We start from the raw sequence: 64,730 nt of genomic DNA on the forward strand, positions 1-64,730 counted from the left end.
AGCGGTGGCCTTCAGTTTCGAAAACTTACGACTTCCGATATTACGAACTTCGAATAAAACGGACATTTTTTTGTCGTATTATCACGGTCCCTTGTAACGAGAGTCAACTGTATCTCTCTTTCTGTGTGCGTGTGCAGCGAAAATGGCACCATTTCATTGCAAAGCAGTGCCTGTTGCCGTATATAACCAAACCCTTGCTAGTTTTGTGCATTGCATAGCCAGCCTACAAAGCTCACGCTGTCAGTGCCGGGTCGCTTGCTGTACCGTATAAGCAAGTTTCCCGTGGTGTATTCGTACCCGCTCCGCTCGTGACCACGTGCACGGATACGGCGAGGATCTTGTTGATTCAATGCGGCAATGGTGAACTGCTTTCGTTACTGCAAGCAACGCACACTCCATGTCTCCGCGAAATTTTACTGCATATACAATGCGCCACACTGCAACCAGCAGCAAAAATATTCTTCGGCGCCCACCCCACCAAACATGCCAACGTCTCGTCTGGGCATGTGTTTGGATCTCGTCTGCACTACAGGATCGGTTTGGATTGCATGGCAATGTCCAAGCTGCAGATTGCCAACGCGGCCTTTGTTTCCCGCTAAAACTAGCATAACCGAGAGCAGCTCGTCGGCCGTTTTGGAGCAGCATGGCGAAATTTCAACAAATATCCCGATGTTGGCGCAGCCCGGCGCAAAAATACGAAATTGTATCAAAATTGCGCAATGCACGCAGCTGTTGCACCCCTGCACATAAATACCCAACATATCATGTCAGCTCACAGGCAACTCTCAAGCACACTGGTATGTTAATGGAATGATTAGGTATATTTAACAGATTTTTTGCTTTACTTTATTGTCTTTGATTCAGCCACTCAGTATGTGCCCATTCTTGGCCAATTTTCTGGAATGAACATGTCAGATTCCTAAATAAAGGTCATCGAACCAACCCAAATCAAACCAGCCTTCGTATAGGATCAAATAGGCATCACCAATACAGTCAAACCTCGTTATATTAAGGTTTCGTTATTTCAATAGGACTAAGATGGGTAAATAAAAATAGTTTGTTACATCACGAATTTCGTTAAATCGAGGTTCGTTATATCGAGGTGTGAGTGTATACAAAACTTCGCAAATCTGCGAAGAATGTCAGTAGTATCAACAGGGCCTCATTGAACAGGTATCAGAAGAAAATCGGAAAGAACAAAGAAAAGAACAAGGCATGGACATTAAATAAAAAAAATATTGTGAGAAACAATACACATGTACATATGTAATACGCACATATACGTGTGTATGTGTGCATTACTACATAACATGATACGCTGAGGGACACTTACAAAAATAGCAAGCTAATGTTAATTCAACTGGAATTATTGTTTTTTGCCTGGCTGTTTTTTTTGTAAGAGAAATGAATTAAATTGATTGTTTGTATTAGAACATTGCATTTTTGCGGACTTACATTATCACTTGAACCCTCAAAAATTGATTGTGGAACCCTGGATGGTGACAATTGTTCATGCAAAATAAGCCTGGTAAGTCTATAATCAGACCATTGTTTTGGAAAGTAACATAAATTTTAATTCCTACATATGCAGAGTAAGCAAGGTGGGTAAAAACCAAGCAATGGCAGTACGTAATCACTGGGCATTCTAAACTGCACCATGAATAAATGGTAAAATATAAAGCCATCTCGTACTTGTAAAGTCGTGCGCAATCTGTCCTCTGCGACTGCCGTATTTGTATCGTATTTTCAGACTATAGAACACCAATTTTAGGGCCCCAAAGCGAATCGAACTTTCCATCCCAGAGCCAATGCTGGCAACCAGATTAGCGATAGGCAAAACATGAAATGGGAAAAAGAAGCAGGAACTGAAATGAAGCTATATTAATTTTAAGTTTAACCAACTGGTACTGTTGATATGCTTCATTTACTGTTGTACACCTTCAGGAGCAGACGAACAGGCCTACAACTTACCTGAGTGGAGACAGGTGTGGTTGATCTTTCAGATGGTTTCTGAAAAAGAAAAAATATATATATATATATATATATATATATATATATATATGCTATTTAGCCATCTCACGTACACTAGAATAAGAAAAAATAACACCAGCAGCTACAGTCATCTAGAGACGCTAGCATCCCCCCCCCTCCCCAATACCACCATGGCATGATTAGAGGGGGGGGGGGGGGGATGATTGCACAGATGTCATCTTCACGTGCATAAGCACCTTCGATGATTCCTTTTGCCTTTTGCTGAACAGGCCACTGCGCTGCCTTCCAGTCGTGCTTTGATCATTCACCATTGGCGAAAAGAATGCAGGCTTCTGCTTTGAATAGGTAAGAACAGGCTGCATACTTACTACAACTCAGATACTGGCTGACATCCCGAGTCAATGCCCGCTGCCTTAAAAAGCACAGCTTACAATTTTTGTGGAGGCTGCTTTTAATTTCCAGGCAGATGCAACTTTTTTTAACAGAAACCTACACATTCATGGTTGCATGACAATCAACACCGTGTGGATTTTCTTATAAAAAAAAAAAGAAAATTGTTACTATTGTTTCGTTGCACCAGTTTGTGTCGCAGTGCTTGGTTTTAGCCATAACTTACCTGCACTGTTTCAACAGGTGCCAGGCTGGTACCAGTAGATGGGCTCTTAGAAGTGATGTCCTGCACACAATTCCATAAAGTATAAAGGCCATGGAATGGCATGCTCACGCACTTACGAGCACATTGATTGCCACTCGTTCCACACTGATTTCACTGACGTGGCAGAGTGCAAGTGAGTGACAAAAAGCGTGACAGAACAGGAGTATGAACGGTGTGAGTAGTGGTGAGGTTGAGTAGACATGAGTCAAGAAAAGGACTGAGTGCACGAAAACATGAGTACCAACGAAAGTCAGCGACACTGAGTTTGAGTGGAAGAGAGTACGAACTTGAGGAAGTGCTGGTGTGAGTGGACTTGAGTGGAAGCATCAAAAGGGTGCCAGTGAATAAAAGCAAGCGTGAACACGAGTAAGTGTTAGTGAGTGGGCAAGTGAGAGCGAGAGTGAGTGCGTATTGTTATTGAGAATGAGCGAGTATCCACTTATTTTGCCGACCTGTGACAGAGACAGTTGGATTAAGCCTATAAACGTCATAGATGCAAATCGGAAGGAGCAATTCAAAGCCTGCTAAACCAACTGCTTTTAAAAAGCAGAAGCTCACAACTTACTGGTACGTGATCACTCCGTGCAGCCAGAGGCGATGACACCTCCTTCCTCGTGTTGTTGAGGGATGGAGAAAGGCTCTGTAACATACCACACACATCGCAGCTTGTATCAGGTGCTCACACACTAATTGTTAGCCGTAAATGATGGTCACTAAAATAAGCATACACGCGGTGCAATTTAGTGAGAAGACAAAGGCTCACAACTTACCGGTACGTGATCACTCCGTGCAGCCAGAGGCGATGACACCTCCTTCCTCGTGTTGTTGAGGGATGCGGAAAGGCTCTGTAACATACCACACACATCGCAGCTTGTATCAGGTGCTCACACACTAATTGTTAGCCGTAAATGATGGTCACTAAAATATGCATACACGCGGTGCAATTTAGTGAGAAGACAAAGGCTCACAACTTACTGGTGCGTGATCACTCCGTGCAGCCAGAGGCAATGACACCTCCTTCCTCGTGTTGTTGAGGGATGCAGAAAGGCTCTGTAACATACCACACACATCGCAGCTTGTATCAGGTGCTCACACACTAATTGTTAGCCATAAATGATGGTCACTAAAACAAGCATACACACAGTGCAATTTAGTGAGAAGACACAGGCTCACAACTTACTGGTACGCGATCACTCCGTGCAGCCAGAGGCGATGACACCTCCTTCCTCGTGTTGTTGAGGGATGCGGAAAGGCTCTGCAACATACCACACACATCGCAGTTTGCATCAGGTGCTCACACACTAATTGTTAGCCGTAAATGATGGTCACTAAAATAAGCACACACGCGGTGAAATTTAGTGAGAAGACAAAGGAACAGTCTTTGCACTAACTCTCAGCCTGTTTGTGCAGTGAAGAAAGAAGAACCAGAAACATGCTTTTTTACATCACAAGCAGCAGGCACACCAATCTTATTTGGCAAATCACCTGGCACAACAAGAACACATTTCAATGCACAGCACAACCACCACCAAAACCGTCAATCTGCACAAACCTACCAGCAGCTCCTCCTGGATTGACTACTGCCATGTCATTGCTATTCCCTTTTGAAATGGGAAGAACAAAAGCATTCAGTATAAATGCCATCACAGCCATCAAGACCAAATAATCACACTGTTGTACTATATTACACAAACTGACAGATCAAGCAACAAGAGAGGTTGCACCACATGTACATAGAATGCAGTACAGGAGAAATTTGCAGTGCCAAGCTGTTTATAAACAAGACTACTATGTCGCAAATGTAACTACATTTGAATTTCCCAGGCCAAGTAAAATCAACTGTAAAGACGCATGTGTGTCCCCAAAGAAATTATACATACAGCTGGCTAATTACTACTAGAAATGGCATGTGAAACTAAAGAAGCAACCTAGAGAGACAAAATGTGCAGCGTCACAAGACGACAAAAAACATATGTGCTGCAACCTATGTAAGTAGGGTTTGCATTTTTGAAATCATCTGATTAAAGCCAGAAGAAAACTTGCTGGTAAAAATATTTATTTTGATTCATCCCAAAAGCTACAAATTTTGGGGCCTTCATTTATGATCATGTGACTGCCGTGACCACATTCGAGAAAACACGTCTGAGAAGCTGAAGGTATTTACCGTGACAACTTCTCGCACAGCCTGCTCATCAGTTGCCATGCAACTATAGGTGCTGCTTAGTCGATGAAATGAAGCATTTGCGACAACATTTGCACAGACATTGCATGCTCGACATTCCGAATGAAAAGAAACACTCTGAAGTCATCAACCGCTTTTGAGATTACTACGCTGCTGTGACGGAAAAGCCGAGCTGTGCCATGCAGCAATATGCATCACGACTAACGCTACAACAGTAAGTCATTTTGGTACAGCGCTCAGGTCGTGAAACCAAACTGCTAACTCAGGAGCTGCAAGCAGCATTTGACAGGTGTGAGCAGATGTTTGCTACTGTTTTACTACTGGGGCACAACACTACTTTGCTGGCAACACAGTTAGAATATTAGGTGTACGCTGTAGAAGAAACAGTTGAACTCCTACATTTCTGGAGGACGCATGTCTGGGAGTGGCCTAACCTTTCATTTTCGATGTACCATATTTTCCGGTGTATAAGACGTGTTTTTTTTTCTCTGAATTTCTTGTCGGTGCATCTCATAGAACATGCAGTGCGACTTATGTACTTATGTAGCTATACTTCAATTTTCTCTGTTGCAATCAAGCATGCTTTGGAGCTACAGATCAAAATAATACATAGTTGAATAACAATAAATAGACTGAAAAATTCTGAATTTCAATGCGCCGTAAAAGTCAGCTTGTATAAATGTACTCTAATTTTGTCCAAAAATAAACTCCAGAAATGTGGAACTTTATCTATAAGACATATAAACTGAGTTAAAATGCCTTTTTATATTTGCTAGCAGAAGCAGAAAGCTGCCTAGTCATATGAAAACAGCCACTTATGAGTCATACGAATGCAAGTTCAAAGCATCGTGTTTTAAATATGCTATTAAAGGACAAGTGCAATGAAATACCATTTTGCCTAAATTGTTAATAATTCAGCAGTGATTACCGAAGCAATCTTGGTAAAGCTGCAGGGCTCGTAATTATGTAATTTTCTTATTAGGAGCCTTTAAATAGCACCTGAATTGACAATGCATGCAGCTGTTGGTTAGCAGATATGATTTAAATTCCAGCATGTTGCTTCTGAGATATTACAGCGCACCAAAGGTGACATCGAATCTCAGAAGTCATGCCAAGGGACTGTGTCTTCCAAGTCGTGTCACTTCTGGTGAGGCAGAAGTGATGGGTGACTGGTGGCATTTTGAAAAATTTTGTATATCAAAAACATCTACTTTTGCGAGACTTTTGAGGCGGATTCATTCGTATTTAAAATGTAACATTTTGCAGGTAGAGTGCACTTACACTATGTGAAACTAGGCCTTATTTATGCAGCCAAACATTCTATTGTAGTTGGCCTTTAAAAGCTAACTAAGCCATCTTAAAGCAAGCCTCACCCTCAAATAGTTCCATAACAAAGCTGTTCTAAGGTATAAAGCTTTAGATGAAGAAAAATATTACCATTTGGGTCTTTCCCCGTGGCTTCGTGCCACCTATCCCAAAGTGCGCCAGGAGGAGGTCTGTAAATTTATGAACACTGCATGTAAAATTTGTGTTTTATAAAAATGATCACCTTATTTCTGTGCACAGGCAATACCATTACTGCACAAAGAAGCACAGGCTCAAAAAGCAGACATGACAAGCAGATTGTATAAAAATCACGAGGCAGCTTTTCATAACATTACTACCTCAAGCCATTGGAAAACTTCTCTTGTGAGCCTTCTCTTGAACAGAGGAAAGCACAGCTTTTGTCAAAAGCATACAGGCCACTCTGGGTCTTCACCACACATGTCGTTTGGCTGTGCGGTGTGGTTGCCGCGGTGCTCTTGACACTCTACACCTCTGGATGGTGAGCCTGAGAGTTCTTTTCATTCCCCAGGGCGCTGAAAGATATGGTATGTGTACCATGGCAACTCACTAAACCAGCCTGAAGTCAGCTCGGTGTTGCAGGCAATGTAGCCTGTCTACTTTTGACGAAGACTGTACCACCTGTTTTCACCTCATCTAGGCAATGCTGCAGCCATGAAATAGGTCAACTACTACATGCTTTGTCTCCCGTCTAGGTGCCTGTGAAGATTGTCGCTAGCAATTTGTGTCACCTGAAAGAAACCTACTGTTTCTTTCTGCTCATATATCCTTCAGGCCCAATTGTACATGCAGGGTTCGTACAGGTTTCCAAGGCATAAATTCAAGGATATTCAAGGACTTTCCAGGACCTGTCACAGGTTCTTCAAGGACTCAAAGTGGCATCCAAAGTAGGATTTCTTTACTCTAACATTTTCAAATATGACTAGTTTTACTGCACTTACAATAAATAAATGTATGCCACAATTATAATAAAAATGTCTAGCATTGATAACTTCTCAAGATCACAACACAAAATGAAGACTTGCAACAGTGACTGAGATTTCACCAGTATAGGCTGGGTAAAGTTCACCAAAAATATTCAAAACATTCAGCATAGGGTTCTTGCACTAAAATAAAAAATAAATGTATATGCCAATGATGTTAATAATGTCTAGCCTTGATCACTTTGCAAGTTCACAACAATACCGAAAAAAAAAGTTCACAAAACAGAATGAATGCTCCCAACAGCTACTCTGACTTCTCCAGTATTAACTGCGTGAGTTTACCGAACATTTCCAAACCATTCAGTGTAGTCTTGCTACACGTCCATTATATTATAACAAATAGACGTATATGTATTGCAATTTTGTAAAACACGTCTTGTCTTGATGATTTCTCAAGTCCGCAATATTAAAAGTTAACACAACGAACACTCACAACAGCTGCTCAGGCTTCTGCAGGTTAATTAAACATTTTCAAAACATTCAGCATAATGTTATTGCATTTATACTATATTATCATAAATAATATTACAACAAACCTCCACCTAAAGGCACAAAGGCACTGAGCATCAGTGGTGAAGCTGCTCCACTATAGCTCTCTTTAGCTTCACTAGCTTCACCTCGCGCACAAGTGGGAAAGGCAGACTGACGGGCGAGGAGTGAAACGAACGATAGGGTGAGAAAAGCAGCGTAAACACTGCCAGCCGAACCAGCACCAAAGCGCAGCACGGGTCTCGCTCTGTTCACTGTTTAACGCGGTGAAGTCTTATTTTTTCCGTACAGTTCTTCAAAACGGAACCATGTCCCTCGCACCGGCGTATTGTTTCTGAAATGGGGAGTTTGTCAGATCGACGCTGATCTACCACAGAAAGGAGGTTGCAATGTCGATATCAGCGTGCATTCCTCACGAAATTCAAGGATTTTCAAGGAAGGAAAAAAATTCCAGGACTATCAAGGATTTCAAGGACCTGTACGCACCCTGACATGCCACGATAAAACCTTATAATCTGAAGCACTAAGGAAGATAAGTACTATGTTTAAAATGCTTCACGTGTATCTTAACCCTTTTGCTGCCAACCCCGAGCTGTACTCGTCACACGAGTTTGTACCAATATCGCCAACAAAGAGTCAGACTCGTCCGGCCCGATTTTCCGCTCCTTCCGCCGCCAAAGACGTATCACGGTCGTCAATTGCTTTGCTTGCAATTTTTAATACTAGATGACGGTAGTTGTCTATGAAAAAACGCATTTCGTGCCTTTCAAGCGTGTTTTAAGCCTGGCAACAGTCATTTTATAATGGCTTCGCAAGAAGACTGCCATTGGCAGCGATGCTCTAAGAAAAAGAGGTGCTTCTTGGAGCAGTACAGAAAGCAGCGTTAGTGACGGCATGGAATTTGTGTCAGACAGTGGTTCGAACGTAGTCTTCGAACGTAGAGCGACGGCGATGACGACGGTGACGCACTGAGCAGTGCACATGTGTGGCAGCGCATGAACACCGATAACCCGCCACCTGCGCCTCCGCAGTTTCCCTCTCTTCAGTGCCCGGAGTCTTGCAGTAGCCCACTGACGAGAATGATATGCTCGGCTCGTTTCATGTATTTTTTGACTGGGGCATCACTGGCCTAATCGTCACGGAGATGAACCCTTCTGCGGCAGCACACTTTGCTAATTTCTGTGCTAATTCTAAACAGAAATCAATGATGTAACATATATTTTCAGAATCAGAATTGCATGAAAAAAATTATGACTACTTAAAAAAAATAGGCGACTTTGGTACGTTTTTCGGAAGTTAAATTGGCAGTTAAAGCATTAAGGCAGTTCTTAATGGAACCTCATTACAATATTTATTTATATGTATGTGCCAAGTGTGCTGAGAAGAGATACAAGCTTTAATGATATGCTGGAGATGCTACTGTGCCAGCGAAAACATTTGCTAGATCGACATACGCTTGTTTGCTGCGACAACAGCACATCAGTACATAATGGGTTCCCGTCTTTTGTTGTTTTTCACAACAATTTCCACTGGTGCAATTTCTTGTGTGACTCAAGGTTTTCGAAGCAACATAGCATAAAACACTAAATATTGTCCCTACATGTCAAGTATTTTTTATTAAGGTGTTCAAATGTGGAGTCCATATTTGTGGATGCAACAAGACTCACGGAAAAGTTAAACATACCTAATTTGTACTACTCCTGTATGTTGTCATTGATGCCAAAGATACAATCAATTCGCAAAATCTAAATTTTCAACACACAAATTACTCGGCCCGTGCAGGGGATATAACACGTTTTTCAGCTTTTTCGAATTGCCTTTTGTTGAGATTTAATCTGATGCTGCAACCACTGAAATTTATTTGCTTGGTGTTTCTAGCGAAGGGTTAAACTTAGGGGTGTGCTAATATTCGAAAAATAGATATTCGAAGATGTTCGAATATTTGGTTGGATACGAATATTCGAACCAAATTCAATATATTGTTGGCTGTCCGGGAGCAAACACGGCTCTTAGCATTTGCTTTTATCTAATCTAAGAATACTGAGGCGATTTTGTGCCGAGTTCTGCGATATTTTCATGCTGCTAGCGAAATTTTGCCTGTAAAGCACACTTGGCCACTAAATATAAAAACTTTGCGGGAAAGTTAGCCTTTCAGTAGCAAGGGGCATGTGTTTGAGGACAGCGAAGGTGCACTCTCCTGTTTTTTTACAGTGAAGCTGTTAAGGGCTCAGTCTCCAATGGTCATGTCCGTGTGTAGAAAAAAAACTCTCATTGGCTCGAGCATTTTATGTTGTAAGAGGGTGCAGATGAAAAGGAGAACGGGGAGGGGGGGTAGACGTAAGTTGTGCCGTCCAATACTTGCTTTAGAGGGGGAGAGCGTGAGGCGCGCCAACCACTGTACGAAAAAAACTGGGTCAACGGAGAAGTGGGGTGCGAGAGGAGTTCATGTTAGCGTCGGTTGTCTATACGGAGCTTTGGTCAAGGACTCTTGTCTGGGAACGTCATAGAAAAGCTTGAGCAACGCGCTAGGACCGCCGCCGCCCGTGGACGCCGAGCCAGTTCTTTCAGAGCCAGGCATTGTATAGCCATCGTCTAAGTATTAAAAAATACCCCATTGTGCCACTCAGAGCCGGCACCCAATCCTCTTTCCCGAGCAAGTAGCGCAAGGGTCGGTTTACCATTGTGTAGCCAAATTAAACATAGCATTACCCAATATAGCTAAACCCCAACATAGCAAATCCCACTAGAGCGCCAGCTTTGCTGGACTTTCGTCTTCACAGGGTGGAAGGGCTCCGACTTGTATTTTTTATTGCGATAGCAATTATACGAACACTCCAAGCGTATTTCTGCCGTCGGCGCTGCTGTGAGGTTCCGTATAAAGTCCAAGGGCGATAAATCGTCACCGCACACCGTATGTGTGCGAGGGACCGTCGCTCGAAAGGCCGTGGGGCAATGGGAGGGAGGGGGGGCGACGTCGTGCTGCAGCACCTACGGCTCAAGGGGAACTGGCGACTCAGTCTCGCACGTGAAAGGAGGAAAGCAGGAAGGCAATGCGAGAGAGAGGGGGTGCGTCTTCTACTCTGCCCGCAACTGCGCACTTGCACTTTGAGCCATCCAATATGGCCTGGGCCGCCTAGCCACGTCGGAACTCCGAGTAACTAGTAGATGTACGAGATGTCAAAGCAGCGTCTGCAACGAAGCTCACGGTAGTTCGCCTCAAGTTAGCTCAACCTGCTTGAGGGAAGTCGTCAGATCTAGACTCCCGGGAAACCCAGCCCAGCAATCGCATCCACCTCGACAAGATCGGCTCTCCAGCATTCTTCGGGAAAGCTCTGCGCACCGACTGCTGCTGCCCGGCCACACATATGACATCGTTGTTTTCTTTTGAACTTCGTTTTAGTCAATTACTGTCAAGTGTATCCTTGTATATTTGATCCACACCTGCTTCAAGTTTATATCCACCGTTAATTCCTCGTAATATTTATTTGTCTTCATCATTGTCTTATATTAAGTTCAGGTGTGTTAGTCTCTCTTGTGGCTTTTTATTATTATTTTATTTCATTAATTTGTGTATATTTATCAGCTGATACATATCTTGTTTTTTTGTTTACTTGCGACTCTGACTCTTTCACTGTGTTCGCTCGAGTACGGAACGACCAACCGACTTGTATACCCCGTCGATCGACTTCGCGCCGACGAATGGGTGACAGCCGTGACAACAATGTAAATCCAATGTTCCAACATAAATTTACACAACTTGCTAATAAATGCACGTGCATATCATTATTCGATATTCGAAGCTAAGTATTCAAATCTGATTCGAAAATTTTGATATTCGCACACCCCTAGTTAAAATACAATGCAACAAATAGGTCAAACATAAAAATGTAGGATTATCTGTATGCAACCTTCAAGCAGGTAAAGAAAAGAAGGCGATTCGTGCACATTTTGTCTGGAATTCGCTTGCTATGGCCACCAGACATGCAAAGTTGCATTACTATCCTTTTAGTCATGAAACAACTTCAAGGTGTCTTATGAAAAGAAAACGGGCAGCTGGGTCATACCAATTTTCTCTGTCAGCAGCTGCTGCAGTTGGGCATTTTTCTTTTTTTCTTCTGCAAGCTGTGCTTGCAGCCTCACGTTTTCTGCTTGCTCCTTTTCTGAGAGATGCTCTTCAATTGGTTCTTCATCGCTTTCATCAGTCGAGCTGTGCCGCCGCTTCTTCAACGGAGTTCTCTCTTTTACGGCTCTTGCACTTTGCCTCACTTTCTTTTTTTCCAGCCGACGCACCGTAAGCTCCTACAAAATAAGTAATGCGTTAGAAGACTGGCACAGAAACTGAGAATCAAGAAAAGACTGGCTTCTGTCATCTGCTGTCCTAGTGCACTTTTTAAAGTAGTGACCAGAAAATTGTGTGTCCTGCTTTTCTTGCTTTTTCAGGTAGCCGTTGACACCTTAATTGCAGTATGAAGCCTCACTTGTTTGAGAGAACCACAATTAAGTAACTAAGCACATATTATATGACTTGTTCAAAATGCATGTCAAGCGCAATGTGGTTTTGGATGAGAAAGAGATGTATCATCACTGAAAGCAGAGGCGGTGGTCGGGTGGTGTCACAAGCTAGCCAGTCAGCCTGGTGTGGTGGTTGAAAGCCATACAATGACTATGTCATTGAAAACTTCCAAATTGGTCTGCTCTTGGAAATGCAGGTGGACACACTCTCCCTTCTTGCTCTGTCGAGCGCTTAATGGACTCGGATTCTGGCAGCACGAACATACAGTGTCAGTGGTATCTGGTACCATGAGACTAACGTAACTACAGTATAGACCACTTACAACGTAACCGCTTATAGTGCAGGACCTGATATAGTACGGTCTTTTCAGACTCCCGTTAATTTTCTCATAGCACTCCATGTATACGCATACCGCTTACCGTGCAGCAGTGTGAGACAAAATACCGGTTATAATGCGGCTTCCACGGGAAAATCTCGCCGACAAGTGCGGCAGCGAGCACACTTATCAACAAGGTGCGTGCTCCCGGCCGGTGTATACATTATTCAATGGAATCAAACTCTCGTTAATTCGGACTTATTTGGCCACACATCGGTTAATTTCGACTACTTTCGGAGCTCGGTGAGCGGGGAGTGTCGCAAATGTGCGACGCAAGAGAGCAAGAACGGCGCTAACGTCCAACCGAAACGAAGCGGCGGAGTCCGCATCGCCACAGCCATCAGTTGAAATCGTACGCGAATGACAGCGACGCCAGAACACTTCAAGCCTATTTGTGCCTTTAAAGCCTGTATTCTTGCGTTTACCGCTGCGCATAACACCGCGTTGGCCGCGGGCTTTCGTAACTGCGTAGTCGTCATCCACGATCGCGTCGATAGCGGCCGCGGTTTTCTCTGCAGCGGTTGCGGCGAACAGTAGTTTCGTTTTTACTCGGCACGCACGTCGGCCGCGTACCTAAAAAACTGCGTAGTCGCTATCGATGATCGCATAGATAGCGAACGCGGTTTCGACTGCGGATGTTGCAGCGAATGGTAGTTAATTCGTACAGACTTGGTGCGTGCGTCGGGCGCGTGCCTTCAGCACTGCAAAGTCGCCGTTCATAATCGCGTCGATAGCGGTCACGTTTTTTTTCCGCAGCGGTTGCGGCAAACAGTTGTTTTGTTTTGGCTCGGTACAAAGCTGTCATACTTGAAGAGCACTGGCTACATCGCGATTGTGTTTTCGCCAGCTCACTGGCGAAAACGTAAACGCGATGTGCGCGCGATAGTACAAAGCGTGTCTACATGCTTGGTGTACATGTTTTGCATACGTGCAGGGCTTGAAAATCGTTGTGTTAGTTATAGTGCAGTACCGCTTATAGTGCAGACATTCGCGACTCTGGCGACTTACGTTATAAGCGGTCTACACTGTAGTTATTTTTTGTCACATTTTTGTCACATAGTGCAATTACTTGGTTGACAACTATCTAAAGCAATAAAAATAAGACAAACTTTCTTTCAGCATTCCTTTAAAGTGTGTAAGCTAATTAGGAGTGCCGGCAACAAATGATGCACCAGTCTACAGCCAGATCAGGTACACACACTTTTCAAGTAAGGTAATAAATGTGACGTGCATTACAGAAGCAGCGTGGAGACATCAAACGGCAATGCGCCAGATATTTTCCTCATCCAGTAACCGTCTGGCGCTAAAACTGTAAGGGTACGGCCACGCTAGCGACAAGAACGCGCGCGTCATGCCGCGCGCGGCAATAGCGGCACGAATTGGAGGTTTTGCAGCGTGCCGCGCCAAATGGGTTCGAGACCCATTTCTGCGGCTAGTGCCGCGTATCGCGAGATGAATGACCAATCAAGAGCGTCGAGGCTGACGTCACGGAGCCATGGCAACAGGACCGCCGCCGCTCCGCACCAGCTTTCCAATCAACGATCAGCGTCTCTCGCGGTTACATAGAAGGATTTGTGGACGCTGTCCGATCGTGCCCTTTTTGCTCACGGTCATTGCGGATTCCGAGAGAGCGCGAGATCTTATCGCGCTGCCGCGTGGCGAGACGCGCTTGCCACGGTGGCCTCGCGGCAAGGCGCTGGCAACTTGCCGCTCGCGGCATGACGCGTGCGTTTTTTGCCGCTAGTGTGCCCGTACCCTAATGCAAACATCCATCTCTAGGAAAGATTCAGACACAGTGATGGGTGGCATACTAGAGACATATTCACAACTTCCACAGGCACAGCTGGAAATAAGGCACAGGTTTTTCACTGTGCCAGTGGCCCTTCAACATGCAAGTTCCAAAGATGCCATACCACCTATGGTGGCGATTCCTAAAGGCCTCCTCACTAGGCCCCAGTGAAAATTTGGTTATCCACTGAAAGCTGTAGAACGCCATCTAAGAATTGTTTCTTCAAAATAATTTTTAGCAGGTCCATTAATGGAGGAAATAGAAGAAATTGAATGCCCTGTTACGACACCGCTAGAAGGCAAGTGTCACTGCCAACGGAGACACTCTTTCCCTCTGCCTCTAGTAGTGCACCCAAGCCATGTTGCTTCCCTGTCTTTTACCATAAAGGAGCTGAGGGATGTGCTGCGGCATTGTGCCGTCCGCATGGAATGATTAGTCATGGTGAGAGACGAAACAGGCACTCCGAAAAGGAATTTATGCGTGTCACCCCAATTCTCTTGCTCGGAGCAGGCTCAGAGCTAGAGAAAAGGAACGCAGCATCTGGTTTTAAACCTTGGCTGTTTTTGCGCAGCTGTAATATTTTGCAGACATGATCGTCAGTACGCCATGTATATGATACGCTGCAATATTTGTTTAAAATGGCCAGACCTGGTGAGGGGCCCATTAAAGCAATGAAGTGAATTATACTACAGTACCTGCTCTTCTGGCTGATTGTCCCCATCAGATTCCAAGTCAAGAACAAGATCTTTCTTTAATGCTGTAAAATACAAGAAAAGTAGCTCGTCACATGTTTTCTAAATACAGATGTATCAGAAAGGAAGAGACACTCACTGCCTGACACAGGGTTCATATAGAACATTCAACTCAAAACACAAGGACAATTCAAGGATTTCAAGGGATGGCGAAACAAACCTTATTTGTACAAATAACATTGGAAAATAGTGAGATCTTCTACTTCGTAGCTGTAAGAAATTGCAGCCAGCTAGTTGCCAAGCAGAAGACAGGCTTCAAAGCTGACTTTCCTATTGTAATGATGTCATTCAGCTTCTAGCATGATCATTAGTAGTGACCGGTTTCAGCTGAAGATATCGCTGCAATAAATCCAAATGGCTGAAACTTACTTCCCGCCAGGCATTTGCAGAGCCTATGGCTCGGAAATGGAGCCATGATGGCTGCAGTGTAAGCCAGCTAGGAAAAAAAAACAAAAAACATTGTGGTCTGGCGTGGTCATTTGGTCTGGCTTTGTCTAGCTCCGCGATGCAATGGCAATTTAAACTGGCCTGTCATTGGTGGCTGTGGACACACCATATTGCATTGCTTAACGACCCTCTGGAAAGAAAATATCTAGGACTGCTTCCCTAACAGACAGTGCCCATACCATAGTCGCAATGCAGAGTGTTACTTTGAACGCTCAAATGTCGCACCTAACTCCAGTTTTCAAGGAATTCAAGGAGCACACTTATTTTCAAGAAGTTTTAAGGGCCCTGTAATCTCTTTTTCCAAATTCAAGGGTTTTCAAGGAGGTGTACACAGCCTACTGACATCACGCACTGGACCAATACTATCGACACCTCACCATGGCTGTTGTATTCAGCTCATGAGTGACCTTACAAGTCTTGCTGCAAGTTGTGTCCCCTAGTGCCGCTACACTTCAACCATAACATATAAGAAAGAAATTCACACAAACGCATGTCTCCCATAAAATATGCTACATAATATAAGCCTTAAAAATACTGCATTCAGTTGAGTCAACCCTCAAGTCACATGTTACAGCATGAACAGGCAGCATTAATTGATTGTATTCCTGGCACTTAAGAATAAGAACATTCTCACATTAAATATTTTCATTGGTGGGAATATCCTTCAGTGTTTTGGAGCAGCCATTGGAGCAGGAAAAACCTACTTTTGGAGCAAATACTCCCGTGTATGGAGTAGTCCATGTTGTCGATGGCAATCTGCCAATAACCGAAGCGAAGGTATCGATGAAAAACATGTCGCATTGCGAAGGCAACCCAAAGTGTTGTCAATGCATGGAAGTGGATAGACATCTTTCTTTGTGACCTTGTTTAGATGTTGATAATCTACGCCGAATCTGTCTTTCTTTTTACCAAGACAACAGGAGAAACCCATGGACTCGACGATAGTCTAATAATGCCTTATGGTAAGCCGATGCTTGCCTCTGCTTTGCCGGTCTTTCTTGCTGCACCTTTCTGGACGCTCATCCCCGGAAGACCGACTGATGCAGCTACCGGAGGTGACGCTGCATTGGACCGCCAACCTGCAAATTCTCTTCTTACCCCGCTGACGCATCAGAACCCACTCACCATTGAAGCACGTGCCCTACCAATTACAGCCCTGATCAACGCCAGTGGACACATCTCCGTCCATGAGCGTTGATCTCCGAATTCAGCTGAAGAAAGTGCTCACACCTGCCGAGTTCTGCGTTGTACAGGTCGCCAACGGAGGAACTACCACCGTGGTGGGAATGTGTGCAGCCTGTGTGGCCATCAGTGGTCGTCACACATCTCTTTCACGTACTTGACCACTGCCCTCACGACATCATCCTCGGCCTTGATTTCTTGTTCACCCACACTCAGCTATTGTCGTACAGCTTGACTTGCCTAATTATATCAACCTTCCCGACACAGTGCAAATCCAGCTCTGCTGCGCTGACTTTGTTCGTCCGCCACCGCAAGCACTGACCTGTGTACCGGATGGTGACTATGTAGTCCCTCCCTCTGCCAGTGCCTGTCAAAATGCATCTCTTTACCACGCACTTCCACTAAAATTGATACGGGTAGAGATAGAGACTAATGAAAATGTATTTGCTATTTACAAGCTAGCTTTGGGCGCAGCCAGTATAATGGATACTCTAGCCTAAAGTCCCTAGACTTCCTGCTCTTTTTTAAGTAGCGACATCTACTCCGTCGGCCGCCAACGACCGCTGCTATCTACGCTGCTCGCAGCAGCGTGCAAGTGAATGCGGGTGAACAGCGTTAGGAAGAACATGGCTGCTGGAATGAGCGCCGCCCAATGAGATTCGTCGGCGGTACTTCAAAGCTTGTCGCTACTTAAAAGAAAGCAAAAAGAAAAAATCTAGGGACCTTAGTCTAGCCTAGCAGCACTGCGTTGTCTTCTCTTTCCCATTGAGGATTGTCGTCTTCATTGGTCATTCTGCTCGTAGCACCGTGACAATACTGTGACCATTCAATTACGATTATGCCGCCCTTGTCAGACAGTCGCTATCAGGCCTCCATTGTCAGACTGCGTCCCTCCAGCTTCGTCATCTGACTCTTGTCGTGCTGTCCTTTAGTGATACAGTCATTGTCATGCCACTGTCATCATCCCATTGCTGTCATGCCGTCGTCATCATACCACCTTCGTCGATCCATTGACGTCATTTCTTGTTCTCACTCTATCGTAATCATGCTGCCATCATTCAGTCATAATTATGCTGCAGTTGTTATGCCATTGTTGTTACTGTGCCATCGCGACACAGACGCTATCATGCATCCATTGTCATATTGCAGTCATCATGCTGTCTTGGTCTTGCCACTGTCTTCAATCCTGTTTCATCTCATTGTTGCCACATCGTCGTTATACCATCGGGATAAATTAAGAATCGATATCTCATGGCCGCTATACCATTGTTATACACATTTGACGTTCAATTGATATCATTCTTTTTTCGGCATTCCATTGTCACTGCGTCGTATGTCGGTGTCATACAGTCCTCATGCCTCCATGCTCATGGGCAACCTTGGCAACTGAGGGCCATAGCAAAGTGGGACGATATTGGAGTGTGTGACATAGCCCACAATCCTGTTTCATCTCATTGTTGCCACATCGTCGTTATACCATCGGTATAAATTAAGAATCGATATCTCATGGCCGCTATACCATTGTTATACACATTTGACGTTCAATTGATATCATTCTTTTTTCGGCATTCCATTGTCACTGAGTCGTATGTCGGTGTCATACAGTCCTCATGCCTCCTTGCTCATGGGCAACCTTGGCAAGTGAGGGCCATAGCAAAGTGGGACGATATTGGAGTGTGTGACATAGCCCACAATCCTGTTTCATCTCATTGTTGCCACATCGTCATTATACCATCGCGATAAATTAAGAATAGAGATCTCATGGCCGCTATACCATTGTTATACACATTTGACGTTCAATTGATATCATTCCTTTTTCGGCATTCCATTGTCACTGAGTCGTATGTCGGTGTCATACAGTCCTCATGCCTCCTTGCTCATGGGCAACCTTGGCAAGTGAGGGCCATAGCAAAGTGGGACGATATTGGAGTGTGTGACATAGCCCACAATCCTGTTTCATCTCATTGTTGCCACATCGTCATTATACCATCGCGATAAATTACGAATAGAGATCTCATGGCCGCTATACCATTGTTATACACATTTGAAGTTCAATTGATATCATTCTTTTTTCGGCATTCCATTGTCACTGCGTCGTATGTAGGTGTCATACAGTCTTCATGCCTCCATGCTCATGGGCTACCTTGGCAAGTGAGGGCCATAGCAAAGTGGGACGATATTGGAGTGTGTGACATAGCCCACAATCCTGTTTCATCTCATTGTTGCCACATCGTCGTTATACCATCGGTATAAATTAAGAATCGATATCTCATGGCCGCTATACCATTGTTATACACATTTGACGTTCAATTGATATCATTCCTTTTTCGGCATTCCATTGTTACTGCCGGTGTCGGTGTCATACAGTCCTCATGCCTCAATGCTCATGGGCAACCTTGGCAAGTGAGGGCCATAGTAAAGTGGGATGATATTGGAGTGTGTGACATAGCCCGAGAAACAAAGTCTCAGAAATACCACTATGCGTGTTAAATAAACGTGACCTCAATAATATGGTTTGTCACTACATTGCTCGATTGCTATTCGCATTACCGTTGCAAGATGAGTTCTGACATAATTGCTTTCTTTCAACATTTTCTTTTCGAGTTCCCAATGTTTCCAACAGACACTCTCTACACTTTCCCCAAGCGAAATTCCTTCCCTGCATTCTCCCATACCGGAGCCAGAGGATTGCGTGATGAATACGTCACAGGCCCCGCCTTCTCTTTAAATCTCTCGCATTTTTTTCTGCGCAGTGCACTTCTGGTGACAGTCTTGGGCGCAAGCTGTTTTATTTGTCTCGTTTTGTGCAATGCACGATTTTGCATGCCCTGCACAAGAACACCTGATTAGCGGTATAAATCAGTGTCACAGTCATGACCACTGAGGCAGACGCAAGCAGATCAAAGAGCACGACTGCATTGGAACCCGGTAGAAAATGGCAGATAGTTCCATTTTCCGCGCACTTGACTGCACGACGTGGGAACAAGTAACGATATGGAAGTACGTCCCTCTTGCTATGGCACGGAGTAAAACAAAGACTCGCAGACATTCGATTGGTAGGTTTTATTATTTCTCTAAAACTGAAATCGTTTACTGAAGCAACAGATCAAACAAATAAGTGATGGTGCCTTGAATAATTCTACAAGTCATGTGTCACTGCGAATGACGTCACAGCATTGGAATTTACGTAGGCGCACTTGCGTGATTGACGTCAGCTCTCCGGCTGGGAGCACAATGCCCAGAGAAGGGTGCACGGTGTTGGGGTTGAAATTTCAGCTCTTTTAGCGATGTGAAGGGATTGAATACTTTGCAGACACGATTGCTAGCTTGCTGTGTATGCAATGCCCTTGTCAGCTCAAAATGGCCAGACCTGGTGAGGGGCCCTTTAACAGCCACTTTCTACCATGTTCATGTCTTTTTGCGTTACATCTCAGTGTATAATTTCCTCAGCACTAGTGCACAGTGCCGTGCAGGCCACCACTTGGTCCTTCTGTTGCCTTCCACTTGCGTGTGCTGTTTTCAGCACTCATCCTCTGTGCATACTTTGCACAAGGCTGCTTCACTCCTCAAAACGTCAAAGCTGAGAGGCACCTTAATTGCATAACCATCATAGTGCCAAACGAGACTCTTAACATGGTGCGTTCCATTAATGCTAGCGATGCTTAGAGAGTTCCGTCCATCAAGAAGGTGCTTATTTTTACTGCAGCCCTGTTCCAGGTCAGTGTTGCTGTGTTGCAGAGAAAGAAGTGCTTTTATGGAGCTTAGAAACCAGGGGATAACTGAATGCCTGTTACAATGGATACGCATGCAACATACTTTCTGATATAACAGACTATTGTTTTCTTAGTTTGGTCTGCCTATATTATTAATGCAACCAATTCCACTTTTAACAGACCTGGCTATAATGGGCTATCAGCTACAACAGACACATTTTGGGGCAAATACAATACCCAAGTCAGACGAACAAATTTAGTGACACTTCGAGCAAAGAACTTTGCCTTGCTGAGTGTCATTTTGGCAGCGTGGTGCTAGACGGCCAAACAAAGTGTCATTTGGGATGGATGGCAATGACCATCTATGAAGTCATAGAGGTTGATCTGATTCTTGGCATTTTGAGTTTGAGAAACGATTACTGTTTTCTTATGAAATGATGCTTATGTACAACCTCAGCCATCAAAAATAGAAATACTATAACCTCCATCAATACATCTATTCGTTTCCCATTGGCACATCTAACCAATACAAGCGAGAACATATCCAAGGTCCACAAGGTCAAAATGGCAGAATCTGTTGAAATTAGATGTTTCTAGCTTTTTGTTTTTTACGAAAAAGTAATCTTTGAAGTAGTGCTTACTCTGCTGTGAGTATTTATGTATTTGACGTATTGCTATCGAGGCTACACACTTCAACGCAGCAAAGCGAGTTCCTTCAATTAACACGCTCGCAATGCAACAGCAAGTACGTGTTACTAAACCTCCTTTCCCTCTGACTGCCTGCAAGTGTCACTAAATTTATTTGTCCGTCTGACTGTGGCAGTACATTGTTGCGGCGATGCGTGGAGTGGCCGCTTGCGGAAATTGCGATAATGCTATTTGTCTTAAGGAACGAATACACCATCGACAAGTTTACCGCCGGCGGAGTTTTCGTGGCGACCACGCAAGCGGACCACCGCTGTCGGTTCAGTGCCGAGCGAGCGCCGAAGGTGCCGCTTAGAGCACTGCACGGGCCGATTTTTGTGGCCCGGGCCCAGCCCGGGCCCGTTTTCACATTGGGTGGCCCACCCGAGCCCGATCAAAACTTTTATGGTGAGACCCGGGCCCGGCCCGGGCCCGGAAATAATCTACGTTACCCGCCCGGCCCGGCCCGCCACCCCTTTACCTTAAGCCCGAGCCCGGCCCGAGCCCGACTCGAAACCGGCCCGAACCCGGCCCGAGACCGAAAAATACATGTTTTTCAGAGTTGAGAAGCCCGAGAATAACTCGCAGAAAGCCCGAGCCCGGCCCGGGCCCGCGTCAAAAAACCCGAGCCCGGCCCGGGCCCGGGTCAAAAAGCATACGCCGAGCCCGGCCCGAGCCCGTGAAAAAACTCCTCTACCCGGCCCGGCCCGTGGGCCGGGCCGGGCCCGGGCTTTCGGGTAAGCCCGAGCCCGTGCAGTGCTCTAGTGCCGCTAGCACTAACCATCTTCGAAGGCGAAGCCATAGCCGACGGCGCTCAAAAACAACCGCTGACGATTACAAAATGCTCCGTTCTGAGCCCTTTTTTTTTAATTTCTCGTCGCATCAATTTGCACAAAAATAGGCATGCTGATAATCAGGACGTCCTGTCTGCGAGGCACGTGGTGCGGTCGAGGCGTGTTGCATGCAGTGCAGCGGCGGCCAGACGCGGGCTCCGAGTTGAACGTGCCTCGTACAGCGGCTGCCGTTCGTGCCAACGTTTATAGATACTTTTTGAAAAAGTATCTACAAACGTTGGTTCGTGCTACAGGTGTGACAGTGGTCGCGACTTGCCTTGAAAGATAAAATTTGTACTACCGGCACGGGACAGAACTTTTGCAGCTAATCGGGGCATTTTGGCACAGTTGTTGCACGTAACTGACAGAGCATGAACCACGGTTCAAAACGAAGTCATATTATAATAATAATAAAAAAAAAAAAAAACGTGTAGTAGTCAGCAACACGAATAAATAGAGGACACTGCTTACCTTTCAGCCTACAGAGCGCCATCACGCATCAGCCCTCGATGTGTAAAACCTTTTTTTGATCAGGCAGTCTCAAAGCCAGCACAGAAAACACCTGTCAGCATGACCACCTAACTAAATGTAACTAGTACACTGAATTATGGTTACGGTTGGCGCGTAAAAAATTGGATTCCGTTGGATTCTGTCGGCTAGCTTACTGGATTTACTGCTACGAACGAATGCAGCGGCCCCACCGGCGCCACGCTTAAATTTAAATTTGGTTAAAAGAGCACTGGCACCGTAATTTCACAAAAGACGGTAAAAGCAGCGAATTCGACCTGTCGAATTTGCGAAGTTCATTATGAACTTCTTTCAACTTGACTTCGGCAACGGTAATGCGATGACACATCGCGATTACATCCTTCGGTTAAGATCGCTGCGGAGCGCGCGCGTCAGAGCAGCCGGCTCGGTTGCGTGCAGCGCGGCGTGGTTTCGCAAAAAATGTAAACAAGAGAGGAGAATCTGCATCGACATGATTAAGACCCCTATATATAAAAAGTAGCGCCATCCACTTCCCTCCTCCTCCGTTCCACTATCGCGCTCGGCGCGACCAGCGCGATCGAGGCGCGATATCGACAGTGGCGCCGCCTGCGTCGGGCCTGCCGTGGCAGACGACAGCTAACGCGCTACCAGAGGAAATCCGAGGAAAACTTCGATCGCGCCCTGCGGAGACGTTTGTGAGGCGCGATTTTGCTTCGTCAGTCAGTAACTGGTCTTAATAATGCCGTTTTGGAAGTAGCAACGCGACGATGCGAGACGGCGCAAATACCAAGTGTGCAGCAAGCGCTTGCGCTCGCCGGATGGTAAACAAAAAAAGCATTTTGCCCTCGCCTTGTCGGTTGCGGCAACTTAAGGCGCAGCAGCATGCCATCACAACGAAGTTCTTGTCCCTAACACGTTTGATCCGTTTGTGCGTACAGCACTTTCGTCGCACAGGCCCGAGAATGGCAGTCGGAGCGCGCTGGAAAGAAAAAAATATACAAAAGCGCGACGCGAACTTCCACGTGACACGGATTGGCCAATGGGGGAGCGGAGGAGGCTGGGGCGACAGGAGGCGGCTAAGAGAGGGCGAGGAGGAAGCGCCGGGGTGAGCGCGGTGGCGGCAAGATCTAAGAATGGCGCTACTTTTATTGACCCTTTTCGCGGTGCTCCCATGGGCGCTGCCATGTTTGATCACGTGGTGACGCGTCCATTGCTTGCCTCAGCCGCCTCCGTTGCCTCCGCGTTTACAATGCAACCGCGTGACGCCGGTGCGGCGCAGCAAACCTCCGTTTCGATGCATATCGTAGACGGTGACTGTGTGCACGACACGAAGCTTTGACCACAGCTTTAGAGGACATGTAAGTGCTTTCAGAGCTCATTACGCCTTGTCCAAACGGCGCGAGCAGCGTATACGGTGCTTGTACTAAAAGCGGGGCTAGAAATGTATTCCAAGCTGTCCAAACTTTCCGCTTATGAATTAAATCGGGATCAGTGTGCTTTGCGTTCTTTATTTGGCAGTCATTTTGAACCAGCGGCTTGTCATATTTCAGACTCAGTAAAGTTCCTCGGTGCGGCCACTATCTGATTGTTTCTTTTCAGCGTAATCACTCGCGGGTGTGCTCTGCTGCGATAAATTTGTTCTTGCTGCGCACAAAGGCTTTGAATTTAAATGTTCTGTACTTTGCGGTAGCTCGTAGCAAAGACGTATTATCGCTAGTCCTTCGCTTATTCTGTGGAGCGTCACAAAACGTTCAGCTTCCGACATTTGTGTCTGGCCGGTGTCGTCACTCATGCTTCGGCACATTGATTCAAGTGTGCGCCTATTCACTCACATGTTGGCGATAGGGTGGGCGTAAGTTTTCGTGCGAGTAAGGGTGGATGTGTGTCGATAACGTTCAGCAAAATTACTATGCCAGTAAGTGGCACTACTTCATTTTGTAACGAGCGGTATTTACTCCCAAGTTCCGACGTTCCGGATTTGAAGTCATTTCTTTGGAGGTTAGCTATACAGCGCAGGCGGATGAATTATATATTTTTTTTTATCCTTGAGGAAAGCCGCGCATCGCGAAGGGCGGCAACACAAGCAGTCCTTATGTAGCAGTGGCGACACAGGTTGATTCCATTCATTAATATGTGAATCACTATTTTTGCAGCGAACTACCGCACACGTCTTCCCTTTATCGTTACATATTTTGCAGCATGAATTGGGCACAGTGCATTAGCGCACACCCAGTTGCATTTTCGAGAGCTGATCGCACAATAGCAGGGCAGAAGCAGTAATGGTTTCGTATTCGTGCGCATTTGCTGAGGCAACGTATGGCGCGCCGCCGAAAGCGCCATCTCGTTCCTCTAGAGCAAACTGCTCCGCGAAAAGGGTCAATAAATATAGGGGCTTTAGACATGATGGCAGAGTAACGCCGACTTCCGGCGTCACTTGGCTTCACAAAGCGGGACGTCAGGGCCCCTCCTCAGTTTTTTTCCTTGCTCCATCGGGAGGGGGGACAAATCGCAACAAACCTGAACTCTTCCCCCTCTCGTTCGCGCTCTCTCTCTCCACACACACACACACACACACATACACAAACACACACACATCACGTCATGGATGTATATATATATATATATATATATATATATATATATATATATATAGTAATTTACTATTATAATACGGTGAAAGAGCCTGGAAATGCGTGTCAGTTATTTTTATATTTAAGAGACATAGACCTACTTATCAATCATCACATGGTGAACCATGGCGTCCCCCAAAATTATTTGAATTTGAGTTTATTTCTTGCAACTATATAAAATTTCAAAATGATGCAGGAACAAAAGGCAATTAGTGTCACGCAGAGGTCCTGTATCCTGCCCAGTAGCAGCAGTACAGCGCACATAAAAAATGTACATTTGCTACACACAATATTAGTAATTAAACAAGGAATTGGACTTGGTATTTAAGTCTACAGCCTAAATGTATCGCTATTTTAGGTAATAGTATTGTCTAGGTGCTATGCAATGAAGTACAATCAACATAAATTAATTACTTGAAATATTCACTAGAAAGAATGACAGCAGATGTGTGCAACAACCCGATTTCCAGCGAAGTTTCGAAATGTCGCAGTGAAACTTTCAATTTCTATTAATTATGTCGCATACATTAAAAAATTGCCTGTATATGACTACCATTTGAAACTTTGCCCGCATCTTATCCTTTGGAGCACTTCTTGTTTGGAATTTTTAAAAAGCCAGTAATTTATCAATACACATATACGTTACTTCGCCACAACATTTACCATGGTGTCCTCCCCCTCACGCTCCTTACTCAATTTCCGCTAGATTTGATATCGGTTGAGTTCACAGTTCTGCCTGAGCTACGAGATAAATTCTTTGTTCGCAAAACACATTCATAAAGCTCCAGATCGCTGACTTGCGTAATTTACTGCAAATGTCATATTTTCCCCCTGTCTTTAAAGTTTACCTACATATTGTCCATAACATGCCCTTTATTTTCGCCAAATATAAACAAAATGTCTTGCCCAGTCTGAACGTGTTATGAAGCCTGAAAATAGGGACAGAAAAACAATAATTATTTGCAAACCTTCTAGCTGGATCAGGACCGAAAAAATTTTGTCGCACATTCGAGTTACCATGTCCCCCCTCCCCTTTCCACAAAATATAAACCTGCTGTAACCTACAGCTATGTCGAGACACTGGGAAGCATAGCTGATAGCTGCCATATCACAGACTTTAACACTTGAATAAGATTCATTTTACAAAGGCTGTGTATGAAGCCCAAACCACATTCACGCGATTTTGTGCGCGACGGCGACGAGCGACGGCTTCGAGTGACGAAACGGGCCGTCGCGCGAACAGATCGCTTGGTCTTTTCGCTCAATCGCTCGGTTCTAGAAATCTAGAATTCGTCGCTCGTCGCCCGGAAGTGCTATGAGCGACTAGCCAATAGCGCGAAGCCGGAAATGGATATATATCAGTCAAGTACTACCGATTGTCGCACGGAACGAGCAAACGACTAGATTTTGATACGTGCAAGGATAATAACGTAGTGCAAGACCTTTAGAAATATTTATGCTGCTCTTTACACTAAAACACATCAACTTAAATTAATAAAGCAAGCGTCACGCCAGTTTCGGCGAGTATTTGCTGCCCTCATACCGGCAACACCGGGGAGACGTCGCTCGAAGTCGTCGCTCGCATGCGGTGCGACTTGTAGGCGACGAGCGACCGCCACAGCCATCTTCATCGCGTCGCTTGTCGCTGTCGCGCGCAAGATCGCGTGAATGCGGTTTATACTTGATCCAGCCACATTTGACTTCTCAGAGAGTTTCCATAGTATACCACCAATTAGCTTGCTTTCAGTACTGTACGAAACATTCAAGATAATTTCCTAACCTATAGAATCAGGACAACACTTGACTTCAATCAACCAGGCTGGCTTCAGTCAGGAAATGTCATCAATCAGGTAATTAAGAAACCTGCAGAGTACAATCAACCTCTCTATATGGCTTTAATAGATAATGAAAATGCATTTGAGTAGAGATACCAGCAGTCAAGGAGGCATAGCATAATCAAGGAGTGCAGGAGGCATACATGAATATCTTAGCAAATATCTACAAGGATTCCACAGCAACCTTGGTTTTCCACAAGAAAAGTAGAAAGTTACCTATCAAGAAAGGGGTCAGGCAAGGAGACACAATCTTTCGAATGCTATTCACTGCATGATTAGAAGAAGTATTCAAGCTCTTAGACTGGGAAAGCTTAGGAGTGAGGATCAACGGCGAATATCTCAGCAACCTTCGGTTTGCAGATGACATTGTCCTATTCAGCAGCAATGGAGACGAATTACAACAAATGATTGAGGACCTTAACCGAGAAAGTGTAAGAGTGGGGTTGAAGATTAATATGCAGAAGACAAAGATAATGTTCAATAGCCTGGCAAGGGAACAAGAATTCAGGATCGCCAGTCAGCCTCTAGAGTCTGTGAAGGAGTACGTTTATCTAGGTCAATTAGTCACAGGGGACCTTGATCGCGAGAAGGAAATCAACAGAAGAATAAAATTGGGTCGGAGTACATATGGCAGGCATTAACAAATCCTGACCGAGAGCTCACCACTGTCCTTGAAAAGAAAAGTGTACAATCGTTGCATTCTACCGGTGCTAACACATGTTGCAGAAACTTGGAGGTTAACAAAGAAGCTCGATAACAAGTTAAGGGCCACGCAAAGGGCAACAGAACGAAAAATGTTACACATAAATTTAAGAGACAGGAAGAGAGCTGTGTGGATCAGAGAGCAAAATGGGGATGGCCGATATTCTAGTTGACATTAAGAGAAAGGCCCCAAAAATCACTATTCGCACACCCCTAACAGACATGCCTTTTGGGCCAGTCATTGACTACCTGCTGAGCCAGAACCGTGCAAACCCACCGTCTTCCTAGTCTGCACGCTCCATGACACCACTCCGACAGAGTGCTGTACTGACGTGCTCACAACACCGTAGAAGCATCCAACGAACTTATTAGCCAGTGGCATGTTGCACTGCATGGCGACTTTGACCTGATTAACCTTGGAGCATGCATGACACAGTGCCTGCCTGCCCATCCACTTCGGCTTGACATTTTTGCAGATCTGCAGAAATTAATCACAATATTTGACTAATTAATTATTGCAACATCTTTCTTTCTTTCGTTATTACACACATACTTTTCACTGTACAAGATAGGCAGAATCTGTATGGTCCCATAGCCAATGGCTAGTACGGGGCCCATTTAGAAATATACATATAAGAAACTGTTATACAATTTGGTAAGAGTCGAGAGTCAATCTGATTAACAAAAGATACAATAAAATACACAACTACGCAATAAACCCAAGAATAAATCAGTAATAGTAGTACTTAGATTTGCAAATAAAAACTTGTTGTACGTATAGGTATTAGTATTAATCTATTCGATAAGTTAACAAAGAGAACAGGAAAATTACAACACTTTGCAATAAATGCATGAAAGCCTCGATAAATAATAGCTGTACATGGTCTAACAAAAATCGCACACTCAAGGTGAACAACAACATAAAAACAATGCAGTGGCTACCTCCAATAGATGGCTAGGCACCCATGTTCCTTCACTTGTTGACTCCAACTGATTACCGACAAGTGGGTCAACAAAGCGGTTAAATTTTCATACATAGATTCTGTGTTAACAGCACAAACTGATGGCCTGGAGGAGAATTTCGGTGCCACAATGAGCAGCAGAAGCTGCTTTGTTACTTGTTTTTATGGCATATTACTAAGACTTGTCACAATACTTATCCATTAGTATGTGTATGTACTATTCCAATGTTTAGTTTTTTTTTTCTTGGTATAATGCCTTATTGTGCATGGTATCTTTTTTTTCTCTTTGCAACAAATTTAGAAATGAGAGTGTGCTTTCGTTTGTGTATTAACCGCGCTCCAGATTAGTTATACATTTTCTCGTATTTCATTCCAGAGCGTTTCGCTAACCTTGTTGCTATTCGAGCTTACACGCACACTTTTGGTGTTAATTTATTAAATTAAATTGGCAGTAGTAACTGCCAATTTAATTTTTGTGATTGGCCCTACAACTAGCCATTGGCTGTGGGGCCCTACAATATCTGCAAACACTTGTATTTCAATTTGTGAATTATTTCAAATTAAATGTTTACAATGTTGCTATGGCAACATTAAAATTCTAGCCTATCTGTCTGAATACTGGGTTACCGGAGATGTAAATGCAAGCAGTTGCGCTAGTGGTGCCATCATGTGGCACACAACCTAACCAGAGTGAACACAAACCTATTATTGCAGTCATCAACCACATCCTACTTAGCTGCTGCTACAAAGTGTTGGGAATGACACTTGTTAATAGTCCGTCCTCTAATTTTCCTTAGATTAGTATACTCATGTAATTAAAACATATGTGTTGTGGATGGACAATGCAGACATCGCCACCAGCATTGCTACACCGTTCACGTCTTCGGTATCACAGTCCTATTCCTAAAGAGTCTACTTCTATGACCATTCCCAAGTTTTTTTGTTTTTTTTAACACTCGCAAAGTTGTTTTAAACAATGCGTGTGATACAGTTGCTCTGCCCTTGTTGGTTAGCACAGTTCAGTATAGAGCACTTATAACGTAACCGCTTATAGTGCAGGACCGGATATAGTGCGGTCTTTTCAGACTTCCGTTAATTTTCCCATAGCACTCCATGTATACACGTATCGCTTTTAGTGCAGTTCCGGGAAACGAAATACCGGTTACAGTGCGGCTGCCTGGGAGTACGGAAGTCAGCGGAGAAGGCAAACGCTTCCCTCAAACGGCCCCCCAAGGAGTGCTCGAGGAAGAGAGATGAAGTGGAGGAGAAGGGCACGCGGTGTGAACGAACAGCCAGTGAGGCTGAAACCAGAATCTTGAGTGCGAGTCGTGAAATATCACGGCGCGCATAGCGAGCGAGGGCCACGAAACTGCCAACGCTGGCCAACGCTGGCTCCACGATAACGGCAGTAAACGAAACTTCAGGGAGCGGGCGGTGCCGGCACGGCACGGCGAAAGGCGCACGCAGAGACCGTGGAACGCAGAGACCGTGGAATGCAGGGAAGCGGATTTCACCTCGGCAACTCCGCCGCTTTGATGACTCCCCTCGCCCTCTCTCGTAACTCCCTCACTTTCGACTGTCACCGTGTGCGCCCGCCGCCGTGCAGGCGAGGCGCCAGCTCCCCGAAGTTTTGTTTTCAGCCGTTATCGGGAAGCGGGCGTTTGCCGGTGTGGGCAGTTTCGTTGGCCGGCCTGGGACAGCGCCACTGCTTCCCTCTGCGCCGTAGCCGCAGCGTGCAACGTCAACACGTGACTAGAAAGTAGAGAAAGCATAAAGGAGAACGAAGGGTTCACTGCCATTTTCTACGCGTGGCGACGGTAGCGTGGTTGAGACGTCGGCGCGTACACGCATCTTCCAGTGCAACGCAGAATCGGTGACCTTGCCATTTGAGAGAGGGTGAAATTTCCGTCGCTTTTTTTTCTTTTGTTCGCGCGTGACATTGAGGGGTCTCTCCTAAACTTTTACTCTATGGCGGTGCCGGAGCAATGCCGGTCGGAGGCGCCGCCGCGTGATTTGGTTCGAATTAACGAGATTCGACTGTAAATTGAATGCAAATGTTCTAGCCGCATTTCTCGACTGTCGCATACACGTGGCGGCTCGGTGCACATGTTTTGCATATGTGCGGGCCTTGAAAATTGTTGCTTTAGTTATAGTGCGGTACCGCTTATGGTGCGGACATTTGCAACTTACATTATAAGCGGTCTACACTGTATAATCACTTTGTCCGCAAGATGGACATGAGTGTTCGCGGTTATATTAGGATGGTTTTTGGATCCCATTTTCCTCAAAGATGTTCATTGTTGTCTCTGCTAAATAACTATGATGACACTGCTCACAATCTAATACAGATCCTAGCTTTGCAGTAAGTGGTGATATCGTGCTATGAACTTGAAAGAAATATGCTTGCACTGAATATTTTGTCACTATTAGTACTTGGTGATTACTACTATAGTGTTCTAAAAAATGAATGCTCTAGGTACCTGAATCCACTAAAAAGGTTCTGTGTAAGGTAGCTACTTTCGTGGCTCTTACAGATGTACGGATGTACACTACCCATGCAAGTTTGAAGAATAGGCCCAAGCCACTGGTGTGACCTTGCCCAATGAAATCAATAGCAAGATGACGAAGTGCAAGGCAACAAATTCAGACTGGGTCTACCATTCAGCAAAGCATCTTCACCAGCTGACTTCAAGGCGACAAAGGAGTTGTTGCCATTAAGCAGACTTTTGGCTACTGCAAGTACTACTCAAGGACAGCCACTATTAGGGGATTAGTATTCCAAAGCTAATAGGCTGTAACGGACCCTAAAGCACTTTTTTGAACATAAGAAAATGCGGCTGATCTGTACAAGAGTAATATAACATGCGAGGCAAATATTATTTCAATGAATGCAGCAGACAATTTACAATCTTGTGTCACAAACGGCAAGAAATATGTCGCTTCAGCAACGTCATCACGGAGCGGCATAAGAAGCAGCTGGATCCACCAACAGCCATTAGGCAATTTCGTGATCGCGAGAACATTCTCAGTAGTGCGTAACTGCTAATTTTTAGTTAAATAAATGAAACATATATAGTAGTATATGTCTACAATCTCGAAGACAAAAAAAATTGTTTTCATCTTTGCACTGCCAGTCTTAGTATGAAAGTAACGCGTAGCTGCGTCTGCTGTTAGTGGCCTCCGAGATAGTTACGGAGTGTTGTGGAACATAGTCTACTGCGGCCGCCATGGGATGCTGAAACAAGCCCTTTCGCCACCGAGAGACTTGGGGCCAGGGCTTCTGCCCCCTTAATTTCTCCCCTTCTGCAGCTGTGTGTGTCACCAGCAAAGATGAAAAGAGACACATCAGTGCGATAACTCCGCTTATAGTCGGGATTAGAAAAATTTTTGCAGCATAAAATTTGATTCCGTGATTAGTTATAAAAGTGTTTCAGGGCCCCTTTAAATTTGAAATGAAGGCCTACGAACCAATGTGACATTAAAGCAGTAATGCTAGGTGTCATATCAGCAAAGAAGTGAACTGTACCAAACAAATGAGGATGCAGACTATTTTACACTCGATCTTACCATTTCCTTGCAGCAAATGCTATGCGTCACATGAACCAACCAGAAAGAGAATCAGAGGAAAGGCGCTTCCACTGTCTCTGCCTGATCGCCCTCCGTGTGATGCTGATCGAAGGATTAAGGCCCAACCGCATGCACGCGATTGTCGAGCGACAGTGACAAGCGACGGCGACGAGCGACAGGTTTTGCCGTCGCGGAGGGCTATCCGTCGCTGTCGCTGGTCGTGTCGCCGGTTTCTGGCCAGCCAGAAAATATCGCTTGTCGCCCGGAAGTCAGCGCGACGACTTCCGCTGGGGACAGCGATTGCACAACAACATGGCAGCAATCAATCTGCCCACTTCGATCTGAATTCGCTCTTGCAACTTGCTCTCTGCTGTGACAGCAAAAAATAAATAGTACAATCAGTCATCGCTTCACCTCATCGCTAGCTGAAGACTAAGTATCGGCGCTCTCTTGTCGTTATTATTGAGATCGGTTGTTTTGTTTTGACGCTGTTAGGCCTGAGACGCCACCGAGAGCCGAGAAAGTGTTTGAAGTTTTGCCCAACAGATGGCGCCACGGCACCTTACGCTGGCGGCATGGGACGGAGTTCCACTGGGGATGCATGGGACGTATTTTCACTGGGGATGATAACATATTTTAGCTAGGTCTAGATAAAGCATTGACCTTTTGATACAATTGAGATTTCTTTATGCGCGCACGATAACATTTATTCGCACAACAATGTAAATCCGTCGCTACTCTTTTTCGCGATGTCGCGTTCATGCGGTTGCTCCACGCCGCGACACGACAGCGCGACAGGGTGTGCCTGTCGCGTCGCTTGTCGCTGTCGCTTGAATATCGCGTGCATGCGGTTGGGCCTTTAGTAGCGTGCAGTGGGCAAGCCCTCCTCCTTTCTCTCGAACACGCAGCTGGTTCCCTTAATGATTTGTTGACAGGGCTGTACTGCATGGAACTTGGAGAGATAAATAGTAGGCTTTGTTGTTTGTGTTGGTTCTTTCTATGTTGTTGATCACTTTGCACAGTTTCTTTCTTTGTTGTAATGACTCAACCTGCCCAAAACAATACCAAATCAGCTTTATTTGTCAAGCTTTGAAGGTTTGTATGTCTGTATGGTTGGCATACGAGTATGTTTATATGTAGGACGATCCTAGGCAAACTGCAACAGAAAGACTGTGGCTTGAAACGTGTTCGATGGCCCCTTTACGGCTACATACCCCTTGCATCACCTTGTCATATCCATTCCAAGGGGACTGGCCAAGAATGGGCACATTCTGATGTCATGCAGCGCTAAGGTTGCCTGTGCGGGCACATCCCCAGTAACCCAAGTTGTCTACTAATAGGCCAGCACATACGTAGTGGCCTGGTTTGACGCTTCTCTCATAAACGAGATGTATAGTGTTTAATGGCGCAATCTGTCAGAAATGGCCAGAAACATACAAACCGCAAAGTGTCGGAAAGAGCCAAAGAAAGCCATTGCTTTAAAAATGTAAACATTGCTTGGGCGGCTGGGTTGGCGTGCGACTGGCCTCACGAGGCTGCTTGCATTGGAGCACACGTAAGCTCACGGCTGAGTGGAAATCCTCATCTTAGCTTTCACAACCCTTTCTGGCGGAACTGAATTGCTGAAGAAGGAATTTGGTAAAATTTTTAAATCTTTTTTTTGGCTCAGAAAATGCTCAACACCAATATTATAATGAATATTCTATGTAAAAAAAGGTATTTTTGTGTCGGACGCGATTTTGTTAGAATGACGTTCAACCATATACCATGCATGCAAGATCGTAGTGCAGAAGTGTAATGCTCAGGGCGTGCTCCTCCATACGACAGTGCCCTGAAGTCCAACCAACAGCAAGACACACTGCCAAGACCACAAATGCTATTCTTTATTACTTCTGGAAGTAAAGTAATTGGTTACCATTTCCATCATCTTTGTGTTCATGCGAGTGGACTCCTCCTGGAGTTTGAGCACCTTGTTTCTCATCTCCAGGTGCTTTCGGTCGTCTTCAGCTGCCCGCCTTGCAGACTCCTTCTGAATCGCCACAAGTTGCCACAGGAAAGAGTTGGAGACTCCTCTGCGGATGCGTCGCTTCGCGGCAGCATTGCCGACACATAACTTGTTGCTGCCGTTGCTTTCGCTGCTCGTCACATCTGACGACTCCTCCGAGTCACTAGTCGAGCTCAAAAAGTCGGCCATGTCCGACTCGCTCTCCCTGCTACCCAAACACTCCGTTTTGTCTGCGCCTTGGTGAAGCAATGGAGGTGTCTCAACTTCCTCGGGTTCTTCGGCCACCACTTCAACCTGCGTAACACAAATGCAGAAATAAAGCATGCGAGTCACACTGTGGAAATGATCCTCTTAGCTAAGCAAGAAATGCAATAATAATAATTTTGTTTTGGTTGACAGAATACAATCCAAACCAAGGAAGGTTGGGTTAAAGGTTCCTTGTAACACCTTATGAAGGCCCAATCTCCCCTCAGTAATTCAAGCACTTAGAAATGCAGCTTAGGATATGGAAAGTAGCATGTTTATTTAGAAAGACTATGACTAGAAGCCAAACAATGGTATCAATATGTCGCAGCGTAACAATAACAAATACCACAAAAAAGTCTCAGTTTCACCCGAAAGGCGAAGCATTTATAGTAACAGAAAAGTATACTTGACTACTAAGCAAAGTAAGGCTTGTAGCTTGATTGGCTGCATAAAATGCATTACACATTCACTTACGAATTAAATTAACAAGCGTGGTGTCACATGTACACAGACACACACGAACAGATAACACTCAATGCCGGCGTGATGAAGAGCGGCAGCAGCGGCTAGCGAACGCTCTGTGCCGCCTTTCACTTCATACTTCGCGAAAATCAAAATTACGTGACTGTCAACACTAGGCACGTGGAAAACAGCACACATGAAGCCATCAGCCACCGTGGCTTGCCCAAACTTTGCACTCGCCACAGATTACCTCCAAGATAAGACACGCAGGCTGCGTATGCACTTAACCGCACGAACTGCCAGTGCAGCCGAAGCCAGGCACTCACCAATCCCTGTTGAGCGTAGAGTTTTGGCCTTGTTGGCACGGGATCTTTTCTAGTGTTTAGCACAGGAACTTAAAAAAACAATGGAGATCAGATGAGATGGCAGAGCGCTTGTGTATATCTCGCCTAAACACCAGAAAAGATATCGAATGCACTTGATGCAACTTGGCTGCTACTAGCTTAGCAAGTAAAATGAGTAATTTTTGAACAAGCTTTTGTAATTGCAGGTTGAAAGTGGTGCACAGCATGTGCGTGGGGGACCTGTTTTGTCACTGTCTTGCGATGACAATGGCTACGATGCAGGCTCTGACAGCAAGGTGGTGTGGGTTTTAAGTTAACCTGGCCAACTACTCTGTGTAGAAAATTTTCAAGCAGAGTTTGTCTGTAAAAAGATGAACATATTGGAAACAGGCAAATATGGTAATCGTCTTTTCGCGAGAAAATGCAGTCATTCTTTATTGAGAGCTGTTGTTTTTGCTTGAAAAATATTTCTAGGGGCCGGCGAAAAATATAAATTTTTATGAAGAGTAGTGCGACTTCGATGCACTCGCTATTCCCTACCACCAAGACAGACACTGCAGCCATTGGGGCCATGACTGGAATTACCATTTGGGTCAGGTACATTCGTGCCGACCAGTCAAGTTCAATTTATCCAGTGGGGGCCAATTTAAAGATTTCAATAAATACACTTCTGACCCAGCCTGCAGCTTCAGTTGGAATAAAAAAAACTGAAAAATAATCAGCCGGAATTTAAGTAACAAAAGTATAAAGTGGCACTGCTTCATTAACGAAGACAAGTGGAATACAAAAAAAAAAAATTGAAAGCCAAAGTGCATCCTGTGAGAATGAATACTGGTTTCAATACAAATACAGTAATTAAAAAAAAAAAAAACAGACGAGCATGCACTGCTGAAAATACGATGACAACAATGGCAGTGAAAATGTAAGAAGATAGTCATAGCAGCAGCCAAGTAAAATGAATTGGAGCAGTACTACTTGTGGCTAAAACCGCTTCCAGATTACAAATTACAGTCAAACCCGCATATATCGAACTCACCAAAAAACTGGAATTAGTTCGATATATCGAGTGATTCGATATAGAACATTTAAAGAATTTGACAATGTACAAAATGCACCTCATTAAAAAAGTGTTCTTTACTTCCTAATTACATGTGCGGCGGGCATATTAACACGAGAAATAGTCGCCGATCTTCTGCTTTTTCATTTTTAAAGCATTGTTGAGCATACAAGGTGTGTTCAAAAAGAAACCGAACTTTTGTTATAGAACCTTTACTGCTTATGGTACAACATTTTAAGTGCTGTCCCCTTCAAAGTAGTCCCCTCTACTGGCAATGCATGCTTCGCATCTTTTCTTCCATTTTTGGAAAGCCTCCTGGAATGCACTTTCCGGAATGGTGCGCAAGTCTCTTCTCGCATTGTCCTGGATCTCCTCTACGGTTTGGAAACGACGTCCTTTCAAGGTATTTTTCAGCTTGGGGAATAGAAAAAAGTCTGCTGGGGCTAGGTCCAGAGAATATGGTGGGTGGGCACAACAGGAGTGTGGTGTATCGCTAAGTAGCTGGGGACAAGGAGTGACGCGTGAGCTGGGGCATTGTCGTGATGCAACATCCAAGCCCGATTGTCAGACAATTCAGGCCTCTTACTGCGTACAGAATCTCTCAAACGTGCTAGGATTCCCTGGTAAACTTCTTTGTTTACCACCTGACCATGTGGCACAAATTCCTTATAAACAATGCCTTTGCAGTCAAAAAACACAACCAACATCACCTTCATTTTTGACCGACTTGTGCGTGCTTTTTTTGAATGAGAACCTTTGGCCACCCACTGCGATGACTGCACTTTTGTTTCCACATCATAGCCATAAACCCATGTTTTATCACCTGTTATGATGTTCTTAAGAAAATTTTCATCGTCATTGGCAGCGGCGAGCAGTTCCTGGCTGATTTGAACCTGGGTCTGCTTCTGTTCGTCGGTCAACAAACGTAGCACGAATTTTGCACTGACACGACGCATCCCAAGTTTGTCACTCAAAATTTCATGACATATTCCTACGCTGATACCCACTTCGTCAGCGACTTCTCGAACAGTCAAACGACGATTTCCACGAATCACAGTTCGAACTCTCTCGACGCGGTCATCTGTGGATGTGGAAGGTCGTCCATGCTTGGGATCGTCACCCGACCGACGTTCTTCCATCTTCGAAACGCTTGAACCAATCATAGCACTGCGTGCGACTCATACAGTCCTCCCCGTGTGCTACTAAGCAACAGAAATGTCTCTGTGAAAGTTTTCCCAAGTTTGTAGCAGAACTTCACATACACACACACTGTTCTTCCAATTCCTACATTGTCACTTCGGCACCAATCCGAAGAACAGCTTGTTCGTGTGCTCATTTCAGCGGCTGTAGCTCGCCAACTAACGGTCAGAGTGAAACGTGGCAAATGGCAGTTTGTTGTCTAAACCTGCCGCTACATGTGCTCAGTAGCCGCAGTGCACTCCCTTTGCCGGTTGGCGCGCTATTTCAAGAGTTAGGTTTCTTTCTGAATACACCTGTTACACTTTTGAACATTGTCGAATGACTCAGAAAAGCTGAGCCCACAGCCTTCTATGGACGCGCGGTGGCGGCGAACAATGCTCAGTGCATGAAGTTCATCGGAACACATGGGCGGGTCAACTGGTTGGGTCCTCGCATTTACTGTCGCTGGCAAGATCCCTAGCCAGATCGGCAACGATGTCTTCATCAGCGAGCTCTCCAGTGGTCGCAACATTGTCGTCGACGGTGACGAAGTCTGTAGCTGCAGTCCCATAACAAATCATCAAGTTCCTCAATTGGTTCATCGCAGTTTTTGAATGAGCATGTGCCAGCCTTGCCGGAAACACCGAGTCCACAATGACGGAAGCAATTCTGAATTGTTTCTTTTTTGACATCATTCCATGATGCATTCAGCGCCCAGGAGGTCAATTTTCAGCTCCCGGCCAGTGCGAAGGTTTAGCAAAGTCCGTTGCACAAGGCGCTTTCTATAGCCTGCCTTCAGTGCACGAATGATGCCTTGGTCTAAGGGCTGCAGCACCGAGGTTGTGTTCGGCGGCAGGAAACGAAGCTCGATATTGCTGACGCTTACCTTACAATGATGCGAAGAGCAATTATCAACGAGTAAGCAGATTTTTCTGCCTTTGCTTAACAGGTCATAGTCCCAGGACTTAAGCCAGTTGCCAAAAAGTTCGCTTGTCATCCAAGCCTTCCCTTTGGGCCTGTAGATCACCGGAACAGAAAGTGCGTTCTTTAGGCACCACGGTGATTTGCTCTTTCCGATCACGAGTGGTCGAAGCTTGGTCGATCCATCGACGTTGGTGGCGAGCAACACCGATATTCGGGCTTTGTTAACTTTCCCGCCGTGGGACTTGTCAGAAGCGACACGCCAGCATTTTATTCGGCAGCATTTGCCAGAACAAAGCAGTCTCATCGGCATTAAATATATCAGGGGATGGTACCTTGTCGTGATGTCATTCCAATTCTCTTCAATCCACTTCTGCACGCTGCTGACGTCCACCGTGCGGCTCAGTAGCGCACCCAGGATCTCTGCCAGGGGGGGGTTGACAGTTTGCCAATACCATCTAAACAACACTAATTCCGATTTATTCAAGGGAAATTGTCAAAAAAATGCGCTTTCTGCGAGTGTGCAGACGATTTCGCGTCTTACATCTTAGTTGCAGCACTCAAATGCGTAAGGAAAGAAAAAGGGGTTAAACAAAAGGGGGGGTTAAGTCGGCCTCAGGGGGGGGGGGTTACAACCCCCGAATCCCCCCCCCCCCCGTCGGTGCGCCACTGGCGCAGCTTTCACCGGTGACAGCCCGGCCGACAATGCTGCAACGCTCTTTAAAACGCTGCAGCTAACCTGAGCCACCTTTGAAGTCGGGTCTGTTTAGAAGGAAAGCGAAATCCTTCGCTTTCTGTTCAATTATGGGGCGAGAAATAGGGATGTTTCACGACCTAACATCCATGAACCACTTGTACACTGCTGCCTCCACGTCTTCATATGCAGCCGTGCGTACTCGTTGGGCGCCGGTAGCACCTGGCCTCTTGTCCGCCTTAGCCCTAACGTCGGCCTTATTTTTCAGTATCGTACTCAGCGTACTTCTTGGGATGCTGTATGCTGTGGTGACATCCGACTTCTTTCCTCCATGTTCAACTCTTCTGATCTCTTCAGCCTTCTCTTACGGAGCGGACGAGCGCTGCGTTCCGAGGAGGTGACTATGCACACAATCTTGCAACTTCACGAATGACAGAACACTGAAGCAATCGAGCTGATCACATGCAGGCGCACGTGGCTGTGAGTGAGAGAGAGAGAGAGAGAGAGAGAGTAGTCGAACCACTTTTTCTAGGGGGTGGCTGTCCGAAGGAGTGAGAGCAGCGCCGCACGCGTGCAGTTGGGCTAAACTACCTTGTCTAGGGGGAGGGAGGTGGGGAGGGGTAAAGGTAGCTTTCCCGGTCGCCGGTCGCATATACGGCGCTCGCCGTGTGGGAAAGTAAACTTCTGGAGTAGTTTTGCGCTGCTTGAAGTTCGACATATCGATAGTGGCTGCTATTTTTATTCTATGTAACCGTATTTTTTGCTATATATTCACATTGTAACATTAGGGTGTCCAAAAATGTTCGATATATGGGGTAATTCGATGTAAACAAGTTTGATATAGTTGGGTTCCAATGTACCACCACACATCTTTTTCTGTTCATAAATTTTATATTTCACGCACTTTGTTGTCCTGCTAGCATATTGCACTTGAGATGCTTCTTATACAATTGAATACCGCTGCAACCAAATTGACGAGGTGCATGAAAAATTTTATTGGTGCAGAAATTAGTTGTCGGGATATGCCAAAAATCGCTAAGTTCGACCTGTTTGCGCTCCCTGGCAAGCAATGGCGCACAACGGGACGCTTGCATCCTGCCAGCAGAGCCAATGCGTCATTGTCATCGTGGGCACCGATGCAGTACCTGACCGTCTCAAAGGCATCCATGATCTGTGATGCAGTCGGTGGTGTGGGCTCACATCGTGCAGCTGTGTCGTCTTTGTTTGATGAAACACAGTTCTCCCGGACATGCAAGTGAGTGGCTCATGCTCTGGAGGCCCAGTGCCACGTACGGGGCGTGAAATGGTGCAGGCGTGGTGCACGCTGCGTGTCGTTTGCTGCCGAACCACACCTTCGTTTCGCCTTGTCGCGGCATGCAGTCGCTTGGCTGGGCCGCATGTCTTGAACCGCGGAAGTAATGAACGTGATTAAATGGTGAAATGTGTTTGACTAGCAGCCATCTGCATGCTAAGAGCATAGCAATGATAGAGTTTTCAGAACATTTTTAGCGACATCAAGCCCAGTTTTTCTGGTGGAAGCTTTGCGTTTGGACGTTATCGCACATCAGACCAAAACACATTCATTTCGTGAATGAAGCACGGTGTATAACTAAACGAAATGAGCACGATTCGCACTCCAATATGTTTCAGTGAGGCCTGGCTACTTTACGCTCAGTCTGTCACGTTGCCGATGGTGTTGTGAATGTGTTTCCTCGCATGGAATGCTCGCGTGAGACGCAGCATGGCAAAATACCATCTCCGGAACTAAATATTTCTCCTGCTGTTTATTCGCATTCTACGACACTGCAGTAGAAGCAAATGTACTTTTATACGTCTCACGTGTGGTAGGGCACGAAATTAAATGTTGTTCTCGTGATGTGTGATTGCACAGCAGGGTGGCCGTGCGCAAGCAAAGCGATGAGGTGCTTTGATAGCAGAAGATGCATGACATGCATCGACCCTGCATCGTCCTTCGCATGTGCTTGGTTTTTGCTGCCTTCTCGTACATGGCACTGCACGGAGCATGAGCCACGCACTCACGTGTTCTCTCTAACAGTGGACCCATCTGTATGAGCTACGTACAATTGGTATTTTTCTACTTAACTTCCTATTCATCCCGTAGCATTACAATGTGTTCATTTGCACACCGATGTTTTCTATGATTAACTCTTCATCTGTACTGAAAGCATGCAGGTTTATGTACACTTGTAGACTTGTTCACACCTAAAACTACCATTTCTGCTATATAGCCCAGATGAAGCAGTCATAGGGGCTGTGTAGATATTTAGTTGGATGTTACAGTGAACGAAATGTTCATTAATTTTTTTTATCATGTGAGAATTAGAGTGGAAGATCTATGTGTACAGCAGTGACACTGCCCTCCTTGCAAGAACCATGAATGCAAAGTTTCTGCCAATACTACCTATAGTGGTCGCGATATACGACGCCTATAGAACACCGCCTATATATGAGTGGCGGGACGCACGTCAGCACACAACGAACGTAGAGATGCAGTCTGTGTTTATTTCGCGCGTCTTGCGCAACGCTGTGTTGGCGCTGCAATCGGGAGCGCGCTTATGGCGCGCCCCTACAAGGCTCCCCCCATGGAAGACAAGGATGTTTCATTAGGTGCGTTTTGCGCCAATTCAACCGTTTAACTCTCGGGAAGCGAAACCGAAACAGATGAGTTCGGCATGTACGCAGGTTTTACGCGGTCGATTGCTACAACGTCCGTGCGGCTGTTTACTGTCACAGTGAAGGTCTTGCCAGTACGCCCAAGCACCTTGAAAGGGCCTTCGTACGGTGCCGTAAGAGATGGCCGGATGTCTTCGCGTCGCACAAAGACGTGACTTGATGAAGCAAGGTCTCTGCTTACGATGACATTGCAGTTGGACGGTTGTCTTGCGGGCGTTGGTCGCAGACGTTGACACAGGTGCCGAAGCCGCTCGATGTAGTCTGGTGGTGACAGGTCGGGGGCAGGAGCCGGGGCGAAGAATTCACCGGGGAGGCGAAGGGAGGTGCCATACACCATTTCAGCTGCAGTGCACCCGAGGTCTTCTTTAATCGCCGAGCGTATGCCGAGCATCACGAGGGGAAGCTCGTCAACCCATGAAGTTCGGGCGTTGCGAGCGATGAGTGCAGCCTTCAACTGTCGGTGCAGTCGTTCGACCATTCCATTTGCGGAGGGGTGGTATGCCGTTGTGTGGACGTGCCGTACGCCGAGGATACGTGTGAGTGTTCTGAATATTTCGGACTCAAACTGACGGCCACGGTCCGTAGTAACAATGCTGGGGCAGCCGAAGCGAGAGATCCATCCATCCGGCAACAAAATATGAGGCTACGGTGGATGCCGTGATGTCGTGAAGCGAGAACGCCTCGGGCCAGCGTGTATAGCGATCCACACAAGTGAGTATGTAGCGCTTTCCGCGCGATGACGGGAGTGGACCGACGATGTCAATGTGCACATGGTCAAAGCGACAGTCTGGCGAGCGGAAGGTTTGAAGGGGAGATTTAGTGTGTCGTGTTGTCTTCGCACGTTGGCACTGCAAGCACTCACGAGCCCAGCGGCGGACATCTTTGTTGACGCCGGGCCACACAAAACGAGACGTGATGAGGCGCTGAGTAGCGCGGATGCCAGGGTGGCTTGCTTCGTGCAGCTTAGTGAAGATTTGACGACGATATGCGGATGGCACAAAAGGGCGCGCGCAGCCAGAAGACACATCACACACAATTGTACCACAGGAGAAGGGCAGTGGCATATCAGACAGCGACAAAGAACTAGAGCTTGCGCACAAGTCGCGAAGTTCACTGTCACTACGCTGTGCCTCTGCAATTGCCTCGAAGTCCACAGCATCAGATGTTAGGACACTTACGCGGGAAAGGGCGTTGGCAGCAGCGTTGACGGGGCCTTCGATGTACCTTAGGTCTGCGGTGAACTCCGAAATGAAACTTAGATGCCGAATTTGCCGGGATGTATAAGCACTGTGGTTTTCACGGAAAGCGAATGTTAGTGGCTTATGGTCGGTCAGCACGTGGAATACGCTACCTTCCAGTTGGTGGCGAAAATGGCGAATTCTGAGGTAGACGGCGAGAAGTTCACGGTCGAATGTGCTGTAGCGAGTTTCGGCAGGCTTTAGTTTCTGGGAGAAGAAGGCTAGCGGGCACCACGAGTTTTGCTGGAACTGCTGAAGGACAGCACCAATGGCGTTGGAGGAAGCATCGGTGATCAGCCGCATTGGTGCATTGGGTAAGGGATGCACGAGCATTGTTGCGTTGGCCAGAGCATTCTCAGCTTCCTCAAATGCTGCGTCAGCTGCACTTGTCCACTTGAGAGGGGCTGACGGTGCTTTAGTTGACTTGAGCATGTCGGTCAGCGGTAGGACAATACGAGCCACATTAGGTATAAAGCGACGGTGAAAGTTCAGCAGTCCTAGGAACTCGCGCAGCTTTCGAAGCGAAGTTGGACGAGGAAAATCGCGCAGCGCTTGAACTTTGCCGTCCAGGGGCTGGACTCCTTCAGGTGTGACGAGGTGGCCAAGAAATTCGATGCTGTTGACACCAAAAACACACTTTGCTGTGTTAATGGTCAAGCCGTGTTCCTGGAGTCGTGTAAAAAGCAATCGCAGATGATCGGCATGCTGTTCAGGTGAAGAGCTAGCCACAAGTAAGTCATCGAGGTAGGCGACGACGAAGCGTAGGCCGTGGGTCACCTCATTGATGAATCTTTGGAACGTTTGGGCTGCGTTCCTCAACCCGAAAGGCATGCGGATGTACTCAAAGAGGCCAAAAGGTGTCGCAATGGCAGTTTTTGGTATGTCAGATGGCTCAACAGGAATGTGGTGGTAAGCTTTGACCAAGTCGATCTTGCTGAATATGGTCGTACCAGCTAGTGTGGCGGCGAAGTCGTGAATATGGGGAAGTGGATACCGATCAGGGAGAGTGCGCGCGTTCAGGGCACGATAGTCACCACAGGGGCGCCAGTCACCTGGGTCAGGCTTCGGAACCATGTGCAGGGCGGATGACCAGCTGCTTGACGATGGGTGAATGATGCCAAGTTGCAGCATATGTTCAAATTCCCTGCGTGCTGTGGCAAGGCGGTCACCCGCGAGGCGTCGTGGTTTGCTGAACACGGGAGGTCCGGTTGTGATGATGTGGTGCGTGACTATGTGTCGCACCGGTAGTTCTAAGTTGTTGGGCTTTGTAAGTTCAGGAAAATCGAACAGAATTGAGCCAAACGAGCGTGCTTGTAAGTTCGGAGCCCTTTGCACAGGGCTCGACTCAGGTGCAAGGATTGCCTGCACAGACAAACTGGTCGTACAGTCCACAAGGCGACGTGAGCGGATGTCCACGTTCAGGCCGAAGTTGTTAAGAAAGTCCACTCCAAGTATAGCGAAGCGCACATCAGCGACGATGAATATCCATCTAAATGTGCGGCGCAGTCCTAAGTCGATGGTGAGCGAACGCTGTCCAAATGTGGCGATTGTGGAACTATTTACAGCTTGTAACGACAGTTTTTTCAGAGCGTTGTCGATCTTGACGTGAGGCAGGGATAACGCTCACCTGAGCGCCAGTGTCGACCAGAAAACGACGTCCCGTTATTTTGTCTGATACGTATAGCAGGCGGCTGCGTTTCGCTGTGGGGTCAAGCGAGTCACTCGCCGCCATTAGCGACTCGCGTTCGTGTTTTCCTGCCAGCCACAAGGCTCTCGACACTTCCTAGCGTTGGTGCCGAAACGGACATGATACCAGCAGTAGCCGTCACCATTGCTTCTAGTGCGGGAACGAGAACGTGAGCTGCCGTGAAAGCGACCACGGGTCGAAGTCCGCATCGCGGCGATGGAGGGAGCGAGCTGCTCTATTTTTTTTCGAGTCGTTCGATGCGAGAGTGCCGCGTTTGGGTATCTGGTGCCACGGCAGTCGCTGCCGCAACCGTGGGGCCAGCGCGGGAGTATTCTGCAACGCGATCTGCGAGCTCGGCTAGCTTCTACAACGGCATGTCGCCTGCAGCAGCTAGGACAGGAACAAGGTTTTGTGGCAGACGCTGCAGAAATAACTCACGAAGTAGAGGACTCTCGGAATCTTGCATGCTGTCGCCGAGTAGCTGGCGCATTCGGTGCAACAGCTGAGATGGTCGTCGGTCTCCCAGCTTCTCCGTGTTGAGAAGTTGCTGCAAGCGGCTGCATTCCGAAACCGTTTTGCGCGTCAGAACAATGGTCTTGAAATGGTCGTATGGTAGCGTTGCGTGTGGAAGGCTCAGCACGTCGTCGAATTCGTCCCCAACTTCAGATGGTAGTGTAGAGACGACATGACGGTACTTCGCGCGCTGTGCAGTGATGCGGCGCAAATCGAAGAGCGCTTCCACTTGAGTAAACCATACTGCCGGATTCTTCGGCCAAAATGGCGGGAGACGCACCTGGACGTTTGAGACTGCTTCCATGTCGATGGCGAGGGAATGGTTCTCGTTGCTCATCGTTGACTGCGGTTGCTGTTGAGTACCGTCGCCCGCCGACGTGGGACTTGTGTTTGTAGCCATCACGTACGTACGTCCGGGTCACCAAGCTATAGTGGTCGCGATATACGACGCCTATAGAACGCCGCCTGTATACGAGCAGGCGGGACACACGTCAGCACACAACGAACGCAGAGATGCAATCTGTGTTTATTTCGCGCGTCTTGCGCAACGCTGTGTTGGCGCTGCAATCGGGAGCGCGCTTATGGCGCGCCCCTACACTACCACAAGGGGGTACAGCTGTAAATATGGCGATTAATGCTTCACACTTGCACTGCCTTGTTTCAACTCTCGACACTTTTCAACAAAATGCCGATGATGGGCCAGGTTGCACCTGAAACGGGAAGAGTCAAAACTCACCTCCACGTTCTGATCCACGAGCTGATCGTCATCGCTGGCTGGAAGTGATCCCAGAAAACTGTGAAGCCGGATGGACCACTCTCGGCCACTGGACCCCCCCCTGGCACAGCCCGTACGCTTCTCCTTCCTGGAAATGGACAGTATTCTATGCAGTCTCAGCGAGAGCAAAAATCTTAATGTTGATCCAAAACACACATTTTATTTAACTGCTTTAAGCTACACCAGTAGAGATATAACCATGACACTGAAGGAACATGGAAGTGATAAACTGTAAATAGCATTTTTATGGCTTCCACCTAACATTGCACCAAACAATTCTATAAACTTGGTCCGTATACTACTTGTATTAATATGTTGCACAGTCGTGACTTATAAGCTAGCCAGCAGTTTGTTTGCATGCCTAGTACATTACAAATTTCTCGCTTTGTGCAAGTGGCACCAAAATGCCTCCCAGCATTCTTAAGGGACCCTGACAATTCAATGCAACAACTACAGAAGCACTGCCCATCTAAATATTATTCATTCTTTTTATATCAACTCTCGATGACTTGACATGATTAGCCATGCACAGCAAGTGGATGACATTTATATTACTGGATGCAACGGCAAGAATGTCAGGATTTCTCACAATTTTTCATAAATGCCAGTGAAATTTTGGAAGAGTCACGTAAAGTTGTAAAGCAGCATGAGGTAGAGTTACACTGCAAGGATTTTGTAAGTTGTTTAGTAGTAGCCGAGATAGTAGCAAAGAAATGTTGCAAGGCAGTGGCGTGACAGGGCAAGCTACCCTTCCACAAGTTCAATGATCCTTCTTTCCTATCTCTTATAAAATCTGGCATAAAAAGGTAAATTACTCCGATTTTCCAGGGACTCTGAATGAAAATTCTTGGTCGAGCTAGAAGAATTAATTCTTGCTCCAAGATGGCCAAACCATGACCTTGACCTATTACATTGTAAGGAAAAACAATTATGTACACGTAGCGCAATAAAAATTTAATGCAATTTAATTAAACTTAAAGATAGGACAGGAATTGGTGCCCCCCTCTAAGAAAATACGATACCGGCCGTCAATGAAGCATAATGTAAAGTATCATTTGTAAGCAGTAGTCAGCCACTGATAATGCAAGTACAAGTCACAAATTAAAGTGCAATTCGGGCAATTTAACTGGATTTTGCTACGTGATGTTCACTACCACTGCCTCCTCTCACCAGTGTGTCGGCTCTGCCTTTGGGAGTGCACTAGTACCTCTATTGAATGTTGCTTAAATTAAGCATGTGGAGTATACATAGCTGCTATGGCTAAAATTCAGGTTTGATTGAGCTCAAATTTCACACAAGGTAGCTTTTTGCATTGTATAGTGTTGTAGCACAATTCGGTGACTACTACTAGCTGCTTTGTCAGAAATACCATAGTCACCAGAATGTAGGCCCCCACTTTTGTTTGAAAGATAATAAAAGTAAACGGTAAGGTTTGGCCCCAACCATTAATTAAGCCCAAACAGTACGAGAGCGATTTTGTGTGCCATCGCACGAACAGATAGTTCGTTCTTGTCATTCCATCGCTCGGCTCTGGAAATCTAGAATTCGTCGCTCGGAAGTGCTATGAGCGACTAGCCAATAGCGCGAAGCCGGAACATGCATGCGGTATGACAGTCTCGTCGCATGCATGCGGTATGACTTATAAGCGACGAGCGAACACGACAGCCATCTCCATCGCGTCGCTTGTCGCGCGCAAGATCGCGTGAATGCGGTTTATACTTTACACATTGTGAACTCCAGAAATGTCAATACTACGTGATGGAAAAACATGTTTCCAAATTTATCAGCGACGCAAAGAAAAGTTTAAATGTCTGCAACAATGAAGATCATGCAGGTGACGGCAAGGGAGACTGCAAACGTTCGAGGCGTCGCTCAAAACAAGTTCAGATACTAGTCTACTTCGACATGCCTTTAACATGCCTGCTTTGCTTCAATAGTAAAGTGGATGGTGGCAGCACGAGATGAAATTCCAGCTGCAGAATGCGAGTATTCTGAAAGTGCAGCACCTTCAATGCACTCAAAGGAAGTGAGGACAGTGCACTGTGGGAAGACATCATAAAAAATGCCAGCGTTAACTAAACCCTTTTATATGACTGGCGCATGCGTCACATCATGCAGCGTGCCTGCACACCAGTTTCCATTACGTTAAGGACGGAGAAGTGAAACGGGCGAATAACAGTCGAAATTACCTCTGCCTTTCCTGTCACACTTCTTTCTGCTTGCACTTCTCACCGTTCTTCCCTCGACAAACATCAAACATTGCATTTGCCCTCATGACATCACTGCATTGATGTCTCATAAGGTACGTTCGATTCGCCTGCACCGCCTGAACCAGTTCACGAGGTACTGCACCCTGCCATTCGTTTCAGCGGTGCAGCAATGGCGCCCGCTGAACCACGCCGTTTGTTTCAAAAGGTGCAGGGCTGGTTCATGATTTTGCTGCACCCACTCCACTGTCGGTGCTGCCTTGGTGCAGGCGTACAGGCGCACGGCAGCAGCACTGCAGATGGCACAGCACATGGGCGCGAGCGCCGTTAAAACCCCGCTTATGCACGTCTGATGTATCTACGCAAGTGTGGTGTGTATTTACACCCCACAATTCGATGATATCTGCAGTTCAGGACCTCTCAAACTTACGCACTCCATGCACATTAGTCGGACATAACATAACGCCTGCACCGCCTGTGCACCTTGGCATTTGTTTCGAGTGTCGCGCTGTGCCTGCACCACAGAAATCGAGCTGCACAATTTCTGAACTTCTCGTGAACCGCCGTGAACTGGTTCACAGTGGTGCAGGCGAATCGAACGAACCTATAGTGTGCAAGCTTGTGGTTAATGTAGTGCATAAGTAAACATTGCATGAGATTACACGTTGCATAGAATGACGATAAAGACAATTGTATGCATCACATTTAGTGTCCATAGCATGTTATTAACTTCTTTAAATAGATCCAATGTGCGACGGTGTGGTGCATCTGCATAATTTATTATACAGTTGATTTTTGTTCATTCAACCCTTGTGGGACTACAAGATTCTTTAATTATCCTAAAGGTTCAATTAATAAACGGCAGCAAAATAAAAGAATTCAAATATATTTTTATTGCTTGGAGTACCCTGTATTGTCTTTGTTTTTTGCTCGTGAAGCGCGACTCGACTAACATGAGGGGAACAGCGCCGACATGTTTAAACGCTGGCTCAGCTTGACACGACACCAAACAAGCAGCAACGAATTGCTTAATGGGTGGAACGAGAGTCAGCCACTCAAAAAATAAAATAAATTTATGTAAAACAGCTTCACAACTAGGGAAGCCAGTAGCATCTACTGCTAAATTCCTTGTGTTTTCAATGTTATAGTAGCCTCTGAGCAGCTAAGGCGGCACCGGTGCAGGTCAGTAGGGATCGAATAACCCGAAGTGGCACGATATTGAGTTCGAGCAAAATGAGTTTTCTTCTGTATGGTTTCTCGACAAGACTTTTCAGCGAGTTTGAATTAACTGAGGTTCAATTAACGTAAGTCAACTGTAGAATAACCTCTGTAGTAAAATATACTGTGGAGGTTACTGTATATAGAGTACAGACTTTGCTTAGTAAATACTACAGTGGAACCTCGTTGATACAATTCTGCGTAATACATTTTTCATGATATTACGTTTTTTTTTATTTTCCCGAGAATACAATTTGGTTGGATAATACAGTATAGACCACTTATAACGTAACCGCTTATAGTGCAGGACCGGATATAAGACGGTCTTTTCAGACTCCCGTTAATTTTCCCATAGCACTATGTATACGCGTATCGCTTATGTAGTGCAGTTGCAGGACACGATATACCGGTTACAGTGCGGCTGCCTGAATCAAACCAGAATGAAAGGATAGGCATGCCAGAACATGCACAACGTAGGGTTTCCGTGTTTGTGCAACAATGTGCACAGCTGCTGTGATGCCTCAACTTGAGCAGCCATGGGCAACAAGTGGTTGGGATCCTTATTACTGGATGCATTGGCAAGAAAACGGTACAAGAGGTAAACTGTGCGTGGCAACAGCTTTCGGATCACCAAAGCAGTTGCAATGAGACAACATCTTGTGGCAACATCTGGCATAGTAGAGCTAAACATGAATTACAAAAGATGGGGAAAAGAAAGAAAGAAAGAAAACAGGAAAAGGGGACTGAATAGCAGTACACTATAAAATTAACAATTATCATGGATATTAACGTAAATGTTTACCTGTCACTGGAAATGAACGGCTACCACGACAATTCAATGAAATCTGGGGAATTAAATGACCATGCCCATTTGATCACAGCAACATGAAGAAAATGAACAATGAAGCCGAATGAAGCATAGGTGGTATTAGTTGCTAGGGTTAATTGAAATGTAGAAAATGTCACGGAAAAGCACGCACACGAAAAGTCAACTTTGCGCAGATGGAAGCGAAACTCACATTTCCCACATTACGCGTGTGATGCTTTTTAAGAAGCTAAATTTTCTCCATTTCAACATAACAATCGATGTCTCCTATACTTTCTCGGGCCTTATCGTCCGTTTTCTTCGCATGGTTGTAACTAGAAAAAAGATTGAGCACCTTGTATTCTCTGTACCCATTTGGTGGGTGCGATTAGGCACAACAGAAATTGAGACCTTCCACGACAATTTTCTCTACCGATAAGACACACCATGCTAATGCCAAGATGGAAACCACAGAAGTTGATCTGCCAGCAGACTACAACATATTACAAATGAATCCCATACAGTTTCTTTTGAAGAAAAAAACTATTCAACAGAGCAGTTGACATCCAGTTCAAGTGGTCAAACCTGGGTTAACCTGGGTTGATTAGACAAAGGAGTTGCACTACCAACAGGAAACAACCAGCTCGCAGCTCATTGGCAGATGAATTTCAATTGCCACTTCTTTTGAAACTTTGTAAGCTGGAACAATAATAGAGCAAATGGGCTCTGTCAAAGTGGTGACTCATTTCATTAAACACCCCCCGTTCAACCAAATGCAACCTTGCCTCGCGTGTCTCTTGAAAAAGATAGACATGAAATTTTAAACTATTCATTCTTTTACGTTAAAAGTATGTCCTAGACCTCTAAGAAAAAGTTAGTTAGTTAGTTATGTAGGGTTTAATGGCGCTTCTCGGCCTTTTGGCTAAGATCAAAGTGTAGCTCTAAGAAAAAGTAGTGACGAGCCTCAGAGTATGTTATGGTATGAAAAACATTATTGAGGTCCTGCAGAGCGTGTCTCGGCCTCACAGTGCCATAAATAAATTTAATATATTAGCTTACCTACAACAAATTTCGGTTACACTTCCCAGGAGGATGCTGTGCTACGACACCATGACGCAGCATGTGGTCACGTGAGAGCAGGACGTTGCTACGTCGAGACACTTGCTCCGGCTCACTTGGTCGCCTCGTATGCTGCAACTCGTTGCGAGGGCTGCTGTAGCAGCATAGCAGACGAATGAGCGAGCTGGAGCGAGTGCCAAAACATTGCAATGTTCTGCTCCCATGTGACCACAATAGGAACAAAACCGTAACAGGCAGTAGAAAACCTACCACATTAAATTATTTACTGCATTCCGAGTCTTGACAGTATTTCCCCTGGTGTTCGGAGGTATGGAACTTTCAATTAAAGAGAGAAGAAACTAGAAATTCTTGTGTCAGTGCCCCTTTAAGTGAAGGTCAAAGTCCTATAAATCTAAGAAAATACACCGGCTAGTTTTGCAGCAGCCTGTACTTTGAACTATAACACCTGTTCTTGTACAACTAAGCTTGGTTTGAGTACCAAGAAGGTGAATGCATCATGACGGCGGAATACACCGATTCATTGCGTTCCGCAAACACTGCAGTCGCAACAGGCAAGCAGAACCTGAAGAAATGCCAGCAGCACTCTAGGTAATTTTTGTGCGGGCAACATCGCACCTAGCTTCACTGCTATGCAACCTCAGCAAAATTCGTTGTTTGATGATGTCGCGATACTGTTCGTGACAGCAGGTCTAGCATTCCGAAACAAAACGTCAGTATCAAAGTAAAATTTCGAATTTTCCCCAATGTTCATACTTCCCAAGTGTCAAGATTCAGTGGGCAAAAAAAAAAAAAAGAAAATTGTGGTAGGGTTCTTACAACTTCAGATATGCATCAGTACTCTTTTGAAAGGTCACTAAAGGAATATATATTAGGTAAAAAAAGATTGGATGGTGAGGCTTCTGTAATAACAAATTTGTCTTTCGCAGCCAGACTTTGTAAGTGAGAAAATGATGAAGATTGGAGTGGCACCACCTAATTTGGAATATGGTACCTCTTGGGCGACGTTCGCACTGGCTGATTCACAAAGAGTACTAGAGAGGGAGGCCATGTGAGGATTACGTCAACTCTTCCGTCTTAGCGCTAGCGAATAAAGTTGAGAAGCAGCAGCAGGACCTACGGAGCAATTTCCTACACATCACAGTGATACATTGGCACACACAAGATGGCGATAGGTTTGTAGACGAATAGTCTTGATCTAACCAAGCTTAATATTTCCCTTTAGTGTCCCTTTAACATCTCGCAAAACAAAAACACACAGATGCATGCCACACTTACCAATAACGTTTCTTCAGTCTGTTTATCTTGACTAGCACTTGGTTAGCTGTATAGAGCGCTTCCCCAGGTGAAAGACCAGCATTGAGCTTTGCAGCCATTTCCTCGTAAAGGGACGTGTTCTCCGTGTTGGAGTTCAGTTTTGGGTAGTAATCTTCCCAAATGCGTATCAGACTGCTCGTCACAGCATTGGGCCAACTGACACGGTTGCACGAAGACGGTCCTGCTGGGCACCAGTCCAAAGCTGTAGGGGCCACCATTCTGTATGTTAGCGGCGGCAAACTGTGATCTGTGCGAACTCTTGCAAGTGCCACACACTGGTCTCATCTCGCCTCAATTGAGTCGGATTTGCGTTTGCCTAGTCACGGTCACAGCTTTTTTTCATGGGTGCTGCCATATTGCACAGGCAGAACCGCCATCTATGGGCAGTCGGCATGCTAGCTTGGGCGAGCGCTCAGTGTTGTATGCCAGGTAGAGGCTCAGCAGCAGTTTCTGGCAGTTGTTTTTGCCCTCACGCGGTCTATTTACTATGACCTGGCGTCTTCCAAGGGGAAACTGGTTACGTGAGACATACTGAATGGATTTAAGTCGGCATGGCCGGAGTTTCCACTGGCGTTGACACGGACGGAGCACCCAGCATGATGTGTGTGTGTGCTTTTGAGCTTACAATCAGCCTCGGCAATCAGTTGTGTATTACTGAAAATTTGTTTCACGAAAGTGACCTTATTGTGGCATTCTCACCGAAATTCTCAGCTGCGATTTAGCAACAATGAGTACTTATGAAACATGACTATCCCGATGGCTTGGAATAAGTTGAGCTGTTTACTTTGACAACAGTTCAAATTGTTATCTGTAGATACATTGCAGAACTGTACTTTGCTTGCCCGACGAAATTTCTGCCCACAACAAAAAGAGATTGGGTTAGTAATAAGAACATACTGTACAGTGTGAATCACACTTGTCTAGTGGTCAAGCGACCAGCCTGGATTAAAGATGCTGGATTACAGATTCGTTTGTTCTATGTAGCGCATGGTACAAGCATTTGGCATGACCATGTGAGTGAGGTCTTATTAAGTCATTAGCCAGTGTCTTTTTTTTTTCATTTCAGTGAAAAAAAAGGGGGCAATCTCGCTTTTTTTTCTCGCGTTTCTCACGAAAGCTAGCAGCATGCGTTTTCCTCCTCACCCAATGAAAAGGTCTATACAAAGAACACATAATACACGCACAGTAAAGCCCCGTAACGCACAACACCTGGTTAGCATTGTTAGCATACATTCAAGACAAACGAAATTGTCATAGCTTGAATGGGGTGAAGCATCAACAGCAACAACAAATATCCGACTGCAAAACATACTAGCTTGACCAGTACGGCCGTTAATGCGGAAAACTGAATAAAATGGCCTGGCGACAGTGGCCTTGAATATGCCAAGGTCAACCAGGAGCACACAACGCACTGAAAGAATATACAGTGGAACCTCGTTAAAACGATCTTCGTGGGAACCAGAAAATAAAACGTATCATCCAAAAATCGCATCATCCAAAGCAAGCCCTAAAATGTAAGAAAAACAGGCTTACTTGGTGACAAACTCGCTAGCAAAGCTTCTGATGGCGCCAAGTAATACTGCTCCGCATAACACACGTGTTATTTGGAGAAGCATCACATCACACGAACTGCAGCCAACACACTTTTATTGAGCAACTTTAAAAAGCACGTCAGTTCTTGCTGAACTTTATTTTTTTTAAAGTCCATAAACAAGTTATTTTGAAAGATAACAAGTTCCTTGACATAGCTATGGAGGTCACGGCACCACGAGGCTACGATTTCCAAAACAAAGGAACATTGTAGAGACCGTGACACAACGAGCGATATGACTGGCGGACGAGGGCAGGCGCTTCATTCAGCCGAGTGACCGCATGAAGATCTCGCCTGAAAAGCCAACTAAAACAAGCGCGAGCGGAAGCTGACGCAAGCATACGATAATACGAGTGCGAAAATAGCGGTCGGGCGGGTCCGCATGACTACAGATCCACGCCACAGCCGGTTTGGAGGCACACTAGGGGACCTTCTCTAAAGAGCGAGCGCGCGTCTCCAGACTGGCCGTGCCCGTGCGTGATCAGCGAAGGGGGCAGCTCTCATTGGTCTGCTTCGCTCGCGGCTCATTTGCCGCCAGGGCGCGTGGCCATTTAAATCGGTCCGGGACCGATCCCTTCCACGGCACCAAAAACCTGCTTCGCCGTAGCTTTTATGGCGTGCAATGTGCCACCGCCGGCCCTTAACACGTTGTTAGTGGGTCGTTGAAATGTAATTTTATCTAGTACAGTTGAATATAAAGGTACGAGTTTCAGAAATACCAGTTTGCAGTCCAATTTCAGGTGAAAACGCGATCGTATGAACCGCATGAAAAAAAAAAAGTGCAATTTCCCCGAAAAACGTATTACGCAGAATCGTATCAATGAGGTTCCACTGTACACATTCTTGCTGGCCACAAGCAGTGCCTGTGCAAAGGCACCTTGCAGACAACTTGAGAAACCAGAAATTGCAGAACCGCTATCTGCAACAGCAACTTTACTCGCTGAAGTAGGCGGAGAGCGTGCGACGCAAGACCATATGGCTCGCCGGTGATGCGGGACTACGGGACAGTCCACATGGCTTTGGTTGCAAAACCACTACACAACGTAGGGCTCGTAGTTTTAATGACAGTTTAAATTGCAGTACACATTCACTTAGTACTAACTAAACATGCCTGGTGTTACGCGACCAAAGGTATGCATGGACAAAGTCCACTCAGTGACTGTCAGCACTTGCAGTGACAGCACTTGCGTGATGAGGTGTGACAGAAGCAGGGAGTGCGCACGCTTTTCCTACAGTAAATGTTCTGTGTTGCCACTCCCTTTGCGAATGGCAAAGGGAGAGGAATGCACTGTGCCAAGCCTCTGAAACTCTGCAGATCATATGACCTCCAACACATTGCGACAGCAATGGTACAAGCACGGCTGGAGTGTCCATACAATTGCTATAGCAATAAAAATTCAAAGGTACTAGCCTTTGAGGTTTTAAGGCTAGATTTGAGGCTGTAAATCTGAGGTTTTATTTTATCTGTGACCACCAACCACTACAATACAGCTTCAATATAATGAAGTCGGTAAAATTGACACTTCGTGCATCAAAACTTGTTAACACGTACCAACTTAATTTGTAATTGCGGTTTAAACGTAGTCGCGAAGATTTCCCTACCTAGCCCCCATGGGAACCTTATGTATTGGCTGACCGCTTAAGCCGTAGTCGCTCATTGCCCACTAAACGGTTAGTGCATATAATTTTTCTTTCCTGTTCTACACGCACAGGCACAAAATCGGCAAAATCTCATGAGTACAGATGTTCAATTCTTGAGTTGAAATGCCCGGACGACAGTCACCAGCGAAAGTGATGTTAAGACATGGCCACCATGACGTAATTCCTGCTCATACAGCTGTTGCCGACTGCAGCGCACAAGAGCATGGCCTTCGAGCTTGGCTTCCGGTACCGTAAAGAAGCTGCCGCTATTGGTGCGAATTAGCTGTTGCTGTCGAATTCAATCCAACTAGAGCGCCAAGGCAATGCTGCAGAGCAAGTGAATTTTGACAGTTTCCGAGATGTCAAAGGCGACGTTACATCCCCGGAGTTCTCGAATAGCGACAATGTTGCCACCGTCGCACCTCGCCCAGCTTCAAGCGAAAGTGATAATGACAACGATGCAGAAGAAGACAACGGCACTCCATTATTTGGCGCGGCTCGTGCCTTGAGCGTCATGCGAACTTTCGCAGAGAAACGGGGCCTCATGGGCAAACTGGCTCACGCCTTACCGAGTTGAAGGATTCCGTCGTGTCAGCAAGGCCACCACGGCGGCGAGTGAAGATCGCCGATTTTTTGCTGCCTACCCGCAAATAAAGCCTGTCTGAGTGTGTGTTTGAGAGCATCGCGACGTAGTTATATTCCAGCCAGTAAGTAGCCGCTAAACTTGCATTGGCAGTTAAGTTGTACGTTGTTTAGTGTGTACCTAAACGTAGTTCCCAGCCGACTACGCATTAACGAGGTTAGACTGTATACTATATGGAAGTTCGACCATTTATGCGAAATCGTCGAGTTGCCAGCAGATTTTTCTGCTACAGAAGGGGCCACAATATTTTGCAAATTATGGGGCCAATGGAAAAACAAATTTCAGTTACCAAAAATATCATATTGTTGAATTTCGGAGTCGGCGACCAAGGATACGATACAGTTTCATGCCATGTCGAGGATATCTTCACATCGGGGGTTCGAAGCATAGCCTGCAAAGCTTTCGTGTTCACTCTGCCACTGCAGCTGATAGTGTTGCACAGACGACGCTACAGAGAGCGCAGGCAGAGAGGATAGAAAACTGTGCCTTTCACTTGAAAGCATCTCAGAAACTAGAGATTACGTATTAGACCTGCAGTACTGAACGCGTGGGAAGACAGTGCACGTGAAGCCACGGTCACCCAACCTTTGCACCTGCTGCACATAACTGCTAAAAACAGTGTGCACGGGCACCGTATGCGCTAGACGCACTGAAATCCATGCACAACCACGGACGGCTTGCGGCTGTGCCCCCCTCCCCAACTGAGTGCTTGATCACATTAACATGTGCTCACCCCCCCCCCCCTTCCCTCTCCCCCGCTCACGCAGGAAGATGGCGCACATCAAGCCACCATCTTTTTCGGCATCTTTCTCCATTCGTCGCCGACTCTAAAATTCACCAAAATTAATTGTTTTCTCATTCAAATTTGCTTTTTTCGATTGCCCGATGATTCGGATAGTTGATCGGCGACTGTTCTTAATTGCAGAAAAGGTCGTATTTCAATACAACACAATTTCTACCTAACGAAGCAAATTGCCAATTTTGCCAACTTCGTTATACCTAGGTTTGTTTAACTGTAGTTTCACTTGAGCGAGAATCGGTGCTAGACGCGGCGAAGTATATGGACGATAGCATTCTTGGCAGTGTGTAAAGGTACCAACCTTGGCACAGCGCCAGAAACGCTGTCTGCCATATACGCAGGCGTATCTGCCTCTGACTCGTGCGAAAGTGAAACTATATCTGTAAGTGATCACCTGGGAATACCGCCCATGATCTCTAGCGTGCTAATCATCTGCAGCATCTCAGTCACCACCACTACACTCAACAAAGCTGCAAACAACGCTCAGGGACTCGATAACAGTCGCTAAAGCGGCCGCACGAATGGGCTCATTATTATTCCAGCTATTGCCTACTGGTGCCCTGTTGGTGACTATTTTCCAAGTTAGCGCAAAATGTCTGCATGTCTACTATGTTCAAGTGGACGATAAAACTTAAGTCAGCTTAGCCCATCAATCCTGTCACCGTCTTCGTACACTAGCAGAAACGAGCGTGCAGCTGCGATTTTTCATGCAGTCAAGAATTGTAGGCACACAACACACCAGCACTGGAGAAAACGTGATGATATATGTGACACAGCTGGCACTTAAACTTGAAAAACCTGAAACCATGCGACAAACGAAAAAGCAAGTGATGATGATGCTTTGACTCTGCTTTTTTGTTGCATGTGGAAACACATAGAATGAACGCGCACCGCCACACAACGTAGGCACTTCGCACAGTTTTACGAATTATCAGTGCCCACAATGCAGAATCACTTAATTAGTGGTGCCCAATTTAATTGTTATAGCCAATAATGTGGCATAGGAACACTGAAGTAAGCGGTTTATTTTAGCATAGAACACCCCCACAAATGTTGATGGTGCAGCAGCTGCTCATTGTTACATCTGAGTTTTGTTCAAACCAGTAATGCTATAAGGGGGTTCGACTGTACTTCTTTCTGTCTAATTGAAATGTTTGTCCCCCTCTGCTTTTTTTTTTTTTCATGCAACCCGGTTATAACAATTATCGATTATAACAATGGGATTTTTCTGCCACTAGCATATTGTTATAAGTGGGTTCGACTGTATATCCACAAGTGGGTCCTATAGAGACCTGTTTTAATGGGTGTGGACGGTAGTGTGCTAAAAGTGTACACTGAAAGCATAATTTCCTATTCTTTGTTTGCATTTTTAATGCTGTATTGCCTGTACTCGCATATTCATTGAGCCTTCCACTAGCATCTGGCCAAGGATCTAAACAGTGTCGGCCATTTTAAGTAATGGACTAAGGAATATGCAATACAAAGAAAAAAAAAAGCAAGACAGATCACCTTTCTCTTCAGCTGGATCCTCTGTTTCTGCATTCAAGGCAACGTCGGATGCATCCAAAGTTCCTGCAGCCTGCGTGCTTTTGGAGGCGTTTCCCACGCTGCCTTCCATGGATGTGGGACCTGCTCCAACGGAGCACGATGCGGACTTGGCGGCCTCCTCAACTTTGTCCTGCACGCTTGCGTGCAGTCGAGCAACTTTGGCCATGACATGCTGCCTCGTGACAGAGCATGCTTGCCGCTTGTTCCTGGTACGTGTTCTGCCACACGAGCCTGGGCCGAAACAATGTCACGAAGGATAACGCTACATAGGCAGAGCACTGAAAAGGAAGCTTCCAGGCTAACTCCAATTTCCCCATGCAAATACATGAAAAACACAGAAATCCTTTTATGAGAGAACCACTGAACTGATCTGAATGAAATTTGGTGCATTTCAGAAAGAATTCTAAATTACAGTGACTCTAGGAAGCACAATCTTGATTTCGGGTCTGGAATTTCATACAAAATTCCTGAAAACTGATAATTTTCAAGAAAATTCTAGCATGACATTTACAAATCTGTAACTCTGTATCAAAAAACAGACACTATTGGAGTTCTGTGAACTGAATTTATAGAGCAGACAAATTTGATACAGTTAAACCTGCTAATAACGAACCTCCATATAACGAATTCCTGGATATAACGAAGTTTTTCTATTCCCCGCCGTTACTCCATAGAAGCACATGTATTTGAGACCTCTACGTAACGAAGTGGCAGCGGGAGACCCCCTCGATATAGCGAATTTTCCCCTCCGACAACCTAGAAATTTCGCCCCAAATTTTGTCATTTTTGCGCGAGCAGTTACCGGAAGCACCTTCTCCGCCTCGACAGAATGCGAAGTGAGCGCACGTGTGCGAGGAGGGCCTGCATCCCTCGACCTGGCGATCTTGTCGCCGCGGGTGTGACCTTTCCCTCTCCCTTCATTAAAACCTGATCCTGCCGCTGGCTGCAGCTGGCCTAGCCCGCCCAAGCCGGCACTCTCTCCTTTTCCATTTGATGTTGCCGACGCGCTGGTACACGCTGTGACACATCACACCCTATGAGCGCGGACACGCGCTGTCAAACGCTGGTGGCGTGTGGAAGCGCCGCAGAAGCGAACGAAGTGACCTTCGTGCTGTTGTCTATCGCTTCAACGCAAACTGAGCGCCGAGAACACACAGCATGCACAAAGCTACGAGCCGCCGATGCACCTACACTGCTAGACTCTGCCCCAACGCAGATCGCTTTCAAGATACGGTCGCACGCCGCCGCGCAGTACGCAGTTGATGCCAGAGTACAGTAGAACACCGCCCCGCTATCCCTCCCCCTCGCTCCCTCGCCGCTGCCTCGAGCGCAACGGAAGAAGGCGCGCTTCCTCCTTGCTTTTCTTGCACACACGAGATTTAGACGCGGTCGTCGGCTCCCCTCGCACGTTTTTCACTCGCACACACAGCATACGGCGCGCGGCGACTGCATTATTGCCCTTGGACTTTATACGGAATATCTATGAGCCAAAACCAATTTTAGGGCCACAACGCGTCATAGACACCGTCTTTATATTGCACATACGGATCTCAAGGGCCATACTTTTGCTGGCGGAAACCGAAAATACGTCATAGTTGTCGCCCCCGGCACGTTGGGCGGCCATTGCCATCGTCAAGCCACCAAGCCAAGCGACATGAAAAGTCAAAATGGCCACTCGGGCCGGCGCGTGGTGGCAGTTCGCAACGTGTGATGCGGGAACGGTCCCACAGTTGCGACGCAACAGCGGGGTTACCAATGCATTGGGTTCTATGGGAGCTGTGCCGGGACCGGCCGAAAACGACGTAACAGCCGGGAAAACGCAGCCCCCGGGAACGTAACAGCGGGGTTCTACTGTAACACTATACGACGCTATGACGTCATTGTGACGCTCGCTCTTCGTTTCCGATGCCTCGCGCTTGTGCGAAACGACACGCGTCCACACATCCGGTACCTGGTGCGACATTCCAAGGATGAGTGCTTCGACCAAAACGGAAAACGGGTGCGCGTTACAATTGAGGGCGCGTTAGAATCGAGTAAATACGGTAAGCGTTTCTTTTTCGAATTTTCGTGCCACACCTGCATATAATGAAATCCTCTTTATAACGAAGTTTTTTGGGAATTTGGCAATTTCGTTATATCCAGGTTTAACTGTACAAGGATTTATTGGTTATTTGAAAATGTTACAACGGCTACGAGTATTTTGTGGAAGTCCTACTCACAAATTAGTGGATTACGTTACAAGGGCATATAATACATCAATTTTAGCCACTTTAGATTTATTATTAGATGCAGTTTACAGAGTTGTGGCATATTTTGTTTGTTTACTGTTGAGCTAGAGTTCTAAACTTGATACACGAGCATTTTTTTTGTATCTGCAATTTTCAACTACTGTTAAAAAGCACTTGAGGCTTAAAATTAGAAATCCGATTACTACGAGTCACTCGATTTCAAATCTTTCAAAATTCGTTGGAGAGTTTAGGCTAGTCGTATGGCACCATTGTTTTCTATATAAATTACTAGAGCTGCGATTGCTAAGCTATCATGGGAATGAGTGTTGTAAAAAATGTCACCAGTTATCGCTCTGTCATGCAACTGCTGGTCTAGCATGCATGTCATGCTTTGGTGTCTTTTCTTGTTTCTTCTCTAACCTGAAGCATCGAGAAGATGTCCTCTTGGTGCTTCAGATTACAGACATTCTTGGCGATTATTTATTGCTCTTAATCTTTCCAACTTTCTAGGAAATCATATTTTCTAAATGCACAAAGGGAATAAACAAAATAATTACGAGTTGCAACAATTGCAACAAGGTATTGGATTAGAAGTGCGATACCTTGTTGAGAATTATCAATTTGCAAAGTTGCAAAGCTATGTGAAGCCAGAAGAACGAAGTTTAGGCAAATACATACCGATCATGCTTTATGCTGGCTGAAATACCATGTTATTGGCTTCTGTCGAAAATAGTGCCTCAGTTCCCTCTAGTAATTTTTGTAGAAAACTGTGTCTTGTTCTATGTCTGAAACAACTTAAGCCTGTTTTCAACAAAGCAATGAAAAGTAGGGGTATGCGAATACTCGAATATCACCGAATTCAATTGACTAGTGAACGTACAAAAAATTCAATTAGCGACTCGAACATCTACTATTCGGGCTTTAGAATATTCGATATGGAGACCCACGCAGTACCACATGTCGTGTGCACCGTGGAGCCCATTGTGCTCGATGCCGGCCAAGCGAGCGTTTCACTTCGATAGTGGTGCAAATGGAGCACCGAGCGCCCCGCGGTCGGGCCGCCCCAGCTGACGTGGTAGTGGACTTCCTCACTGTGAGCGCTCTCCGATGTCGGCCAGATGAGAGATCGCACACAATAGAGCCGTGTTGGCTGGGGCCAGATCAGTCAAGGTTGTCCGGGTCGACCGGACCGATTGAAATGATAACGTGATGGGGACAGAGGTAACGGCAACAACAGCAATGTGTATTTCGCAAAGTCTGAAAGCACGTGAGAAGATCGGGCCAATCAGCCGCCAATCATGTTGAATACGTGGCGACAAACTTCATGCCACTTCAACAGCAGTCACTCTAACCTGCACGCATGATCTCCGAACCAAACGCAGCTGATGAGCCACCCGTTTGGGTGCCAGCTTGCCGTGACAATCTAGATTTCAGAATGTTTGACAGGCGGTAAATCACCTGGCAATGAAACTGCGTGGAGTGCGCCTGCTCCTTACCGTTGGCAGTGATCGAGTCACATGATGCACGGTCATTTCGTTTGTCGCGTTGATTGGCCTTACGATAACCCATCTGCTGTAAGTTGGGACAGCCCTTCTGTATTTTGGAGAAAAATTTGAAAGCAAATGTTTTATGCAATAATTAAATAAAATATTGCCGCAATACACAGGTCTGCTGTTAAACTGAGAACTTCATTGGTATTCAGTATGAACAAACGTCACTAATTCATTAGCTTCAGAGGAAAAAAAGCACTTGATTCTGAAGAAGTTGTACTGCTAAAAAGAAATATATTGCAGACCTTCATACGAGGTCTGTTAGAAAGTATCCGACCTTATTTTTTTTGTGAACAGCTGATGGATATGAAACAAGCATGCTTGCATCAGCCGACCTTGAACCTTCGTGGGCATGCCCGAATTTTTTCCGCATACCGATATCATCAGTCGCTGGGGGCAGCGTTTCAGTGAGGTAGTGCGCAGTGCTCCCATCGGGTTTTTTTTGCAAGGAAAATGACGGAGCAACTGGAGCAGCGCTATTACATGAAATTTTGCCAGAAACTGGGCGACTGCCAAGTGGAAACCATTCGGAAGATTCAGACGGCTTTCAGTGACGATGCTATGAGCAGCACACAGATTAAGGAGTGGTACAACCTGTTTAAAGACGGCCGCACATCGGTGGAGAGCGAGCCACGCTCCGGTCGGCCATCAACATGCCGAAATGACCAGGTCATTGCTGAAGCGAACGCTGTGGTGATGCGGGACCGTCGTGTGACTATCCGAGAAATTGCGGAAGAGGTGGGCATCAGCACTTTTTTTGCACATTCCATTATGACTGAAGATTTGGCCATGAAGAGAGTTGCGGCGAAATTCGTGCCGAAGCTGCTCACGGTGGAGCAAAAGCAACTTCATGTTGAAGTCTCACAGGACATGCTGGATTCCACAAACAGTGACCCCACCCCGATTTCATGAACACCATAATCACTGGTGACGAGTCGTGGGTGTACGGGTACAACTCGGAGACCAAATCCCAGTCGTTACAGTGGAAGCATTCCATGTCACCAAGACCAACGAAGGCCCGCCAAGTCTGCAGCAACGTCAAAGTGATGCTGACTGCTTTCTTTGACTCCCGCGGTGTGGTACACCACGGGTACGCCCCCCCCCCCCCCCCCCCCCCCCCACAGGGTCAAACAATCTCTAAAGAGTACTACAGGGATGTCTCCATCGCCTACGTGATGCTGTGCGGTGCAAGAGACTCGAGTTGTGGTATCACTTGTCCAAGCAATAGTCCACGAAGAACTACAAAATCTCAGAGTTCATTCTGTCTGTTCTATCGCAACCTCACAACTCTCTGATGGACCTTATCCCTCACCTAGCCAGTGGCATCCTCTAGGTTATAGAAACCCGGTCGAGTGGCGAACTGCAGATGATCGACCGATCTGCTTTGCCTGCCGTTGAATCGGTCCCATTGCCCGCCATTGCCGCAACCGAGTCGGGTCCTCACTTCTACGACCGACCTATGGCTATTACCGTTCCGGACTAAGCCCACACCACTTCCAGCCTCCATTTGACCAGCAACCGCCTAATGCCGACGCTATTGCTACCATGGAACAGCTCCTCAATGTCATTCCGCTATCACCATTCCTGTTTGCCACCAGCTTGTAGGCCATTGTCGCTATCGCCTCAGGCTCGTCGCCCACCATCCCCCCAATGAACTTATGATGCTCTTCCACGGAAAACTAACTGCTGCAGCTTTCAGAGGTGATCCTGCACCGACGACTCAACCTATAAATCCTCTGCTCACTTTACCGAGCAGACAAAACCTGACTGATGTTATAGTTAATGGTGTAAACATTCTGGCGTTAATCAACACTGGTGCGCAACTTTCTGTGACGAGTGCCCGAGTGCACCGCAGCCTGAACGAAGTCCTCACACCTGCTGCATCATGAACCCTCCGCGTCGCCGATAGATGAACGCCTGCCGTGCTCGGTGGGTGTTCATCAATATTCTCATCAGAATCATCATTATCATTCATCAAGACCCATTGTGGTTGGTCAGTGACTATGGTGTTGGGCTTCTGAGCACGAGGTCGCGGGATCGTATCCCGGCCACGGCGGCCACATTTCGATGGGGCTGAAATGTGAAAACACCGTGTACTTAGATTTAGGTGCCTGTTAAAGAACCGCAGGTGGTCCAAATTTCCGGAGTCCCCCACTACGGCGTGCCTCATCA

General features: G+C 46.1%; 2 protein-coding genes across 16 annotated transcripts in view; both read right to left on the reverse strand.

The window, feature by feature from the left end:
• Positions 1–22,569, reverse strand: part of LOC119453828 (uncharacterized) — a 48,660-nt gene extending 26,091 nt beyond the window's left edge. For 3 of the 15 annotated variants that reach the window (XM_049668565.1, XM_049668566.1, XM_037715870.2), the window contains exons 1-10: positions 22,406–22,569; positions 15,019–15,080; positions 11,710–11,944; positions 6,267–6,325; positions 3,828–3,902; positions 3,623–3,697; positions 3,418–3,492; positions 3,213–3,287; positions 2,609–2,668; positions 1,972–2,010 (exon numbers count right to left, since the gene is read on the reverse strand). In XM_049668565.1, coding sequence (XP_049524522.1) covers positions 1,972–2,010; positions 2,609–2,668; positions 3,213–3,287; positions 3,418–3,492; positions 3,623–3,697; positions 3,828–3,902; positions 6,267–6,325; positions 11,710–11,944; positions 15,019–15,080; positions 22,406–22,427 — 777 coding nt within the window. In that variant the 5' untranslated portion in view covers positions 22,428–22,569. The remainder of the gene's footprint in view (positions 1–1,971; positions 2,011–2,608; positions 2,669–3,212; positions 3,288–3,417; positions 3,493–3,622; positions 3,698–3,827; positions 3,903–6,266; positions 6,326–11,709; positions 11,945–15,018; positions 15,081–22,405) is intronic. The other 12 variants (XM_049668567.1, XM_049668568.1, XM_049668570.1 and 9 more) reach the window with 11 other exon arrangements.
• Positions 22,570–33,978: 11,409 nt separating this feature from the next.
• On the reverse strand, positions 33,979–59,007 carry LOC125939619 (uncharacterized). Its single transcript, XM_037715872.2, has 4 exons — positions 58,742–59,007; positions 52,520–52,760; positions 45,896–46,022; positions 33,979–34,418 (listed from the first exon to the last, which is right to left on the reverse strand). Exons 1-4 carry the CDS (start codon positions 58,944–58,946, stop codon positions 33,996–33,998), a joined length of 996 nt encoding a protein of 331 aa, XP_037571800.1. The 5' UTR covers positions 58,947–59,007; the 3' UTR covers positions 33,979–33,995.
• Between the last annotated feature and the right edge of the window lie 5,723 nt (positions 59,008–64,730).

The sequence above is a fragment of the Dermacentor silvarum genome, chromosome 5 (genome assembly GCF_013339745.2).
Source record: "Dermacentor silvarum isolate Dsil-2018 chromosome 5, BIME_Dsil_1.4, whole genome shotgun sequence".
Taxonomy (NCBI): Eukaryota; Metazoa; Arthropoda; class Arachnida; order Ixodida; family Ixodidae; genus Dermacentor; species Dermacentor silvarum.

What these genes read in the sequence shown, in the direction of transcription:
- LOC125939619 (XM_037715872.2), bottom strand. Translation starts at nt 58,946, where the DNA reads ATGGCCAAAGTTGCTCGACTGCACGCAAGCGTGCAGGACAAAGTTGAG. An exon ending in GGATCCAGCTGAAGAGAAAG is followed by an intron (nt 52,761 to 58,741) that starts GTGATCTGTCTT and finishes TGGCCCCTACAG; the next exon opens with CTTTGGACTGGTGCCCAGCA. An exon ending in TCGTGGATCAGAACGTGGAG is followed by an intron (nt 34,419 to 45,895) that starts GTGAGTTTTGAC and finishes TGTGTTACGCAG; the next exon opens with GTTGAAGTGGTGGCCGAAGA.